The sequence below is a fragment of the Lactuca sativa genome, chromosome 7 (assembly GCF_002870075.4).
Source record: "Lactuca sativa cultivar Salinas chromosome 7, Lsat_Salinas_v11, whole genome shotgun sequence".
NCBI classification, from domain to species: Eukaryota; Viridiplantae; Streptophyta; class Magnoliopsida; order Asterales; family Asteraceae; genus Lactuca; species Lactuca sativa.
This window is the reverse complement of record NC_056629.2, coordinates 154194874-154266962: the sequence shown is the minus strand read 5'-3', so window position 1 is coordinate 154266962 and position 72089 is coordinate 154194874. Positions and strand designations below refer to the sequence as shown.

The window sequence follows — 72089 nt, the reverse complement described above, 5'->3', positions numbered from 1 at the left end:
CCAGCGTACTCGCCTACCATGAAAACCCTAATTCACAAACTTAACCAAGATGCAAGGCCAAAAGAAGAATACCTGGATTTCAGGCTGTTACAATTCTCCCCCACTAGAATCAGACTTCGCCCCTGAAGTCTCATACCGAAAACAACTCCGGATACTGATCCCGCATCTCAGACTCGGTCTCCCACGTCAGCTCAGACCCCTTCCGATGTTGCCACTGCACTTGTACCAGGGGTATTTCCTTGTTCCTCAAAATTTTAACTTTCCGATCCCTGATCGCTACTGGTCTCTCCACATAGTTCAGGCCTGCATCCACCTGAATATCATCCAATGGCACCACTGCCGACTCGTCGGCAATACATTTCCTCAACTGCGAGACATGAAAGGTATCATGAATCTGCCCCAACTCAACAGGTAGCTCCAACCGGTAGGCTACCCGGCCCACCCTAGCAATCATCCTGAAGGGTCCAATATATCGGGGTCCTAACTTGCCCCTTTTCCTGAATCGTATCACCCCTTTCTAAGGAGAGACCTTTAGGAGCACAAGGTCGCCAACCTGAAACTCAAGCTCGAACCGCCGCCTGTCCGCATAACTCTTCTGGCGACTCTACGCAGTCAACAACCTCTGCCTGACCTGCTGAATCTGCTCGGTCGTCTGGAGTACAATCTCCGTGCTACCCATCACCCTCTGCCCCACTTCTCCCCAACAGATGGGGGTACGACATCTCCGACCATACAACAGCTCAAAGGGTGGCATACTCTGCTAAAGGCAGATAGGTGTCCCAGCTCCCTCCAAAATCTAAAACACATGCACGGAGCATATCCTCAAGCGTCTGGATCGTCCGCTCGCTCTGTCCGTCTGTCTGCGGGTGGTATGCGGTACTGAAATGCAGTCTCGTACCCAACTCCTCATGAAACTTCTTCCAAAACCTGGAAGTAAAACGCACATCACGATCTGACACAATCGACATCGGAACCCCATGCCGCGATACCACCTCCCTCACGTATAATTCCGCCAACTTCTCCACAGAAGAGCTCTCGCTGATGGCTAGAAAATGAGCGTTCTTCGTCAATCTATCCACGATCACCCAAATCGCGTCGACTCCCCTCGCAGTCCGCGGCAATTTGGTGATAAAATCCATGGTAATCTGTTCCCACTTCCATTCGGGAATCTCTAGTGGCTGCAACTTACCGTGCGGACGCTGGTGCTCGGCCTTAACCTGCCGACAAGTCAGGCATCTCTCGACAAACCATGCAACATCCCTTTTCATACAGGGCCACCAATACTCCTTCCTTAGATCCAAATACATTTTCGTAGCCCCAGGATGAATCGAGAATTTCGATTGGTGCGCTTCCTCCATCAAAATAGTGCGCGTACCGCCCACAAACGGTACCCAAATCCGACCCTGGAAAGTCATAAGCCCTCGACCATCCGTAACGAATCCTGATACCTGACCCACAACCCGCTCCCTCTTCTGGTTTTCTGGCTTCACAGCCTCAACCTGAGCTCCTCGAATGGTATCTAAAATCGGGGTCATCACCGTCAACCTCATACAAATATCTCGGATCGGGGCGCTTTCCGCCCTACGGCTCAACACGTCGGCTACCACATTAGCCTTACCCGGGTGGTACAGGATGTCACAATCGTAATCCTTCACCACATCCAACCATCTCCTCTGTCGCATATTCAGGTTTGGCTGATCCATCAAGTACTTCAGACTCTTGTGGTCCGTGTAGATGGTACACCGAACCCCATAAAGATAATGCCGCCAGATCTTGAGGGCAAATACCACAGCCCCCAATTCCAGGTCGTGGGTGGGATATCTCGACTCATGAGGCTTCAACTGCCTCGAAGCATACGCTATCACATGCCCCCTCTGCATAAGCACCGCCCCTAAACCCGATATAGATGCATCACAGTACACCACAAAATCTTCCATCCCTTCCGGGAGTGCAAGCACCGGGGCCTTGCACAATTTCTAACGAAGGGTCTCGAATGAGGACTGCTGCTCCGGTCCCCATGAAAATGCAATGCCCTTTCAGGTCATCCTAGTGAGTGGCACGACGATCTTGGAGAAATCCTTGATAAACCTGCGATAATATCCAGCCAAACCCAGAAAGCTCCTGATCTCTGTGGGCGATCTCGGCACTTCCCATCTCATCACTGCCTCTATCTTGGCCGGATCGACCAAAATTCCGTTCTGGTTAACGAGGTGCCCTAGGAACTGGACCTCTCGTAACCAGAAATCACACTTGGAGAATTTGGCATACATCCTCTCCGACCTCAGAACTCCAAGAATCTCCCTCAAATGCTCCTCGTGCTGCTCCCTAGATCTCGAATATACCAGAATATCATCAATGAAAACGATCACCGACCGATCCAGCATCGGTCTGCACACCCTGTTCATGAGGTCCATGAACGCAGCTGGGGCATTGGTGAGCCCAAAAGGCATCACCACAAACTCATAATGTCCATAACGAGTTCTGAAAGCAGTCTTCTGAATATCTTCATTCCGAACCCTCATCTGATGATAACCCGACCTCAAGTCTATCTTGGAGAACCAAGATGCCCCCTGCAACTGATCAAATAGATCATCGATCCTAGGTAACGGATACCGGTTCTTAACCGTCAACTTGTTCAACTCCCGGTAATCGATACACATCCGGTGTGAACCATCCTTTTTCTTGACGAACAAAATCGGCGCTCCCCAAGGTGAGCTACTCGGCCGGATAAACCCCTTCCCCAACAGCTCCTGAAGCTACGAAGATAACTCCTGCATTTCCGGTGGAGCGAGACGATAAGGCGCCTTGGTAATGGGCGCCGCTCCCGGAACCAAATCGATACGGAACTCCACTTGCCTTTCTGGAGGCACACCTGGTAACTCCTCGGGGAACACATCCGAAAACTCGCATACAACAGGAACGTCATCCACCGAATTGGGCCTCCCCGCGGCCACTCGAGTATCCGTCACGTAGGCTACGAATCCATTGCAGCCCTGCTGCAAACTCTGCCTCGCCCTGGCAGCCGAACAAAACGCCGACCCGCACCGGGTCCCCTCGCCATACACCGAAAGCACTCCCCCACTAGGATCTCGAATCGTCACCAGCTGTCTCTCGCAGTCAATAACGGCCCCAAACTTACTCAACCAGTCCATACCCACGATAACGCAGACATCCCCCATAGCTATAGGGACCAAATCTATAGGGAATTTGACACCAAAAATCTCGAGCACACATCCTCGAATCACGTCCGCGGCATATATCACTTTCTCGTCAGCTATGGAAACCCTCAGAGGTCGACTCATCAATTCCCGATCAGTACCAAGGTGCTAACTAAAAGCCAGAGATACGAAAGACCGACTCGCACCCGAGTCAAATAATACTAAGGCAGGTACAGAATTCACAAGGAAAGTACCTACGCATATCATGAATTAAGCATAACATCTCATAAAAGAATAATAAATATATGAAAGAATACATACCAGCCACAACATCAGGCGCCGCGCGGACCTCCTCTGCAGTCAACTGGAAAGCTCTCCCATGAGCCCTCGGGGCCTCGGCCTTCACTGGTCGAGTCTCAGTAGTCCTAGCAGCTGGTGTAGATCCCTGGAGAAGCTGAGGGCAGTCGGCCTTCCGATGGTCGGTCTGGTTGCAATGAAAGCAGACCATAAACCCCTTGGGGCAATCCTTAGCAATGTGCCCCTCCTTGCCACACTTGTGGCAAGCACCTGATCGACATGTCCCCTCGTGACCCTTGCCGCACTTTCCGCAAGTGCGGCACTTCTGACCTCCTGACCTCGAATCGGCGGACTTAGTCCGCTTGGCTGCCAGCTGAGACTGAGCCGGCCGCCGATCCACCCGTTGAGACTCGACCTCCTCCCTGGCCTGGGTCTCCAACTCGATCTCGCGCTTCCTAGTATTCGCCTGAAGCTCAGCAAAAGTATGATATGTCGAGTTCGATACGAACTCCCGAATATCCCTCCTCAACACACCCAAATACCGGCTCATCCGAGCCTGCTCCGTGGACACCTGCTCAGGGCAGAACATCGCCCTCTCATGAAACTTCCGTGTGATCACCGTGACAGAATCATTACCCTGCTTGAGGGTCAAGAACTCTTGAAACAACCATTCCCTCTCCACCGGGGGAATGTACTCGTCTCTGAACATGGCGGTAAATCTCTCCCATGTCACAGCTGAAACCTCTGCCAAGGTGAAGTTCGCCGTCACGAACTTCCACCAATCGTTCGCTCCCAGGCGGAGCTGGTTCAAGGCGAACCGTACCCTCAGATGCTCCGGACATGAACAAGTGTAGAAGCATCCCTCGATATCAGCAATCCATCTCATCGCAGCGATCGGATCCTACGTCCTGTCAAACTCAGGTGGCTTCGTGTTGCTGAACTCCCGGAACAGCAACGAGTCACCTCCCTGTGGTCTGGCAGCGGCCACAGCTGCGGTAGCTGCAGCGGCTGCAGCCTCAGTCAACGCGGCGTACCGCTCATCAAATGTCTCCATCAGAGTGGTCTTAATAGACCCGAACATCTCTGGAATCTCAGCCCGGATCGCTGCAGCCACCTCCTCATGAATCATCTGACGAATCTCCTCGTCGCTCACACTGCTCGTACTAGGTCTGTGGCGTGGTCCAACCATGATGCCTCTGAAATACAACATAGAAATATCAGAGACTCTATCGAGCATAATCGCACTCGATAACGCAACCCTACTCAGTCCCCGATACCCAGGGATTCTTACTTGGGTTGCCCACTGACCCGGTGTCTTCGGTAGTACGGGCCCAATACTACCGACTACACCGCATCAGCATTCACCCCAAGTCCTCCTCCCCAAACCCCGGATTCTGAGTACTCTATTCTTGCCATGCACTAGTTACCCGCTCACTATCAAAGCATCTCATAGCAACAGATTTCCTAGACTAAGGCATCTCAAATCAGGCCACTCTAGTCCTAATATGAATACCTAGTCTTCTAGCATGCATTTCATATCGTATCATATCATATCATATCTCATAACACATGTTGTAAGAGTAATTTGGGGATTTTTACCGTTCGGGCGTTGGCTGATCGTACACACTACTTCCTTCTTGATTACCACAAAATCCCTTATAAAAATTTTATGCTTTTGTTTTTGAAAGATTTTCTCAAATCCTCGGTTTGAGTTCAGTTACGCCCGAAGGTGTACCCAAATCCCTCAAACCAAGGCTCTGATACCAACTTGTAACAACGTAAATTTTAAAACAATTTTTTTTTAAAATTCTAAAAATTGTATTTACATCCAAAATAAAGCATAAAAATCCAATGTAACATGTCATAAAACAAGTCATACAAATCCCAAGATCATAAATCCCCTATCAGTGTGTACAGATCATGCCGGCGCCTTCCCACGGTCCTCGCTGGTACCTGAAACACGTAACACAACAACTGTAAGCGTAAATGCTTAGGGAGTTCCCCAAAATACAACCTACACACATACGCCTTTCCAGGCCCTGACCTTCCGGTCCCTGTGTCTCAGGGGACTTCCGTCCCGACTGGGTAAACCTTCCGGTCCTACCCATGCCAACCTTACGGTCCACATTACAACGCCTTCCGGCCAATAACATATTCGCCTTCCGGCCCATACATAATGCCTTCCGGCCCATATCAAGCATATCATACATGGCACATATAACGATTAACTTATCACACATATATCTCATACCAAATCCGACCTTCCGGTCACACAGTCAAACCCTTCCGGGTGTAGTATAGTGAGAAGACTCACCTCGTGGAAAGTCTAAGATCTCGAGTCCTTGCTAACACCGACCCCGAACGACGGCTCAACCTCGCCTAAACATAAAAATATCATATATTACACAAGGACTTCCACCACTTAGAACTTTACTCCTTATCATCATTCCTCAGAGGGTAAAAGACCATTTTACCCTTCCTTGACCTAAGGTCCTCAAGTTGACCAAAACCCTAAAAGTCAACCAAAGTCAAACCCTGAGAGTACGCGGGGCGTACGTCGCCAACCCCTCCCTGATCGGGGTCTCCACCCTGTACGCTGCGCGTACTGGGAGTTACGCCCAGCGTAACCCCCAGAATCAGCCACTCTCCATTTCTGGTCTTAATCGGTTAAGCCATTACTTCCACTTCTAGATCCGACTCTTCTAATGTGTATTAACCCATAAAGTCGAGACCTTTAAGCCTTGGCACGACTGTAAAGGCTCCAACATCACAATACAACCTTTTATTCAAAATCAAGGACCTAGATCTCATGCATGGTGAAATCCCCACGTCCAAGATGCCATTTTTATGAGTCTACAACTCCAATAGATCAGGAATATGAAGTATCTAAGCTTATGGAGGCCATTTGCACAAAAGTCTCCACCTTTGGGACTTAAACCCTATAAAATGACCTTTTAAGCATACAACATGAACCAAGTGACAAGATCCGAACTTTATACCTGGAAATGAAGCTTTAGCCCTTGCAAAGTTCAGATCTACACTTGAGCACCACTTCTAGCCTCTCCAACAAGCTCTTCTTCTTCTATGCAACCTTGAAATGGCACCACCAAGCTTAGAATACACACACAATGGCCTAGGAACGAGGGTACACTCTTTCTAGGGTTTCACTCTGAGGGATGGTGGCTGAAAAGACCAGCCACATGCTCCTTATATAGCCCCATCAAAGGAATTTAGGGTTTGGGTCTGAATACATTACGTCGGGCGTAACCTTGGGTACGCCCCGTGTACCTGAGGGAAAACGCGTCCAAAATGAGGCGCGCGAGTACGCGCAGCGTACGCCTTGTACGCCCAGCGTACTCGCCTACCATGAAAACCCTAATTCACAAACTTAACCAAGATGCAAGGCCAAAAGAAGAATACCTGGATTTCAGGCTGTTACAATTCTCCCCCACTAGAATCAGACTTCGCCCCTGAAGTCTCATATCGAAAACAACTCCGGATACTGATCCCGCATCTCAGACTCGGTCTCCCACGTCAGCTCAGACCCCTTCCGATGTTGCCACTGCACTTGTACCAGGGGTATTTCCTTGTTCCTCAAAATTTTAACTTTCCGATCCCTGATCGCTACTGGTCTCTCCACATAGTTCAGGCCTGCATCCACCTGAATATCATCCAATGGCACCACTGCCGACTCGTCGGCAATACATTTCCTCAACTGCGAGACATGAAAGGTATCATGAATCTGCCCCAACTCAACAGGTAGCTCCAACCGGTAGGCTACCCGGCCCACCCTAGCAATCATCCTGAAGGGTCCAATATATCGGGGTCCTAACTTGCCCCTTTTCCTGAATCGTATCACCCCTTTCTAAGGAGAGACCTTTAGGAGCACAAGGTCGCCAACCTGAAACTCAAGCTCGAACCGCCGCCTGTCCGCATAACTCTTCTGGCGACTCTACGCAGTCAACAACCTCTGCCTGACCTGCTGAATCTGCTCGGTCGTCTGGAGTACAATCTCCGTGCTACCCATCACCCTCTGCCCCACTTCTCCCCAACAGATGGGGGTACGACATCTCCGACCATACAACAGCTCAAAGGGTGGCATACTCTGCTAAAGGCAGATAGGTGTCCCAGCTCCCTCCAAAATCTAAAACACATGCACGGAGCATATCCTCAAGCGTCTGGATCGTCCGCTCGCTCTGTCCGTCTGTCTGCGGGTGGTATGCGGTACTGAAATGCAGTCTCGTACCCAACTCCTCATGAAACTTCTTCCAAAACCTGGAAGTAAAACGCACATCACGATCTGACACAATCGACATCGGAACCCCATGCCGCGATACCACCTCCCTCACGTATAATTCCGCCAACTTCTCCACAGAAGAGCTCTCGCTGATGGCTAGAAAATGAGCGTTCTTCGTCAATCTATCCACGATCACCCAAATCGCGTCGACTCCCCTCGCAGTCCGCGGCAATTTGGTGATAAAATCCATGGTAATTTGTTCCCACTTCCATTCGGGAATCTCTAGTGGCTGCAACTTACCGTGCGGACGCTGGTGCTCGGCCTTAACCTGCCGACAAGTCAGGCATCTCTCGACAAACCATGCAACATCCCTTTTCATACAGGGCCACCAATACTCCTTCCTTAGATCCAAATACATTTTCGTAGCCCCAGGATGAATCGAGAATTTCGATTGGTGCGCTTCCTCCATCAAAATAGTGCGCGTACCGCCCACAAACGGTACCCAAATCCGACCCTGGAAAGTCATAAGCCCTCGACCATCCGTAACGAATCCTGATACCTGACCCACAACCCGCTCCCTCTTCTGGTTTTCTGGCTTCACAGCCTCAACCTGAGCTCCTCGAATGGTATCTAAAATCGGGGTCATCACCGTCAACCTCATACAAATATCTCGGATCGGGGCGCTTTCCGCCCTACGGCTCAACACGTCGGCTACCACATTAGCCTTACCCGGGTGGTACAGGATGTCACAATCGTAATCCTTCACCACATCCAACCATCTCCTCTGTCGTATATTCAGGTTTGGCTGATCCATCAAGTACTTCAGACTCTTGTGGTCCGTGTAGATGGTACACCGAACCCCATAAAGATAATGCCGCCAGATCTTGAGGGCAAGTACCACAGCCCCCAATTCCAGGTCGTGGGTGGGATATCTCGACTCATGAGGCTTCAACTGCCTCGAAGCATACGCTATCACATGCCCCCTCTGCATAAGCACCGCCCCTAAACCCGATATAGATGCATCACAGTACACCACAAAATCTTCCATCCCTTCCGGGAGTGCAAGCACCGGGGCCTTGCACAATTTCTAACGAAGGGTCTCGAATGAGGACTGCTGCTCCGGTCCCCATGAAAATGCAATGCCCTTTCAGGTCATCCTAGTGAGTGGCACGACGATCTTGGAGAAATCCTTGATAAACCTGCGATAATATCCAGCCAAACCCAGAAAGCTCCTGATCTCTGTGGGCGATCTCGGCACTTCCCATCTCATCACTGCCTCTATCTTGGCCGGATCGACCAAAATTCCGTTCTGGTTAACGAGGTGCCCTAGGAACTGGACCTCTCGTAACCAGAAATCACACTTGGAGAATTTGGCATACATCCTCTCCGACCTCAGAACTCCAAGAATCTCCCTCAAATGCTCCTCGTGCTGCTCCCTAGATCTCGAATATACCAGAATATCATCAATGAAAACGATCACCGACCGATCCAGCATCGGTCTGCACACCCTGTTCATGAGGTCCATGAACGCAGCTGGGGCATTGGTGAGCCCAAAAGGCATCACCACAAACTCATAATGTCCATAACGAGTTCTGAAAGCAGTCTTCTGAATATCTTCATTCCGAACCCTCATCTGATGATAACCCGACCTCAAGTCTATCTTGGAGAACCAAGATGCCCCCTGCAACTGATCAAATAGATCATCGATCCTAGGTAACGGATACCGGTTCTTAACCGTCAACTTGTTCAACTCCCGGTAATCGATACACATCCGGTGTGAACCATCCTTTTTCTTGACGAACAAAATCGGCGCTCCCCAAGGTGAGCTACTCGGCCGGATAAACCCCTTCCCCAACAGCTCCTGAAGCTACGAAGATAACTCCTGCATTTCCGGTGGAGCGAGACGATAAGGCGCCTTGGTAATGGGCGCCGCTCCCGGAACCAAATCGATACGGAACTCCACTTGCCTTTCTGGAGGCACACCTGGTAACTCCTCGGGGAACACATCCGAAAACTCGCATACAACAGGAACGTCATCCACCGAATTGGGCCTCCCCGCGGCCACTCGAGTATCCGTCACGTAGGCTACGAATCCATTGCAGCCCTGCTGCAAACTCTGCCTCGCCCTGGCAGCCGAACAAAACGCCGACCCGCACCGGGTCCCCTCGCCATACACCGAAAGCACTCCCCCACTAGGATCTCGAATCGTCACCAGCTGTCTCTCGCAGTCAATAACGGCCCCAAACTTACTCAACCAGTCCATACCCACGATAACGCAGACATCCCCCATAGCTATAGGGACCAAATCTATAGGGAATTTGACACCAAAAATCTCGAGCACACATCCTCGAATCACGTCCGCGGCATATATCACTTTCTCGTCAGCTATGGAAACCCTCAGAGGTCGACTCATCAATTCTCGATCAGTACCAAGGTGCTAACTAAAAGCCAGAGATACGAAAGACCGACTCGCACCCGAGTCAAATAATACTAAGGCAGGTACAGAATTCACAAGGAAAGTACCTACGCATATCATGAATTAAGCATAACATCTCATAAAAGAATAATAAATATATGAAAGAATACATACCAGCCACAACATCAGGCGCCGCGCGGACCTCCTCCGCAGTCAACTGGAAAGCTCTCCCATGAGCCCTCGGGGCCTTGGCCTTCACTGGTCGAGTCTCAGTAGTCCTAGCAGCTGGTGTAGATCCCTGGAGAAGCTGAGGGCACTCGGCCTTCCGATGGTCGGTCTGGTTGCAATGAAAGCAGACCATAAACCCCTTGGGGCAATCCTTAGCAATGTGCCCCTCCTTGCCACACTTGTAGCAAGCACCTGATCGACATGTCCCCTCGTGACCCTTGCCGCACTTTCCGCAAGTGCGGCACTTCTGACCTCCTGACCTCGAATCGGCGGACTTAGTCCGCTTGGCTGCCAGCTGAGACTGAGCCGGCCGCCGATCCACGCGTTGAGACTCGACCTCCTCCCTGGCCTGGGTCTCCAACTCGATCTCGCGCTTCCTGGTATTCGCCTGAAGCTCAGCAAAAGTATGATATGTCGAGTTCGATACGAACTCCCGAATATCCCTCCTCAACACACCCAAATACCGGCTCATCCGAGCCTGCTCCGTGGACACCTGCTCAGGGCAGAACATCGCCCTCTCATGAAACTTCCGTGTGATCACCGTGACAGAATCATTACCCTGCTTGAGGGTCAAGAACTCTTGAAACAACCATTCCCTCTCCACCGGGGGAATGTACTCGTCTCTGAACATGGCGGTAAATCTCTCCCATGTCACAGCTGAAACCTCTGCCAAGGTGAAGTTCGCCGTCACGAACTTCCACCAATCCTTCGCTCCCAGGCGGAGCTGGTTCAAGGCGAACCGTACCCTCAGATGCTCCGGACATGAACAAGTGTAGAAGCATCCCTCGATATCAGCAATCCATCTCATCGCAGCGATCGGATCCTACGTCCTGTCAAACTCAGGTGGCTTCGTGTTGCTGAACTCCCGGAACAGCAACGAGTCACCTCCCTGTGGTCTGGCAGCGGCCACAGCTGCGGTAGCTGCAGCGGCTGCAGCCTCAGTCAACGCGGCGTACCGCTCATCAAATGTCTCCATCAGAGTGGTCTTAATAGACCCGAACATCTCTGGAATCTCAGCCCGGATCGCTGCAGCCACCTCCTCATGAATCATCTGACGAATCTCCTCGTCGCTCACACTGCTCGTACTAGGTCTGTGGCGTGGTCCAACCATGATGCCTCTGAAATACAACATAGAAATATCAGAGACTCTATCGAGCATAATCGCACTCGATAACGCAACCCTACTCAGTCCCCGATACCCAGGGATTCTTACTTGGGTTTCCCACTGACCCGGTGTCTTCGGTAGTACAGGCCCAATACTACCGACTACACCGCATCAGCATTCACCCCAAGTCCTCCTCCCCAAACCCCAGATTCTGAGTACTCTATTCTTGCCATGCACTAGTTACCCGCTCACTATCAAAGCATCTCATAGCAACAGATTTCCTAGACTAAGGCATCTCAAATCAGGCCACTCTAGTCCTAATATGAATACCTAGTCTTCTAGCATGCATTTCATATCGTATCATATCATATCATATCTCATAACACATGTTGTAAGAGTAATTTGGGGATTTTTACCGTTCGGGCGTTGGCTGATCGTACACACTACTTCCTTCTTGATTACCACAAAATCCCTTATAAAAATTTTATGCTTTTGTTTTTGAAAGATTTTCTCAAATCCTCGGTTTGAGTTCAGTTACGCCCGAAGGTGTACCCAAATCCCTCAAACCAAGGCTCTGATACCAACTTGTAACAACGTAAATTTTAAAACAATTTTTTTTAAAATTCTAAAAATTGTATTTACATCCAAAATAAAGCATAAAAATCCAATGTAACATGTCATAAAACAAGTCATACAAATCCCAAGATCATAAATCCCCTATCAGTGTGTACAGATCATGCCGGCGCCTTCCCACGGTCCTCGCTGGTACCTGAAACACGTAACACAACAACTGTAAGCGTAAATGCTTAGGGAGTTCCCCAAAATACAACCTACACACATACGCCTTTCCAGGCCCTGACCTTCCGGTCCCTGTGTCTCAGGGGACTTCCGTCCCGACTGGGTAAACCTTCCGGTCCTACCCATGCCAACCTTACGGTCCACATTACAACGCCTTCCGGCCAATAACATATTCGCCTTCCGGCCCATACATAATGCCTTCCGGCCCATATCAAGCATATCATACATGGCACATATAACGATTAACTTATCACACATATATCTCATACCAAATCCGACCTTCCGGTCACACAGTCAAACCCTTCCGGGTGTAGTATAGTGAGAAGACTCACCTCGTGGAAAGTCTAAGATCTCGAGTCCTTGCTAACACCGACCCCGAACGACGGCTCAACCTCGCCTAAACATAAAAATATCATATATTACACAAGGACTTCCACCACTTAGAACTTTACTCCTTATCATCATTCCTCAGAGGGTAAAAGACCATTTTACCCTTCCTTGACCTAAGGTCCTCAAGTTGACCAAAACCCTAAAAGTCAACCAAAGTCAAACCCTGAGAGTACGCGGGGCGTACGTCGCCAACCCCTCCCTGATCGGGGTCTCCACCCTGTACGCTGCGCGTACTGGGAGTTACGCCCAGCGTAACCCCCAGAATCAGCCACTCTCCATTTCTGGTCTTAATCGGTTAAGCCATTACTTCCACTTCTAGATCCGACTCTTCTAATGTGTATTAACCCATAAAGTCGAGACCTTTAAGCCTTGGCACGACTGTAAAGGCTCCAACATCACAATACAACCTTTTATTCAAAATCAAGGACCTAGATCTCATGCATGGTGAAATCCCCACGTCCAAGATGCCATTTTTATGAGTCTACAACTCCAATAGATCAGGAATATGAAGTATCTAAGCTTATGGAGGCCATTTGCACAAAAGTCTCCACCTTTGGGACTTAAACCCTATAAAATGACCTTTTAAGCATACAACATGAACCAAGTGACAAGATCCGAACTTTATACCTGGAAATGAAGCTTTAGCCCTTGCAAAGTTCAGATCTACACTTGAGCACCACTTCTAGCCTCTCCAACAAGCTCTTCTTCTTCTATGCAACCTTGAAATGGCACCACCAAGCTTAGAATACACACACAATGGCCTAGGAACGAGGGTACACTCTTTTTAGGGTTTCAATCTGAGGGATGGTGGCTGAAAAGACCAGCCACATGTTCCTTATATAGCCCCATCAAAGGAATTTAGGGTTTGGGTCTTAATACATTACGCCAGGCGTAAACTTGCTGTAAACTTGCTATCAAGGTTCAGTTCATCCCTAACAAAACGACAGTGGAATGGGATTAAGCATATTTTGCCATATTTTCGTTAAAGTTTTTTCCCGCTGGGTTTTCTTTAGAAAAGTTTTTAATGAGGCATTACTTCGAGTTTGAACTCAGATTTGAAAAAATGTCATCCAAGGGGGAGTGTTATAAAAGCCACAAAATTATTTAGTTAGACTTAGCATGTGGATGAACATTTTGACCCTTCAAATAGTTTCCTTTAACTATTCAGTTACTATTTTGATGATGTAAGTATAGGATGATACGTAGTATAAATACCCATCAAATGTGAAAGAAATAAACACACTATCTTGAATACAATCTTCTAAGTGTTCAAGAATCCTCTCAGATCTCCTTCTTTTATTTTATAACGTTTTAGTATAATTTTGTTAGTTTTAGTTTTAATTACATCAAATATATATATATATATATATATATATATATATATATATATATATATATATGTATATGTATGTGTGTGTGTGTATATATATATATATATATATATATATATATAAAGAAGGGGGAGTTTGATCTACTTTTTATCGAGTCAAGTAAGATGTTACCATTAACTTGGCTCAAATCAGAGCGTTTGATACACCAATTTTAGCCTCTTACTCGGTCCTTATCCGTCTGATTAAGTCATCTCAAAAACATTCCTGAAAACGTAGACGCCTTTGCGCTTATTCCTAATCTCGTTAATTTTCATCTTCACTCAGCCAAATTGACTCCCCTCTTTCATGTCCACCAGTCGAAGCAACGTAATGATGCCTCCCCTCATACCCCTCCCCCTGTCGATATCACCCTCAAACGACTCCTTCTATTGATGATCACTCTCCAACGAATCCTATATTTGGGTTTTCCTCAATCCTTGTCTATGTAATTAAATTTTCAATCTATTTGTTCATCAGTTTCCTTAATCCATGTGTGGTAGATAATCTGTGATAGGTTATTTTCAATATGTTTGTTCAACTGAAGTTTCAATCTATTTGTTCTTCGTTGACATATCACATTAATTTATTGATATTAGATCGCTCCATTTTTCCTATATATTTTTTGGTTAATTGTATAAGGTGTGATGATCAACTTTGCTTCTTCTTTAGGTTATAGAAGTGGATGCTCATGCTAAGAGGGAAGTGCCAATTTTTGTATCTCGAAGGTGAAATTGCGAGAATGGTTACCAATGTGTTGAATAAAGTGGCATTTTGTTAGTGTAATCCAGAAATAAGTTCAGTGTGCATTTTGTCATTTTCTATTTCCGTTTTATGTTTGAATTAATCAAGGCCATGCTGTCCAAGTGTCCAGTTATTATTTAGCACCAGTAGAGTAGTGGTTAGTTCGTATCTTCCAGTATAGAAAGTAGATAAGTATGTTTTGCTTCCCTTTTGTTTGTGATGTGATGAATAAACACATAAAATTGCCTCATATACTCTCCCTTTAACTCTGTTTCTTTTGCTTTTGTAGCTCTGTTTTAAATGTGCGAAACAGGGCAGGGATGAGAATTTGGCCTGAAAACCCAAACCGAATTAGGTCCGAAAAAGCAATTCGATTTGGGTTTTGTGCTTATTCGGTTCTCGGTTTATTCGGTTCGGGTTACCCAAATAAGGACTTATTCGGTTCTAAATACCCGACCTGAATAAGCATTCCTCCTCCCCTTTCTCTGATCGATAGAAATCAAAATCACGATTCACACTTTTGTCCTCGTCGTTCGTAACAGAAAAAAAAAACCCTATCCTCGTTCTTGTCGTTTCAAAATCGACCAATATTCTCATCTATTTCAAAAATAGAAACCATTTATGTCGATCTTCCTCTTGTTTCAAACTTTCAAAATCAACCCATCCTATTGTCTCTAAGAATTCACAAATTCTTACTTTGTCTGGTCATGGAAAATTGGACTCCAACTCAAAAAAATTCAAGTATGTAATTAATTCTTTTTATGTTAATCCACTATGTAAATGTTATTCTTTCAATGTGTTAGTGTGTTATGTTAGTCTTTGAATGTTTCATGTTGATGTATAAAAGCACATTGTTATTCTATTATTCGGGGTATAGAATCCTAATACGGTTTATTTAGTTTCTTTCGGTTATAATAGGTTCTTAATCATCTTTTACATGTTATTCAGGTTATTCGGGTAATAACCGAACTGAACCAATTAATACTCAAACCGAACTAAACCCGTATTAGTTAATCGGTTCAGTTTTTGGTTTATGCAATTACCCTTATTTGGTTTTCGGGTTATTCAGGTTCATGCTAGTTCGGTCTGGTTCTGACCTAAATAACATCCCTAAAATAGGGGTTGAACCGTCATCTGGTATCAGAGCATAGAGCACACAACCTGGTGCATGCCAAAATACCAACCTCGAACAACAAAAATGAGTAAGAGAAACAATGAGAAAGAAAGTCAAGTAACCATATACGACCTCATGTTTACGAGAAGCAACTATGCGGCTTGGGCGATAAAGATGAAGGTGTTTATGCAAGCTCAAGGGGTCTAGGATGTTGTTGATCTTAGAATATCAAACACCATTTTTGAAGTAAAGAAAGAAAATATAGCTCTAGCAGCCATCTACCAAGGTATACCTGAAGAACTACTGTTGTCGATTATGGAGAAATAAACCACAAAGAGGCGTGTGAAATGCTCAAGGCCATGTATATGGGGGAAGATCTCGCTAACACTACAAAAGTCTAGCTATAAAGGTTGAGTTTGAAGCTCTCAAAATTAAAGAAGCGGAGCATGTTGATGATTTTCGCCATGAAGGTGAATAACATCGTAAGTAACATAAGTGAATTGGGTGATACAGTAGAATATACCTATATTCTAAAGAAAATATTACGAGTTGTTCATGGGAAGTTTGTGCAAATATATCATAGATTCGAACATAGAACAATTCCAAGACAAACAAGATGACCGTAAAAGAAGTAGTTGGTAGATTAAAAACGTATTGGAGAAAGAATTTGTGGGCATGTTGAAGCTGAAGACGGGAAGCTATTACTTACACACCATGAATGGGCTGAGAGAATTAAGAAGCTAAGTGAAGAAGAACAAAAGTCATAAAAAATCATAACGGGGAAGCCCAAACAGTTCACGAGGAAAAGGTGATGGGTTTTATGCATAAGAACAATCCTATGTGCTCATACAAACCCTAATGCTTGGATCTAGGTTTCTCTATTGCACATGCTTTGAATCCCAGACTAATAAACTTAGATCTAACATATTATAAACTGAATTAGGGTTTAGAGAATTACCTTTGATTGTTATATAGTAATAACAATCAATTCCTTGCTTGATTGGCCTTAGAAAGCTTAGTGCCTCAAGTGTTGCACCTCTAATGGAGTCACAAACACCATATACAACTTGGATGAAGAGGAGAAGAAGAGAGGCTGCCCAAAAACGGCTGGAAACCCTAATGGAAGACTTGTTTTCGTTTTTGGGGCATAGGGGCCCTTTATATACATGTAGGCTATTAGGGTTTACAACTAGGAAACCCTAATTTGACTGCTTAGGCCCTAAGCAGCCCGTGGACTCCTTAAACATATCCCTTGGACGATTTCTAATGGGCCTCCCATAGAATTCGTCCAACCTATATATTATTAGGTGATCCATAGCCCAATTATAATTATCTTATAATTACAACTTCAGTCCCCTAAGTTTAATTAATCTCTTTTAGCCACAAAATTAATTAACAATTAATTCTTGACTAATATTAATTAAACAATATGATTTCTCCTTTAATATATTATTCTCATAATATATTAATAAATCATATTTAAACCTTTCTCTCCTTAAATCATCCTACATATTGCTATGGTGAAGGCAACCCAAAAGGACCATGCTCATAATCGGGTCAAGTACATATCAAAATAGTTATGGACTTAGACACTAATCCAACAGTCTCCCACTTGGATAAGTCTAATAACTATTTTCCGTATGACTTCAGAACCTGATCAGCAATCGTAGCTTTCAAAAGCCGCTGTCAACTCTGATCTTATCAGATAGCGTGTCCTCTAGATAAGGGATTATACATTCCTCCATTCTCAAGATATCGTATAGACAAAAGACATGAATTTCAATCATTCTCTCTATACTGTTTCCCGACTTCCGATTTATGACGACTGATAACAGACTACAATTGAACACATCAACTTAGTCCCGGCTTGGCCAAGCGCTTAGGTGTCATCACTAAATCATCGAGAGGCCCAATGATATCGCTTTTATCCTACTTTGGGTAAAAGGAATGGATAAACTTCGACTCATATGCTCGCTTGCATTTACTGATCGAATCACACACAACAATAAGTTTTATAACACCAAGTTACTGGTGCGTTTACTTATTATCAATGTGCAACCGACCAACAAATAACAACTCACACGTCTCGGTTTCAAGAATATACAATATTATCGTCTCACTAATCACTCGTGATAAAATCATGAAGTGATCCAAGTGAGCGTGGGTTTAATCCAATACTCTAATCTTATCAAAGTACTCATGAACTCTGCAGCAAACTTGTGCCATGTCTAAACACTTCAGACAATCTACAGACAGATTCATGACAATCTTTATTCATACCTACTCCCAACGTATGACCGACTGTGGATGTTTGAACAACCTAGTTATTCTGGAAGTCAAAACATGCAAATTGAAACATAACAATAATACTTAATCCTATATGGCCTCAAACTTGTGAGAGTAAATAAAACACTTTTATTTAACCACCATATTGATTACTCATTATTATCGTTTACTGTTTCAGAAAATCAACTTATTACTTAAATTACAACAACAGTTGTCCCATGCATAAAGCATGCACACTATGTTTCCTATGGTCCTTACTTTGTGAAATAGAACAATTGAAAACTTTTCCAATGATTCTCATTTCACAATTCCTCAATCCCCATTGTTAGTGTAAGAACACAAGGTTCTTGCCACTACTAGAATATGCTAGATTCTAACATTTTACGCAACGATCCTTTCGTAAAGTCATAGCACAAAAGTCACCAAGACTTGGCTAATGAAATTACAAAGTACTTTCTTAGAAATTGTTACAATACAATTCTATAGATGTGAAGTCTCACATTCAAAGTACATTCCTTTGAACATCCTTCTTGCATAAAAGTTTCTAATCTAGACATAGATTCTTAATATCCAACTCCCAATATGGAAACATTTCCACATTTGCCATATGACAACTCATTCTTAATAGAATCTTATCTATTCACAATAATGTCGATATGGTCCATCCAATACCATACTTCCAACTACTCATAAGCGACCAATCCTCAGCGAACTTTGGATCGTCCTTTGATAGTTGTTTAGTAATTTTAGTCAAAATCCATTCTAGTCCTTTTCCCTCTTAATGCGCTAGATATTTGAAAAATTTTAGAATGGTAAATATTATAGCATTTGCAATCGATCCTATACCCGAAGCGTATGGGACACGATGCATAATGTCTTACATAAAGATATGATACTTTACCAATCTTTTGCCATAATATTCTATGTGTCATGTTCTCACAATTCGAACTATGAAGAGGGATGCCGTAATCATAATCGAATTTTAAGAACACACAATGTATCCTTTGACTGAAAATATTAAAATTTCTCAATCTAAGCTTTAGATTTTGAAACGAAATATAACATTCTCTCCCTTAATTATAGCAAAACAACTTTTCAACCCATGCAACTTTGCAAATTTGAATCTTTGTTTTTCTATAATTAATATTGCTAACTTGCAATACTCGCCATAATAATCATACAATCATAACACTTATGCTCCCACTATCATGATGATTATCATAAAAGCACAACACTTATGCTCCCACTATCATGATGATTATCATATAAGCACAACACTTATGCTCCCACTAGCCTTGACATGTATTCAGAAAACAAATGAACTTCCAGAAAACAATGCCTATTGAATTTCTGAAATTCATATTTCTAATACCAGATGCTTCGATAAGCCTTTATCTAAGCTTCTTAAACTTATACACCTTTGCCTTGGATAGCTCATATGTGTGTTTAAACAATCTAGAACTGATGTTACTAAGTTCCAAATGTTCAAACTAATTGCCAGATCTCACAATTCGAACTATGGAAAGGGATGCCGTAACCATAATCGAATGTGAGAATACAATTTTCACAATCGCTATTTTCTTAAAACCTCTCTTAGTGAAAGTATTTCCTCACAGTCATTTTCATGAAGGAGGGAATCTTATGACACTTAGATTTTATGGTGTATGAGTTCCTATCCATGTGAATTTGCCAAAACCAAGGTTTGCGACAAATCCAAACTCATATGGACTGAACTTTGTTAATCTTGATTTCTTGCCCTATGGTAACAAGAGTGCCTACCATGTCTTCCAAGTAGTTTAGTAACTTGTCCTTACACATCAATGTACATTCCATCGACTAAGGCTCTAGTATGCATTCAAATGAGAACTCACAGAACTCACATATGCAATTAACTTAATTGGAATGGCACAGAAAACAAGATAATGTCAGTGCGACAGGTTGTAAACCTCAAGTCGTGTGCTAGTGATGATCGATAAGGTTTATTCTTGATTTGTTCTTGAAACTTTTCAAGACCATTAAGACTCCCACTTACTCCTTGACATATAAGATTCTCTTGTCAAGAAACATTTCTTGACAAAGCAAATATTCAAGAGTTAGTGTAGTTCTTATCAAGACAAAACACTTCACACAATTGGTCCTAGTTGGTTTTTGTCTTATCCAAGACATCACAACTTACTAATTTTAAATGTGCAAGAATGAGAAAACCTTTTCTAAATTCCACATTTGATGAGTGTTATAAACCTACTTAAGACTTTTCACTCAATGTCACAATCTCGACTTTAAGACTTGATATTGGAACGAAGTATGATTGACTTATTGATTTAACCATTTCTACAATTCTTGATTCCTCTTCTTAGACATGCAATTGCACATGGTTCTTAATCATTAAGACTTATCATAAAACACAATAAAAGGTACTCTCCCTTCTTCTTAGAATGGAGAAACTTTTATCTTTCTGCCTTCTTGATTCTTCTTATTCGTTCTGCTATTGATTGAAACTATTTCAGTTAACTCAGAATTATACTCAATCTTATAAGTATAACCATATTTACTAAACTTTAGTAAATCATGACGAATATCTTTGTCACTCTTGTGGTAGACTTGATCAACGTACGACCTAGTGTACTCGATCCCCTTAGTTCTTCAATTGACACTTTGTCAAAGAATTAGTCTAAGTTTCCCAAATGTGAAAGTTTTTCATTCATCATACAATACACATTGCATGATTCCAAGTTTCTGTCCAATTGAAATTTGGGCGATGAGAAACTCTCCCTATTTGCTAAACTTTTGACATTTCCACAAATAACACAATTAAGAATCAAATCCATTATTGCTAATAATAGAAACATTCAAACATCAACTTTTCATACATGCCATCACAAGGATAAATAAATAAGATAAAATCAAAATTCATTTTATTGCGGAAAAAATTTGTCCTTGCAATGCAATTTAATTGAAAAACAATGTTATTACATATTTCTTAACAATCTATTCTAACTCCAAGTAGTAGCTCAAGAATCCATTCTTCAAGTAATGCGATCGAAATCCATTTCTTCATGATTAGATTCAGCTCACTTCTTCCCTCAGGCTTCCTCTCTTTTCTTCGATCCTACAAAACATCAAAATGTAATCTTATCACATCATGTATTAAGAATCTAGAATAGGAACTCAAAAGAGTTAGATAATGGATTTTACCTGAAGCAGAGCCATACGTCTTGACTCTCCCATCTCTTAGATCTCTCAGGTAGTTAGGGCAACTTCATCTCTAATGCCCTTTCTTTTGGCAATAAAAGCAAATGGACTCCTTTGGCACAGCACATCGGACAATCACAGACTTAGTTCTTTCTGGACTTCCAATGTTGCCAGTGTCCATTGAAGTTTGGGAGTTTGATTCACTAGACAAATTTGCTTGACCAGCCCGCCAAATCATTGCTGATTCAGCAGCTATAAGCAAATAGGTGAGATCAATTAGGGTCACGTCGTGGTCCATCATATAGTACTCTCTAACAAACTCACTATATGATTCAGAAAGTGACTGAAGAACCCAGTCAACAGCCAACTCACTTGAAATCTCGACACCCAACATGCTTAACCTATCAATGTGTGACTTCATCTCTAAGACGTGTGCACACACAGGTTTCCCATCTTCGTGTTTACTCGCCAAAAGGGCTTGAGTGAGCTTGAACTTTTCAAGCCTTTGAACTTGTGGGTTAGGGAGAACAATTGGAGGAGGTGGAGGAAGTGAAGCATGACTCTCATTTTCTTGATCATATCTCGGAACGTCATCTTCATTTGGAAAGCTTGTTCCAAAGGATTTGGGAAGACCATTGTAAGATCCAGACATCTACAGAACGGGAGAAAATTCAAGTTAAGTTGATTAGAATTCTTGATGTAACACCCAAATGAAACATCAAGCTAGGATCCAACACAATACTCTACAACCTAGAAAAGGGATGCCGTAATCTAGTTGCAGAATATTTGAAGGTAGGTAAATGACGATTTACCAATTTCCACCATGAAAAACGAAAAGGAAGTTTAAGTTTTAAATGAATTGAAACTCCTAGATCTTTTGAGATCCATTGAACTTTTCAATGGCATGTTTAATCTCGATTATGCCCTACTATTTGTGACTGGGATGCCGAGGATCACAAATAAGGTGTGAATAACCATACGAATCACGTGGTGCACCCAATGCTACAATCACCTAATCAATGTGCCGGTTAGCCACACACGCTCCATTGATCTATGATAAGCATCGAGCCACCCTCCGCCACCAATGTCATCCCCAAATTAGTGTGCCGGTTAACCACACACGCTCCACTAACGTTTGACAAGGGTACGAAGTGTAATTCCATGGGTTAGCATACAATTTCACATTTTGCCTAAAGTAACTATGATTTGGGAATTTGTATAAGCATTTAGTTACTTTGTACTTCATTATACTTATAATGGAAGGTTTCTGTCCTATCCTACCCGTTCGGCTTACGACCCTCCACTAGTCAAGAGTGCGGTGGGTAAGAGTGGATACCCATTTAATCGCCATTTTATAGGCAATTTCCTTAAACACCCCTTATAGACCAGCTTCGTGAATGAGGCCTACTAATGGTAAGACTGACTGTTTACTCATACATATATATATAATATTAGACTTTTAATGTTATATATAGTATAGGGTGTATTTTACACTTTTAAAATACTAGGTGGTTTAACTTAGTAAATTATACTTTTAATTTAATTAAATGTAAACCAAAACTTAATGGGTTTATTAAATCACTTTAATTATACACTTTAATTAATTAATAAATCATAAGGGTGTGATTTGAACTTTTCAAATTACTAGGGTCTTAGAATTTAACATTTCAAAATTAAACTTTTAATCAAATTTAAAATTCCAAAACTTGAGGACAAGTTTTTGAAACATTTCAAAACATTAGGGTTTAACTTATTTAAATTTCATAAACGAACTTTTAAGTTCAAATTTAAACTATAAAACCTAAAGGGTGCAATTGAAACTTTTTCACATCACAAAGGATCAAATAACAAATAATATAAGTTAAACAATCAATTTATTCATTATCTATATTTGACCTAATCTTATTTCAATCACTAGATAATTACCAAATAACTTTAAATAATCCATATTTATCACATAAATAACCAATATTCAAAAGATTTGAAATTATCTATTGTTTTGGCAAGGATAATCATTATTTTAAGATAAAATTCGGATTTTAACTTCATAAAATAATTTAAGCATCAAATCCAAGTCAAAACAGCAGCTAGAATCCGAAATACCCTCTGCCTGACGCACTGACTCGCCGAGTCAGCTCTGAACTCGCCGAGTCCAGATACTGACTCGCCTAGTTGAGTCGGACAGAGGCCAAAAACACGTTTTTCAGTAAATAATTCAACATAGCATCACATACAACAGAAACCAATCAAGGCTCTGATACCACTGATGGGTTTTATGCATAAGAACAATCCTATGTGCTCATACAAACCCTAATGCTTGGATCTAGGTTTCTCTATTGCACATGCTTTGAATCCAAGACTAATAAACTTAGATCTAACATATTATAAACTGAATTAGGGTTTAGAGAATTACCTTTGATTGTTATATAGTAATAACAATCAATTCCTTGCTTGATTGGCCTTAGAAAGCTTAGTGCCTCAAGTGCTGCACCTCTAATGGAGTCACAAACACCATATACAACTTGGATGAAGAGGAGAAGAAGAGAGGCTGCCCACAAATGGCTGGAAACCCTAATGGAAGACTTGTTTTCGTTTTTGGGGCATAGGGGCCCTTTATATACATGTAGGCTATTAGGGTTTACAACTAGGAAACCCTAATTTGACTGCTTAGGCCCTAAGCAGCCCGTGGACTCCTTAAACATATCCCTTGGACGATTTCTAATGGGCCTCCCATAGAATTCGTCCAACCTATATATTATTAGGTGATCCATAGCCCAATTATAATTATCTTATAATTACAACTTCAGTCCCCTAAGTTTAATTAATCTCTTTTAGCCACAAAATTAATTAACAATTAATTCTTGACTAATATTAATTAAACAATATGATTTCTCCTTTAATATATTATTCTCATAATATATTAATAAATCATATTTAAACCTTTCTCTCCTTAAATCATCCTACATATTGCTATGGTGAAGGCAACCCAAAAGGACCATGCTCATAATCGGGTCAAGTACATATCAAAATAGTTATGGACTTAGACACTAATCCAACAAAAGGAAGGGGTAGAGGTAGAGGTAGAAGCCAAAGCAATTGAGGACGAGGTAGGGGAGGAGGTTATCATCAAAAAGAAGGAAACCAAGGAGGTATTGGAAACACAAAACAACCGATACAAAAGTAATAGACATTGATATAACTGTCAAGAGATGGGGCATTATGCTTTTGAATGCAAAAATCATCGGTGAGAACATAACCAGGAGGCAAATTTGACTCTAGAAAACGAAGATAATTAACTAGAACTACTAATCGCTAGACACAACCCTATGAAGTCATCGAAGATGTGTTTCTCAATGAGAAGAACCTAGTCCCAAGACTAAAGACGCGAAGCAAGCCACCTACCAGTTCGAATATGTGGTACCTCGACAACGGAACGAGTAACCACATGACTAGACAGAAGGATAAGTTTCATATGTTGAATCAATCAATCCAAGGCTTTGTGAAATTTGGAGACAGATCAAAAGTTCGTATATAGGGTCGAGGATCTATTGTTTTCTAGTGAACAAATATGGATAAATGGGTGCTAAGGGAGACATACCAAGCTTATAAATTAATATCATAAGCTTGGGTCAACTAGCAGAAGATGGATATCGAACTGTGATTCTGGGCTCCTTCTTGTGGGTTCATAACTACACATGAAGTCTCTTAACGAAGGTGGAACGTTCCCCGAACAGACTCTACAAGATAGGTCTGAATGAAGTAAAAATTAAATGATTACTTAGGAAGGTTGATCGACCAACGTGGTTGTGGCATATGCGCCAAGGCCATGTGAATTTTAGAGCATTGAAACTGGTGTCAGGCAAATAACTTGCTTATGGTCTCCCAAAAATTGATACTTCTACATGACTGTGTGAATGATGCCTAGTGGCTAAGCATTCGAAGAAACCCTACGTGAATCAAGCACTTTACATGGATAAAGGGAAACCAGAGCTCGTGCATGGAGACCTCTGTGGACCTATCTTGCCCACAACACCCTCCGGGAACAGGTACTTTTTCTTGTTAGTAGATGATTCCACTCGTACAATGTGGCTATACATATTAAGAAAATAAGATAAGACTTTTGAGACTTTTAAAAGGTTTAGAACATTGGTTGAAATTGAAATAGGAAGGAAGATGAAGAATTTCAAAACGGACCGAGGAGGTGAGTTCATGCCAAGACAGTTCATTGGTTAAGCAAATAGGGTTGCAAAGGCACTTCACTGCATCGTACGCGCCACAACAAAACGATGTAGTGGAGAGGCGTAATAGAACTATATTAGAGATGGAAATGATCATTTTAAAATGGATGAAGATGCCAAATAGCTTGTGAGGTGAAGCAGTAAGACATGCTGTCTATATGTTGAATCGGATGACAACAAAAGTATTGAACATGAGCACTCCTTAAGAGGCATGGTCTGAAAAAAAACAAATATCCAACACATGAGAATATTTTGATGTGTTGCCCACATGAAGATAGAAAAAAGTTACTTTAAAAGTTAGAAGACCGGAGCAAGACGTTAGTGTACCTTGGAACTAAGTTAGGTAGCAAAGCATACAGGTTGTTAGATCCAGACACATGAAAAATTCATGTTATTCGTGATGTAGAGTTTGATGAATAAAGAATATGGAATTGGGAGAATAGTACCAAGTTTGAAGTGAACATAGTTGGAACATTTGTGCTTGAAGGTTATGATACAAAATATAAAGGTGATTGTGTAATCAGTGAGCCAAGTTTTACACCATCACAAGAGAATCAATCCATTTATAAAGATGAGGAAGAATCTGGTTACTCCTCACCACAACAAGAGCATCAAAATAGTCCATATAGCCACACACCTGAGCCACTATCACCAACTTGATCGGTCGGATCAAACACCACTACGTCTAGTTCAAATGGTGATGGTGCCCCTAACTAAAAGATACCGAATCCTAACAAATATATATGAAGAGTGTGAACAGCTACTCTTTATGCAGGATTCAGATGAACCCACATCGTATGGTGAAGAAAGCACGAATAGATACTGGATTAGAGCAATGAGGAGTGAACTGGATGTAACGCCCATAGATCAGGGCAAGTCAATTTAGAGACGATAAGCATCAAAAATGATCTTTCGATAGAAGATTATTTTGAATGAATAATCTTAACTAAGTTATAGTATATGTTACAAGGATTCCGTACATATAAAGAACGCCGAAATCCGAGTTATAACGAAGAAGTTATGACTTGTCGAAGTTTCGCGATAGAACCGACACGACGTTGATAACGTAATAAGTGAATTTACGTTAGAGCGATATTTAGCCTTAGTGATCTAAAATAAATTTGTAGAGTTTGTTAAACCGAGAGTGTGCATAAAAAGAATGCCTAAATCTGACTTCGTATGAGGAAGTTATGATTTTTCGAAGTTTCAGCTCAGCAGTATGCAGCCCGAAACTCGAATTTGAGATCGAGTGGTTTTGGTTCGAAGCAATCTAAACGAGAATTGAATATCTCGTTATTAGAAGTGCAACGGTAAAAAGACAGACGAAAACGGACGTCAAATGAAGAAGTCATGAATTTATAACGGAGTTTTCCTGTCCCGGCCTACTAAAATAATATAATAAAAATAAACCTAAATTAGCCGACGAAGTCTAAATGAAAGTTGTAGAGAGTAGTCTCACCTACGCGTGGACATAAAGAACATCGAAAACGGAGTTTGTATGAGGAAGATATGAATTTTTTGAAGTTTATTAAATAATTAAAATATAAATATCCGATATTATCCGAATGGGGGGAGTCACCGAACTTATCCGGGTTACCCCCAGCGTAACTTGAGAACTACGTTCAGCATAGTGCGTGGTTCAGCCCCTAAAAAAGGGATGCGAGGGCATCCGAGTTCCTTGCTCAATTCCTCTTCTCTTTCTCCCGTTTTATCTCGTTTTTCGTGCAAGAAATATCTCGAAGCCCCGGTATCAATCCTGAGACTCGAAGCAAGCCTCGAAGTCCCGAGAAGTAAAGTTTACGAGCCGAAGCTCTGCCCGCGAGAAGCCCGGTTGTTGTGAAGATCTCCCGATTTCACCGGCGAATACTACTTCTACAAGCCGTAGTGTTGTCCGATCATCTTCTGATCAAGTGAGTGTATAGTCACTTTCTTCTAACACATAAATATTAAGTATTTGCTATGAAATACATGCTATGTGTATAATATATTTTTGTTTATTTGAGATGATTGTGGAATGGATGAATTATATAAGTTTTAATGAGTTAAGCTGTATATGTATTTTGTATCTACAAATATGTTGGGTAGAACATAGGTAGATGAGGTTGTTGGTAGGTGATAAAAGATGGGTTGGACCATGAGATAAAAGGATAAAGAGATAAACTTGTTTTAGATCTAGGTGTATGGGTCAGATCAAAAGGTTAGTTTTAGATCTGAGAGTATGGATTAGATCAAGAGGTTAGTTTTAGATCCGAGAGTATGGATCAGATCAAGAGGTTAGTTTTAGATCCGGGAATATGGATTAGGTAATGACGCAAATTTAAGATCCGGGAGTACGGATTATGTATTTTTGAACTACGTGTTCATCCGATAAGGTATCATGCGCATAGTCCCTTTTATGAACGTGATTTTAATACGAGTATTGATTAAAGTATGAAATATATATATATATATATATATATATATATATATATATATATGTGTGTGTGTGTGTGTGTGTGTGTGCGTGTGTGTGTGTGAAATATTTGCTATTGCTCAAAACATGTGTTATATGTATAATTGATGATATACAACATGCAAACCATTTATGGTCCAATATGTGTTAAGATGTGTATATATGATATTATTACTTAAAACTTTGTGTTAAGTATACACTAGTTAGCGTTTCCTAAACGAAGATAGTATCGGAAACTGATTATAAGTATTGTAGGTTTGCCTAGTGATGGGTTAAGACTTAAATGGGATGTTTAGTTCAATTAAGGTTGGACTTTGGGTAGCCTCTTATTAAGAGTACGTGTGGGGTGAGCTTGATGATCGGTGGAGTACGTCCTACGTACAGAAGTACATTTTATGTACGAAGTCGTTTTCAAAGCTTTGTGTCTTGGGTGCTGCTTGTGCCAAGATACTATTATGTTCTCGAGTACGAGTGCTTCGCATACCAGAGTACTATAATGTGCCAGAAGTACTATCATGTACAAAGTCTTTTTGAAAATATTGTGTGTCGGTTATGGGAGCGTACGGAGGTACTCTATTAGTATTTCCCCATACTTTTTATTTTGAGAGAGCTTTGGAGTCAGCGTTTCTTTTATGAAGTGATCGAGCGAGCTTCATATGTCAACGTTTTCTTTCATGAAGTAAGTAAGGGAACTTCTTAGACTACCTAATAAAGTGTATCGGTAATAGACCACTGCTAGGTATGTCTGGTTATATATTGTCGGATAGGGTGCATCTGGGGGTGAAATACCTCATGATATTCAGGCCACTGCTAGGCAAAGTTTGATGCTGGATACGGAGAGTTTGGGGGTATAATATCTCATGATAGTCGGACCACGCCTAGGCATTGTTATCTAGATAACTACCCCTGACTTAACTGTCTTGTGGTTCTTTCTTTTACGAACGAAGCTTCGTGGTGAAATTTATTCCATTCCCCTCATTTGATGTCTTTATTAATCCTCGTTTGCTGCTTGGGAATTTCGGAAGCAGTCTCGGCAGTTTGTTATTCATATCGATTCCTTAGGCTAGATCTCGTAAGATCATTGTATAGGATCAGTATGTGGGGATCGACGGGATGGGATAGATTGTTTTAGAAATATGATATATATGCGTTAACAATATTAGTGGTTTTGCAGAATCAAGATATACATTATTATCATCATTGTTTGAACTAAGAGCTTTCGTACTCTGTGTTCCTTAGGTGATTGGGTTCACCAGGGATATTTGAACTTAGTGTTCACCAGGTATATTTGAACTAAGTGTTCACTAGATGTTTTGAACTAGGTGTTCACCAGGGTTTGAACTAAGTGTTCATTAGGTGTTTTTGAACTAGGTGTTCATTAATTATTGTGAACTACGTGTTCACCAGAGGTAATCTAAGAACCTTGGCAACACTAAACTTTGTGCCAATTCCTTAGGGAAATCCTTAGGAAGGAATGGGAGAAGGTTAATCGGTTCTTAGGGTAAATCTTTAAGAAATAAATGAAGATAATTGGGGTGGGCAATTAGATTGATTGTTTGATAATTGAATAGAATAATTATATTATTATGGGTTGAAAACCCTATATGCTCACCAGGCTCCCAAGCCTAACCCTCTCAGTTTTCTTTGTATTACAGGTTATGGCACGTGAGCATAAGTTGGCTGGCATAACGAGAGATTTTGGATTATAGGCCAGTACTTATGAATAACTGTTGTAAGGTCTATTTTATATTGTTCATGCTTTTGGTCTGTATCGGAACATGACATCCCGAGATTTTTTTATTTAATGAAAATACATTTCTTTAAAGAAATGCTTTGATAAATTCTTATCATATTTTGTTTTGGGAACAAATTCCGAAACACTTTTAATCAAAGGATTACTCTGATTTTATAAAACAAAGCATAAAAAAATCGGTCTCTTCTGGCCGTGAAATTGGGGATGTCACACTGGATGCCATAAAGAAGAACCAAAAATAAACACGGGCTGAACTACCCGAAGGACGGAAACCCATTGGAATTAAATGGGATTTCAAAGTTAAAAGAGATCCATATGGAAGAATATTAAAACACAAGGCCATGCTAGTTGTGAAAGGGTATGTACAAAAGCATGGAATAGATTTTGAAGAAGCCTTTGCTCCATGCAGGCAAAAATGGTTGGCCCACTCATCATTTAGATGTAAAGTCGGCGTTCTTGAATAGTAACCTAGAAGAGGAGGTGTATGTGTCACAACCGGACGGATTTGTGAACAAAGACAAATCGAGTTTGTTATACAAAATTTTGAAGGTACTCTATGAGCTCCGTCAATCCCCTTGTGTGTGAAATACACGGCTAGACAAGCACTTGAAACAACCTGGGTTCGCAAGATGTCTTCATGAGTATGTTGTGCATATGAGGAAGAAGAGTGGGAAAACCTTGATTGTAGAGGTCTATGTAGATGACCTCATTGTCACTGGTGGGTGTGTAACCAAAGTCAAGAGCTTCAAAGAACAATTGAATCATGAATTTGAGATACATAACCCAGGGGCATTATCGTATTATTTGGGTATTAAAGTAACTCAACAAAGTGATGGCATAATTTTGAAGCAAATTGCATACGCAAAGAACATCCTGGAAAAACCAGGTATGGTGGATTGCAACTCATCTCAATACCCCATGGAACACAATTTGGAGCTAGCCAAAGATGAAAAGGGTGTACCGGCAAATGCTATTGAATATAAAATCATTGTTGGTGGGTTAAGGTACTTATGTCACACGCGACCTAACATATCATATGCAGTAGTCAGTCGATTCTTAGAGAGACCTACAACTCAACACCATCAAGCAGTCAATAGAATTCAATTGTACATTAAAGGTACCTTGGACTTTGGTCTTGTATATACAAGAAGTTTTGGAGAAGACAAGGTCATAGGTTATTCTGATAGCAATCATGCAAGGATAAAGATGATAGACGCAATATAGGTGGAATAACATATTACTTGAGCGGGAACCTAGTGATGTGGGCCTCACAGAAGAAACAATATGTTAATCTTTCCTCGTATGAGGAGTAGTTCATGGCTACAACTATGGAAACTTGTAAAGAAGTGTGGATTCTTCATCTTGTAAGTGAAATAATAGGCAAGCAAGTGGCCCCTATTATGATCCTTATTGATAACAACTCAACCTTAGAGCTTGTGAAACAACCAGTCTTCCACAAATGGAGTAAGCATATAGACACCCATTTCACTTCATTAGAGTATACATAGAGAGGGGAGATATGGTAATTAAATTCGTGAACAATCATGAATAGAGAGCGGATATCATCACAAAACCACAAGGCAGGTAGAATTTTGAAGATATGAGAAGTCTCTTGGGAATGAAGAACACTCTGTTTTCTAGATTAAAGGGGAAATTGTTAGTGTAATCTAGAAATAAGTTCAGGGTGTATTTTGTCATTTTCTATTCCCGTTTTATGTTTGATTTAATCAAGGCCATGTTATACATGTGTCCGATTGTTTAGCACCAGTAGAGTAGTGGTTAGTTCCTATCTTCCAGGATAAAAAGTAGATAAGTATGTTTTGCTTCCCTTTTGTTTTTTATGTGATGAATAAACACATAAAATTGCCACATATACTCTCCCTTTAACTTTGTTTCTTCTGCTTGTGTACCTCTATTTTAACTGTGTGAAACAGATGCTGAACCATAAGATTTGAGCAAGGAAAAACAAGGGTAATTGATTTAATGATAAACATAAACTGATAAACATTATTACATTAAGTCATTAATATTACTGATTTAGTGATTTCCGATTCAAGGCTAAACTGGAATAAAGACCTAATTTACCGAATACTAATTTAAAACTTGAGGGCTAAACTGGAACAAAAAGAGAAGTAGAGAACTTTTACCAGAATATCGCTGATTTCAGACTTCCAGTCTTCAAAATTTTTGAACTAGTGTATGATTTTCGAACTTATTTTTTGTGTTTTTGGGTTAAGTTACGAACTTGTTTATGATTTATTAATTTATTCATGAATTTAGAACTAGTCATTTATGTTAGATCTACTTTAAAATTATATAATAAACACATAAAAAACCTCTAACATTTTTATAAAAATCAAGATTTTACAAAAAAAAAAAGATGGTAGAAAAGAAGATAAAAGTGATTAAAAAAATTGGGAAATTGACTTAATAACGTAATGAACTTATTGGAAGAGTTCACATTTGGGTAAAAAAAAATTATACATATAGGCAATGAACTTATTGGAAGTATTCACATATGACCATTATGACCAGTTGTAGCAAGTTATAACTTGTGTGGCATATAAGTGGAAAATATAATTACCCATGAGGGTAATGAACTATTGGTTTTGTTCACATCTAGGCAATTTTCTTTTTTTGCTCACATTCGACCATCCAACTTGTTAAAGTTGTTCACATAATACCATTGTTTCATAAATTTATGTTGGTAGCTAAATTCGGGAGCATTCGCTCCATTCTTGTTACCGCAAACCACTTATGGTCTTCTTTGGTAAACTATCAAAAATTATTACCCCTAATGTACTAATACCAATGCAGAAACTCTTAACATATATCAAGTAAGAAAATACAATAAACTAGCTAGCACATAGTAGCATATAAATCAATAATATAAAGTATGTTAGTGCACCTTTGAAGTTCTAACTAGATAAGCATATGACCTAGTTATTTTGTGGTTTTAAGGGAAATACCTTTGTGTACTTAAGTGTACTTAGACCCTTATGGTGTATTTAAGGGAAATTGTAACATCTGTTTCCATGTATTAATCTTTTGGCATTTAAATTATTCAGGTTTGCAGTTTTGAGAATTTTGAATGGCAGTGGTGGGGTGGTGCAGACCTACCGCGGTGTGGCCACATTATTTAAATTGCAGTGTGGTCAGGTGCTAATCGCGACCATGACCCGGTGGCGGTTAGGCTTAAAATCCTAGATCTCGGGACTTAAACTTTATTTAAAATGAGTGATAGCTAGGGTTTCCTCACATCCTCAAATCATACCCCTAGAAGAGAAACCCTAAGTTGTGTATGTTCTTGGTGCTTTAATGATTGTTTCTTGGTGATCCAAGACCTTATGAGCTTTTGGAAGAGGAAGAATAGGAGTGTTAGAGAAGCAAGGATCGTCAAGCAAGCCTAATCCAACCTCTTGAGCATTCTCTAGATCTTTGTGAGTATTCTAGGCTCAACTTTGTGGTTATTCTTTCTAGATCTTGAGTTCTAGGTTGCTTTTGGTCCATTTTGATAAGTTTAGATGAAAGTTTGGAATAAAGTTTGCAACTTTATTGTCTTCCAAGGGAAAAAGTGTTATTGGTTTTCAATCTGATTTTGTAACGCCCGCATTTCTCGCTAGACATTAATAAGATATGTAATTAACGTTGGTCAACAATCGCAACCTTTTTATGAAAAAAATGAAAGGGAGTTTTTTGAATATATGTGATTTATGTGTAAATATTATGTGTATATAATATTAGGTGAAAACTTAATAATTATGGCTAAAATAATCATTTAAAATAAAATATTAATTAGGATAAATAGCCATGAAAAAAGTTGAAGTAGGCATGATGATGATCGTGGGGATATAAGGAACGCTTCAATCTGACTTTGTATAAAGAAGTTATGTTTCATTGAAGTTTCACGTTCAAACCTCTACGACAGAGTGCGTCATACATACTGAATCAAAGATAGGTTGCTTATTAGTCAAAGTAATCTAAACAAAAGTCATAGTAATCGTAAAACCGAGAACGTGCATATAGAGAACGTTCAAATCTGGCTTAATATGAGGAAATTATTATTTTTTAAAGTTTAAGTGCAGCTGTGTTAGCACAAAAATCGAAATTCAAATCGGTTGATTGTTAGCCGAAACAATCTAAACGACATTTGAAGTTCTTGTTATTAGAGTCTGTCGATATAAAGACAGTCAAGAACGGATGTTGTATGAAAGAGTTATGTTTTTTACACTGACTTTAACAGTATAAGCCAGTTAAAAATATAACTTTAAAAATAAAGTAAGAACTAGCCGACGAAGTCTAAATGAAAGTTGTAGAGCTAGTCGATAGCTACATGTGGATATAAAGAACATAAAAAACGAAGTCGTATGAAGAAGATATGACTTTTTGAAATTCCCCATCAACATCAGGTGCGGAAGGCCATACAGAAGCATGCCATGTGTCACAAGGCAGGTGGATCAACGTGTCTAGAGGGTGCGGCACGCCTATGCAAAATTCGCCTATAAATTGCCATTCATCCCCATTCCAACCTACACACATTCCAAACTCTCTCTCAAATTTCCACACATTTGGTCCGAATATTTTCTTGTATTTAGGGTATTTTGGTTTGCTCGAAGATCTCTGAGACCCCACCAATTAGAAGCTATCGAGTTCGAGTTATGCCCGTTTAATCTGTACTTATATTGCTTTCAGTGTAACTTATATTTATATTCATAATCGTTATTATGAAGTAAGAAATAAGATTTATCAGTAATTTCATGTCATAATACTGACTGATCTACTTACGGGGGTGATGTTTAGGCTAGATTTAATGAGGTGCTTAAAATAGGATTTCTAAACAATATACTTTGTATACCAAACGAACCCTACCTCTGATATGATCTTACCTAGTTGCTCCTTACTTGATGGATCTTGATGTAGACATTTGGATTGTTGAGAAATCTAGATTATCATTAGTCACCATGAATATTAAACTAAGACTTAGTATTATGAACCTAGGTCACATCATAGGAAAAGCTCAGTGCTAAGGTGAAACATTGCCCAAACTTCTAATAATTCACTTGAAAAAGTGGGTGCATAGCTACTTTCATCTTAGACATAGATATAAAGTATATATACAATTGAATGCTATATGGGCTTATTATCTGTATTTCTTGATATATGTGTTAGATGAAGTATATGATTTTTAATTGATTTAATTGTATATGTATTTTTCAAATATAAAATATATTGGGTAGTGATTGATGACGAAATATGAAATGATGATGAAAGGACTTGACTATTATAGTACTAGTGTACCGGTGAACCAATCACCTAGTACTCTAGTAGAGTATAGATGATGGCCACAGACTATTCTAGATAGTCTAGTGGAATGTTGGCATGTTCACAACATGTAGGTGTTAATGAACTATCTGTTCATTTGATGTACTCTATCCCCCCATGGTTTCCTTATTAACACATATTGCTAAAGGAATCCCTGAAGCACTATTGTCTACTCATTGCTTACATTGATCCTTAGAATATGTCCCTTGAGGTCAGTATTTTAGGATCATAAAGTGACAATAACAGGAAAAGGTAATCGGATGAATTTTTTATGTGAACTATATAATTAAAGAACGTAATTATTGTAGGTTGAAAACCCCATGTGTTCACCAGGATCCCAAACCTGACCCACACAGTTTCTTTGTATCACAGGTAACGGTACGAAGGCACAAGGATGATGAGTGATTTGAGGAGTTATTAGGCCATAGTATAATAAATTGTTAAGGCATGTTAAAACAAGTTTATGCTTATGTTATATGTATCGAATGATGACATCCCAAGGTTTTATATATTAATAAAAATGTTTCTTTGGAGGTATTTCAATATTATGTTTTAGGAACAAATGCCGCAATTTAATGAATACTTTGAAATAAAATAAGCATTAAGAAAAAGTTTTAAATAGGCTGTGAAAATGGAGATGTCACAAGTTTCTACTCTCCATTTGATGCCATGATTGGAGTTAGGACCATATTTCACCATTTTCTACTTTGAATGGTGTGAGCTTTGCTTGGTTTATGAATGTGTAAAGTTTCGATTTTTATGGACTATAAAAGTGTATTAAAGCCTTCGAGAAAGTTTAAGGTTTGGACTTAGAGGATTAAGAGCTTAATAAGGAAGTTGTTCTGCCAGGCGAATCGCGAACAGCCAAGGGCTGATCATGATGCGGTGGACGAGAGGTCTCGTGACTATTTTGTCTTTTAGTCACCACGAAGGGCTGGTTGTGATGCGGTGGTCGACTGAGGTGTGACCAAGTTTGACTTTTGGTCAAACTTGGAGCTTTTAGGTTGTTGACTGAGGTGTGACCTCTAATTGTTATAAGTGGTTCGTATAACTGGTTCTGCGTGACTTAGAGTGTTGATGTGACAACTGGAAAATTTCTGCCAACAACCGTCACTAGAGATTAGCATAGACAAATGGTAGCAATAGAGTTCTTCATATTTCGGGAAAATATGATCATATATGATAATAGGGTCAAAAATGAGTGACCAAAAAGTTATACCGCTATTAATAATGGTTAGTGTATTTAGAAAGTACATAGTTGCGTGATCCCAAGGATATAAAGTTTGTAAAAATTTGACTCCAATAAGAGGAGTTATGATTTTATAAAAAGTAAAAATCAACCGCATAATTAACGTAATCAATGTCCAAATAGAATAAAGAAATCGGTAGAATTTTGACTAAAATCATTAAAAGCAAAATCTTATTACTCCGAGAGATAAGAGCTTTGAGACGAACAAGGTCAAAAACAGAATCTGTATAAAGAAGATAGGATTTTTGGAAAAATATAAAACACGGGTTAAAAATAAAAGTTGGAATTAGCCAACGTAACCTTAAGGAAAGTTGTATTGCTCAAGGTAACTACAAAAATATATAAAAAGGTTAAGAAACAGGGTTTCTATAAGGCATATATGAATTTTTATAGAAAACTTAGCGATCCATGTGAAGTGCGCGCCATGCACGACGCGCACTTCTGACATCCAGAATTGTCAAGATTGGAGAGATGAGGACTACCAAAAGTATGACACGTGGAAAGCTTTGAATGGAGCTATGAGTTGTGTGCACGACACACATAAAGGTGCACCACACACATATGCACTATTGATAGAAGTGATCACTTTCTGAATTCTCCAGACCCAAAAATCTCTCTCTTTTTCTTAGTCTATCTTGGAAATCCTCCAATGGAGCGAAGCTTTGGATATCCCTAATCAAGCTACTAACGTGATTTCACATCCCCATTTTACTATTTTAATGGTTTTAAGGGGGGGGGGATACATGCTTATAAACATGCTTTATCAAATTATATTTTTATATATTAAAAGTTTACACAATGCATGAAACTTAGGATAATATACTCATAGATACTCTGTAAGCTATTATATTATGCTAGAAGTTTACACAATGCATGAAACTTAGGATAATATACTCATAAATACTATGTAAGCTATGATATTATGCCTAAAAGTTATGATACTCCATCTTCTAGGAAAATATTTTACCTAGATGTTATAGGTATACACTATACTTAATTGTTACTCTGGCCGAATATCTTGTTTTAAAAACACTCATAATTAGGGTGTGTGTGTATATATATATATATATATATATATATATATATATATATATATATATACACACACACACACACATACAAGGATAATTATGAACACAAATAATAATTGTCATATACATAGTAAAAGGTATATAGTGATAATCATGGAAAAAAATTGTAAAAAATTGAAAGAAAGATTAAAACACTTAAGGTTAATGTGTTGGTGAGATTTTATTATTCATCCTATAGCCTTGATTGAATTTGGATACTCCGAACCTATAATCGTTAATCTTGCGAGAGCCAAAATGATATGTATAGATCTATACGGGGATTGACATCATCGCATGCGATTGCTAGCTAGAGTCCTGGCAGAATAACTTTCTTTATATAAAGGTATTATTATTCAACATCCGATGAAGCGTCGGGTTGGGAAATTATAGTCCATATCGTCGATTATAGGAGCTCATGGTAATGCAACCCGAAAACCTTAAGTAGTCTACTACCTAAAGGGACGCCTTCTAGTAGTGAATATTATAATAAATTAGGGTTAATAAAGTATCCTAAAATAAATTATAACGAATTAGGTTTGGTAAAATATCCTAAAACATATTTTAAGTTAGGATTGGTAAAATATCCTGAAAGTACATTAAGATAAGTTATGATTAGTAAAATATCCTAACAGTAAAATAAGATAAGTCTAAATTGGTAAAATATTTGAAGGAAGAAAACATAGAATATTTAAAGAACAAAAGAATTTTGGAAAGCTATGATATAAAAAACCTAGGGAATAAGAAATATGATTCTATTCATAAACAAATATCCTAAAAGTTTCAAAAAGAGTTTTATCGATATCTATTAAACCTATGAACTCACCAACATCAAGTTGACGTTTTCAAAATCACATGTTTTCCTAGGAAGGAGAAGAAATCAACACCAGGAAGGACAATCTGTTCGAAGATAGATAGATTTTATTTACTTAATATAATGGTCATCATTTCGTAATAAAGGAACTTGTAGTATGTGCTCTGTGATTTATACCACCATCACCCCCTCGGTGTTTCCGCCGTCAGTCGGTGGTGGTGTGACAAATTGGTATCAAAGCCGAAGGTTATAGCGAATTAGTACTTCCTTAGGAAATTACGACTATAGCCTAGGACATATACTCCGATATGGTTTTTCCTAAAACCTATAGATAAAAGTATTACTATTATTTTATAGTGTTGATAGATTACCTATGGGAGAGGTGACTATTCAGAACGACTATATGTTAAAATGATCATGCCCTCCAACAGTTCTAATGTAGTCGATCCTTATTTGATAGTCTAGAAGTAAAAAGAAATAACAATCGCCAACCCAGAACAATTAAGTATACAAATCAATAACACAAACTATGTAGGTCAATTATCTAGGTTGATTCAAGTCACAACTAAATATAGCCTGATCACCTATGTTTAGTCTTGGCTGGATACACCAACTAAATTTGGACTCGGTAATTGATAAAATAGAAACCATACATACATATACAATACAAACCAAAGTAAAAAGTATAAACATACATAAGTGTATCAAAATATATCCCACCAAATATGTAAAAACAAGTATCAAAATACAAACCAACACATCAACCCTTCCACCCACTCGTCACTACTCTTGTGCTCTCCCTCCTCATCCTCTATATCTTCCTTGTTATCGTCATCACCACCTTGGTGTGTGTGAGAGGTACCCGCATCATCATCACCAACACCAGGACCTAGTCGAGGAAAGGGTGGGAAATCTATCACCTGGAACCCCATGATGCTAGTGAGAGCTGCCACAATCCACTGCTGGGCTGATATGATAGATCGATGCTCTTCCTAAAGAATATCCATACGATGCATCACATCACATAAAGTCGAATCTTGATTAGTTTCAAATGCCTCTTGAAGGCGAGCTTAGGGATATGCTCTAGCACCACCTGTCTGACAGGCGCCACAATATCATCATCTGAACCCCTCCATCTCCACAAACTAAAACTTTCATCTTCTCTAAAGCAGTCACACCCAACTCCCTAATAGGAAAAGGAGCCATCCCACTAGTATCAACCTCATAAGACCAGGCCAATCAAGTGACCTAGTGACCACTACAAATCATACTTGAGGGAAAGGTACCTAGATCCATACCAGACAGATTGAAAGCAAGAGCGAATGGGATATTGAGGCGAATATCAGTTTGAGTAAGACACCACATGTAGAATAGGTCGCTAGAAGGAATGTTGTCACACTCATAGCGATGACACATAGTAGAAGAGACTAATCGATAGAGCGACTGATAAGTAGGAGATCTAAAGGAATTCTCCTTGGTCGTCCTAGAGACGTAGGTCCCCATAGCATAACCTAAAACCTGCATATAGCTATAATCCTGTGGTGGCTCAGTAATGCAACTGTCAAGATAAGAGGAGAATTGAGGACTAGCAGTCTCCTCCTCGGTATAAATCCCTAGTCGCCTCCCTAGCTCTATCAACCTACAGGAGCGGGATACGCCTCCCAGGTGAAAAGAGAAAACTGATCGATCAGCCTAGTTCGTCGACGCCTTGTCGAAGCAAACTGTAGAAAAAAACTCCCAAAAGAGCTCTTTGTAGATCACCTCACGAATCCTGACAACCAGATACCATCCCTGGCAAGTAAAAAGCATGAGATCGTCATCATCACGCATGACCCGGGTAAGAAATGGCTCCAGACGATTTGTCAATCGAAACTCATCCGCAACGCTCCAGGTAAGAGCCTGAGGAATGTTGATCTTCTTGGAAAGAAGAGAAATCAAACGGGAGACAAAAGAACTCTGATTAGCAAGATCATTTGGAACTATAAAAATGGATGTGATGGACAATTAGGAGGTAATTGACCCCCCGCCTGACGACCCCATCTCGAAATATCTATAGAAAAATAGGAGAAGGGCAAGTTATGTACAAATAGATAATATAAAAAATGCATTAGGTGTTGAAACGGTGTAACACTCGAGTTTTTGGTAAGTTTCCTTTTACCCCTTTAATGTAAATTCTTTTTATTTTGGTCCTTGGCTAGTACGCTTAGCATACTAGCCATAAGTTGGTCGTGAGCATCACCCACGTATGTTGGGCGTACGAATGATTTGAGAAAACCATAATTTAGGGTTTGCACCCTATTTAAGCATCATTATATCACCTCTTGGACATTTTAGACTAGCCTCCATCTCCCTTTACCCGCAAATCGAAACCCTAGAGCATTTGGTGAGTTTTGAGCTTGAAAGAGTGTTTGTTGGTGGTTTGTGAAGGAGAGGAAGAAGAGGAACACTTGGAGGAGTAGCTTGAGCTTGTAGATCTAGGATCACCTTCTCATTTGCAAGATTTTTAAGGTAAAAAGCTCACACCTTTATGATCATTTATGTTAGATCTACTTTATGGTGTTTCTTGGATACTTTTGAGTCTTTTGAAGTAAAGATAAGGTTTTGATATACTCCAGAAGTATTGGATGTTAGATCTAAGATCCATTCAGGTCCTATGTTCATAAAAATGCAAACCTTATGGATGTTTTTGGTTCATGCAAGTATTAAGACCTTTATTAAGCTCTTTTTGAGCCTTGAGTCCCAATAAGCCATGCATAAGGGTAAATTTGCCAACTTTACGTGATAAGTAGCCTTATAGAATCAGATCTGAGAGTTTGACACCTTGTCTTAGAAAATTAAGTGCTTAATGAGATGGTTTGGTAGTCTGGGGAGTACGTTGGGCATACCCAACTGGTATGTTGCGCGTACTGACCCCCGGGCGGAGTACGCTTAGCCTACGAGCTGAGTACGCTCTGTGTACTTCGCAGATGGGCGTTTGGGCCATAGTTTGGGTTTTCGTAGTTTGGGCCTTGTTGGGCCATTAGACTTCTGGTTTGGGGTTTTGACTAGTATTTTTGGACTTACTTGGATTTAGGCCCATGATGGATCTTGGGCCTATTTTGGAAGATTAGGCGATAATTTGGGTTTTGGGTTGCCATTTAGGATTTGGGCCTTTGAGTAGTTGAATTGGGCCTTGGATTTAGGCCAAGTAGATAAAGGGTGAAATGGTCTTTTATCCTGATTATGGGCCAAGTAGCTTAGACTCCTAGTTATGGGTCGGAAACCAATTAATAATTGGATGATATTTTGATGATGATAGTGCGGGAATTTCCGAACCAACAGTTAGAGATTCTTTTGAGTGATTCAACAACTAGAGATGAGTTTCCTCACTATGTTTAGTGGGTTGAAGGCACCAGTGTCGGCGCATGGATTGTATGTTTAGTTTGATAGTTGTCTGCGTGACTTTTGCATGTGATATGTATTTATATGTTACTAATCAAGGCCCGATGCCGGACGGGCCCCATGACCATTATGTATGCTATTTATCTTTGTGATTATTGCATGTGTTATGTGTTATTATGTTTATATGCTTATATGTATATCGGGGGGGCCCCATGATTGACAAATATGTATACTGAACGGGGCCCGATGACGGTTTGATATGTAAGGTATGTGGTATTTTGGGGAACTTACTAAGATTTGTGCTTACGGTTTTTAGTTTATGTTTTCAGATACTTCTGGTTCGAAGGGGAAGAGCTCGAGATGATTGCAGTGCACACACCATCTCGTTCCGCATTTTATGATCACTCTGATGTTTTATGATGTATTCAATATAATTTTGTTCCACTATGGTTTCATGATGATGTTTTAGATAATAGTTTTATTAAATTAAAAACGGAAGTTTTAGTCTTAATTTTTGGGATGTTACAAACGGACCACACACACAAGGTGTGCACTACATGCGTGTGCACACGACGCGCAAGTCTATGTGTGATGTGCTCCAAGAACACGAAAAACATCAGACTAGAAATTTGTTGTTTCGTCCAATATCCAACACAATAACTACAAAAGGATGTTCGATTAAGCTTCTAGAGTACCAATAAACAATCTGATTTCGTCTAAAACATTATAAACTGGAAGATTTAGTGAAAATTTGTAAATTTTTTCGAAATCTAAAAACTTGAAATTGGGAGCAATGGACGAAATAAACTCAAAATTAAGTATTAGGGGTAGTAAAATCAACAATATAGCAAGTCCGAATAGCATCCCATTACAAGAAATTCGACCAAAATCAGTTAAATTGTGAAGTCCTCAAAAAGCCCTAAAACCCAAATTTGAGCAATATAAGAAGTTAGGGTTAGTGTAGATGATACATGGAAGTAGAATTGGTAAAATATTCTAAGGAAGAAAACATAGAATATTTAAAGTACAAAAGAATTTTAGAAAGTTATGATATATAAAACCTAGGGAATAAGAAATATGATTCCATTCATAAACAAAGATCCTAACGATTTTTAAAAAGAGTTTTATCGATATCTATTAAACTTGTGAACTCACCAACATCAAGTTGATGTTTTCAAAATTGCATGTATTCCTAGGAAGGAGAAGAAATCAACAGGACAAACAGCTCGAAGATAAATAGGTTTTATTTACTTCATGTAATGATCATCATTTAGTTATAAAAGAATTCATAGTTTGTGCTCTGTGATTTGTACCACCGTTACCCCTCGGTGTTTCCGCTCGTGTGACAATTGATATCCATCTTTTGATTCAGATGATTCTTCTCACTATAATATAGGACATTGGGTGTCAGGTTATTCAAGTTGTTTTGTGACTCTTGTTTGTATGCTTATATGCTTGTTAGGTTAGGCATGCTGGGCTAGGCCCGTTTGTATGCTTGTTGGCTAGGCTCGTTAGGTTAGACCCTCTGGGCTAGGCTGTATGATTGAAACATAATCTTTAGGCTAGACCTGTTACTGTATGGTATGTGGTATTTTTGAGACTTATTAAGATTTTTGCTTACTGTTTAAGTTTAAATGTTTTCACGTACTTCTGGTAGCAAAATGAATGGTCCGACGTGATTGCATTGCATCTGTTTTTTTTGATTTTGAGATGTTCCGCATTATGACTTTATTACTTTGATTTTTATTATCAAAACTTTGGACAATTAACCCTTTATGGTCGAATGGAATGTTTTACTTGAATTTTAAAATTGAAAAAGTTGTGTTAAAATATGAAACGTTACAGAGATACCTTAGTGTGCTTAAATGATGTTAAAATTCCACATTTATGATGTCGACAAATTAGGTGTATTCGACAAGAAGATTAAAAATGAGCTTTAATCACTTTACTAACATAATTTAGTTGCACAAAAGAAAATAAATATACAAGCATTTGATTTGTGTGAGAAGCTCTCAACGTCACCAAAGGTTTAAGTTTTGGATTGCAATTGACTCCAACTATCGATTTAAATTTCTAAAACAACGGCATTATGTGAACAACTTTAACAAGTTAGATGGTCGAATGTGGAAGAAAATTATCTGAATGTAAACAAAATCAATAATTCATTACCCTCACGAGAAATTATTTTTGTCATGTATACGTCACGTAAGCTGTAACTTGATACAACTTATTCTAATGATTAGGGCCAGTCCCGATGATTTGAATGCCCAGGACGACTAGGAAAAAAGGCCCTTAGGTCTTAACCTGTAACGAATTGAATTACATAAACTATTTTTTTTAACAGCTAACCGACTAACGAGAAGCTATCCAAGCATTCTTAATAGCAAATTGCTAATCAACATTCAATTACAAACTACAAATTGATAAATGATAATAAACGATTAGACATTCAATTACAGTCACCCATTGTATATAAAATATATTTTTTTTATCATATTGTCTAGGGTAAATGACACAAAAAACACTCTTTTTACACAGAAATTCGATTTTGACACTGTGTTTTTTTTTGTCAATTTTGACACTGTGTTTTCCAATTTGTTACAATTCTGACCACTTGACCGGTTAACCATGTTGCATGCTGACATGGCATGATGACGTGTCAGTTTTGATGACGTGGCATGCTGACATGATATGCTGACGTGTCAAAATTGATTTTTTTTTCTCACAAAAAACACTAAGTTTTCATTTTCTTTTTTTGATTTTGACACTACGTTTAATTTTTTCTTTCAACTTTGACACTATGTTTTTTTGTTCCAAATCGAACATTATTTTTTCCAATTTTGTTCAATGTTGACGGTTTTCTATTTGAAACCGTATAAATATTTTTTTAGTACATTTAAACCGTATAAATATGTTTTTTTTCATTTAAAAACCATAGTTTTGTATAAATATATTTTTTTTACACTCAAACCATATTTTTATGTATAAATATGTATTAGCTATATAAAAATTGTATTTTATATTAATATGCAACTTTAAAATGTGTTTGCAGGTTTATAGGTGTGTAGTTGATCAAAATTTGGATATCAAGTTTGCAACCCATCAAATTTTTACATCTTATTAGAAGCTTATGGTTAGTTTGATTCTCATGATATAACTAATGCTTTGAATGTAAGAAAAAAAACACCTTGTATTTAAATAAAAATGTGGTTTTTAAACAAAAAATATATTTATACGGTTTAAAATGTAATAAAAAGAATATATTTATACGGTTTCAAATGGAAAATAGACAAAATTGAACAAAATTTGATAAATGATGTTCGATTGGAACAAAAAAAAACATAGTGTCAAAATTGAAATAAAAAATTAAACTTAGTGTCAAATTCGAAAAAAAGTGAAAACTTAGTGTTTTTTGTGGAAAAAAAATCAATTTTGACACGTCAGCATATCATGTCAGTATGCCACGTCATCAAAACTGACACATCAGCATGTAACCTGGTTAACCGGTCAAGTGGTCAGAATTGTAACGAATTGGAAAACACAGTGTCAAAATTGACACAAAAAATAACACGGTGTCAAAATCGAATTTTTGTGTAAAAATAGTGTTTTTTGTGTCATTTACCCTATTGTCTAAGTTTCAACATATTACAAACTGATCAATTAGTGACATTGATTAGTTAATCAATTAATGACATATACAATCATAACATATTACTAACTGATTAATTAATGACATTATCAATTAATCAATTAATGACATAGACATTTAATTACAAACTGATCAATTACAAATTGTTCCAACACAGTTACGTACGAGTTGAAGATTTCAATGACATTGATCAATTAATCAATTACTTACTTGATTATCACTTAGCAAAATAGCAGAATAATAGATTCAGGAGTGCCCTCGCTAATCGGTTCTGTCGCCGAAGGCAGAAGCGTCAATGATCAATATTTTCTGCTGCGTTTAATCAATGTTTTCTTCTTCGCGTGGACTACTTTACAGGTGGGAATTGACTATCTTTGTTTTGGACTGAAATTGTTTAATTGAATATAATAAACACAAAAAATTTGGGCCCCTGAAAAATTTGGGCTCTGTGCACAAGTCCTTCTTGCCCACCCTTATCACCGGCCATGCTAATGATCATATGTGAACACACAAGTCCTTTTTACCCACCCTTATCACCGGCCATACTAATAATCATATGTGAACATTTCAAATAAGTTTTGTTGTTTATATATGTAAAAAAAAATTACTCAAATATGAACAAAACGAACCTAAGAAATCAATTTTCCAAAATATATATATATATATATATATATATATATATATATATATATATATATATATATATATATATATATATATAAAGAATAAAAATTTGTTAGAAAATCATTTTGTAACATAGGCAAAAAGATTGAAAAAAATGTGCTTAGCTTTTTCACAAAAATGGTAATACAATCGATACCTCTAAATTGAATTAAGCAGCAAGACAAATACATTAAAATCGTAATTCAAGCATGTGAATCCCATGTATACTCCGAATCATCGATGGTGAAAGAAAGAAGATGACGACGTGGCACAATATGATCGCATAGTCAGAAAAACACGTGTAGGGCAGTGATTGCATACGCTAAGATCCATCACAACCCGGGTCGGATCATCTTCTAAAAAGAGTCCGAATTTAGCCCTTCCATAAATCCCCAATTCTCTCACACTCTCTTCTCAAACTTTCTTCTTATCTTATTACCAGCAGTCAGCACCATTAGCCTCCAACAATGGCCATGCCTTTAGGGTTTTTCTCCACCTTCTCTGCCGCCGGAACGGCGTTACTCTCCAAATCTCCGTCGTCGTCGTCATCTTCGACGTTTGTTCCCCCGGCGGCGTTAAAACCATACAACGTTAAACTGCGTACACTCGTCGTCACCTACGCCACCGCTTCGGAGCCGGCAACCGACACCAAGAAGAGAGCACCTCGAGGGTTCTCGAAGCCGCGCCCAGTGTCGCCGGAAATGAAGGATTTCCTCGGCGGTAGAAATGAAATCCCCCGCACCGAAGTTCTGAAGGTGATTTGGGCGTATATCAAGGAAAAAGACCTTCAGGTAATGTTTTTATAACTTTATATTCATGTTTTCTGCTTCAAACATCTTTGTTTCCTTTTTGAAACAAGTTGTATGCAAAACCCGAAACCCTAGCTTGTTTTCTGTGTAGATTTTTCTCATAAATGTTGAGTGATTGGTTGATATTTATGAAGTTTAGACTGAAAAGGTACTTTTGGTTGTTGTTTTTGAATTTAGGATCCTGCAAACAAGAGGGTGATTAAATGTGATGAGAAGCTAAAGAAGATATTTGGGGAGAAGGAACAAGTTGGGTTTCTTGAGATTGCTGGGCTAATCAGTCCTCATTTTCTGAAAGTTGAAAGTTAGCATTCAGAATTGAGAATTGAGATTTGAGACACGAAGCTGTTTTTGTTGGTTGCTATGTATATGGAGTATGAACATCTCTTTTGGTTGATGATATTTACTAGTAAGAAGAAGAAGAAAGAATAGTAGTACTAGTACCCCTGCACCCTGAAGGCTTCTTTTTGTAGTTTTGTTATGTGCTTTTGGCCTTTAAGAAGCCATGTTTTAGAAACTTTGTTAACACCCTTGAAGATTTTTAAATGTTTTGGTTTTAATGGCAATTGGTTGTTACTATGTTTTGGTTCCCTGCATATAGGGATTAAGAAGACGATATTATTGAGATGAATTGTTGTGTCTTTAAAGATTAGATGTTAAAGAATACATGCAAAAATGAGTTAAGATTAGCTCAACATTTAATCATTTATGCTCCATTTGCTAGAACAAGTTGGGTTTCTTTAAGAACCCTACATAAACCATGAGGGTTTTATGTATGAGCACCAGCCCATTTAAGCCAATGCATAAAATAATACATTGTGATGGGCTTACTTCATGTTGACCATACATACATAACTCAAATGAGAATCAATTGTTGTGTGATATAACAATTCTAGGCATTGGATTTGAATAATTAATCAGAATTATAACCTTCAAACAAGCATGCTTTTGTGTGTGTGTGTGAGAGTGAGAGAGAGTGTGTGTGCGAGGCCAGTCTCTTTTTGAAATCTAACCGAAAATGTCCAAACCACTCAAAGTCAAATCACACATGCCTATATACAAATGAGTGTGCATCATGTATGTTACATGCAAATATGGTACGAAAAACATTTTTCGTAATTTAAAGACATCTTTTCAAACTCCTTGTGGATGTCAAACGGTAACATGTAAGGTCATTTGCTCTTGATAGCAAATTTTGCTCAAAGAAAACCCTAAATCGTTTCAAACGTACCTTAAATATCTAATAACTCTTTCGAATTTATTAATTCATATTAGTTAAATAAATAACTAGATTTAATTAATTTTAATTTATCCATTTTAATGGGTACTAGAACAGTATAAGACAGAACGAAGGGGAGATGTTGGTTGCTAAGCTCGTTAAGACCATCTCCAACCCTATATTTTTTTATCTTATTTTTACCTCCAAAAAGTATATTCATAATATATTACATTATTTCAACTTACATACATTGTCAAACACACTCCTCTACTAATTTAGTTTTAACAAATATATAATTTATATTTTTTTTTCATAACATTAATATTAAATACTTTATAATAAACTTATAAATAAATATTATACATGCATTTATAAAAATATTACACATACACACTTTTAAATAAATATTAAATAAATAAATAATAGTATTGTCATTTGTTGGTTTTTATTAGATTATTATTGTAATATATAGGTTAACTACCTGTTTAATAGCATATGTTATCGTGTTTATAATATATATTTTAATTATACGTTTTTGTAAAATACGTTATCGTTTTTTAAAATGTCAATGTGTATTTAAATTAAACAAACTTTATATTTATAATTAATTAATATAATTTAATATATAATAAAATATTATAAGAATTAAATATTATATTTAAATTATAATTAGTAGGTAAAAATGAACTAAAAACATATAAATATATAACAGATGGACTAAAACCGACAATGCAAAGTTCATCCCCATTTTGAAAGAAATGAATCCTATAACACCATATTTGGTGTAATACTATTCATATCCCCCAAAATGGGGGAATAAATAGGGGAAGGTTGGAGAAGAATGGTGGAAGAAATAAAGAATGAGGGTGGGTTGGAGGTACTCTAAGGGTTGAGGAACACGCAAGTTTTGCTCAAAGAAAACCCTAAATCGGTTTCAACTTTCAAGTGTCCCTTAAATACCTAACAACTCTTTCGAATTTATTAATTCATATTAGTTGAATCAATAACTAAATTTAATTAATTTTAATTTATCCATTTTAATGGGTACTAAAACAGTATAAGACTGAACGGAGGGGAGATGTTGGTTGCTAAGCTCGCTAAGGGCTGAGGAACACTACCCCCTAGTGCTCGCTACCAAGTTATCACTACGCTTTTGGCGAGATGAGAGAGAAAGGGTTGGTGGAACCTATTTTGTGGAAACTGTTTTGATTGAATTGAAACCTTTTTTGACTAGAAAATCTCCATTTTGATTAAAAAAAAACTTTTTTATCTAAAATTTTAACAATTCAACCACTATAAATTAAACCACACTTTCAACATTTCATACACACAAACTATCACTTTTTTTTACGCATTGGGTCTTTCCAATATAAAACAATGGCGTCTTCGTCATTGTCGTCATTTTCATCAGATGATGTTTTTGGTAGTATGATATAGTCAGTCGTCTCCATACGTAATAGACTAGAACATCTTAACAACAATGAATCGAACAATACGCAAAATAAATGAAGAAGATATATCCAAAAATAGCATGAAGCAGCCTACCAACATCTCATGCATGATTATTCTGACAAGCATGTTCTCTGTCAAGGATATTATTTCTGTCGACGGTTCCGGATGCATAAAGATCTGTTTATGCGTATTGTAAAAGGTGTGAGTTCAGTGTCTGAGTATATGTGGCAACGACCGGATGCAAGAGGTAGGTTAGGCTTTGATCCAATTCAAAAATGTATTGTTGTATTTCATATGTTAGTATATGCCTCCCCCCACTGATGCACTAGACGAGAGTTTTAGGATGTTTGCACGTACCACCGGAGAAAGTCTTCATAGATTTTGCATATCTGCTATGTCTTTGTACGATCCACGATATTTGCGTCATCCTACTTCTAGTAGCATACAAAAGTTGTATGCTCATCATGTTAATGAGTCTTATTTACCTGTAACATCTCAAAAATCATTAGAAAATTTTCATTTTTAAAACCATCAAAAAATCCATAATTCACACAAAACATAGTTTCAAAACCACATGTATAAATTAGAGTATCCCAAAATCATAAGTCAAATAAATATTCAGGATGATGCGCACAATCACGCATTCGCCTTTCCCCTATCCTCTGATATACCTGAACCCATAAAATCAAACTGTAAGCTAAAGTTTAGTAAGTCCCCAAAATAGTCCACACAATAAGACATACACACGTGCATCCTGGGTCCATAGTCAACGGATTGGGTTACTTCCGGCCCACGTTCATCGAACTGGATTGCCCTGCACACTGGGTCCATAGTCATTGGACTTGATTACTCTTGGGTCCATATTCATTGGACTGGATTACCCCCAACCCACAGTCATCGGACCGGATTGCCCCGAGTTTGTTGGCTTACAACACAAAGCAGGAAAGCCTCAACCCAACTGCACTATGTCGACATATGCAACAAATATAATAACATATAACCAACAAGTACAAGTAATCATATAGATCTACCAATCTAACAATTCGCTACAGCATAGCAACATCCTATATACATGGATACATAACACAAACTAGTGGGCCGACATTGGTGCCTTCGACCCACGAGTACAATGACAAAAACTCACCTCACAGTCTAAAAGATAGCCAAACTGATCACTGCTCCAAACACTAACTCTACAGGTCACCTGTACATCACACAGGGACCAAGCCTCAATCTACTACTCAAAATACCTCAAATGACCTAAAATCAAACTTGGTTAAAGTCAACGTTCAACGGTCAAAATTTCAACCTCCAGCTGATCGCCACGTCGCGATCATTATTAGCCACGTCATGGCCGCTAAACGACAAAGCAGACGGGTTCCTTCTGAGTCGCCACACCATGTGTAACACCCCGTTTATTAAAATAAATAAATAAATGTATAATAACCCTAAAATCAATAATTATATAGCAGGGTGTTGGTTTTCGGGAGCCAAAGGTTATAATTTTAGAGGTTGGGGGTTAAAGTGTAAGTTTCGGATTAGTTTCGTAAATATTTGCAAAACCAAGGACTACTTGGTAAATTATAGGACTCAAATTGAAGAGATTTTGGAAGCTTAGGGGCTGCATGGTAATTTTAGGGACTTAAGTTGAAGGTATTTTGGTGGCTGGGGTTAAAAGGGTAAATTATTGACTTGATTTGAAAGGAATTAGGATGGAGGGGTTGTTAATGTAATTATGGGATATATTCTCATAATCGGGTATATAACCATCACCATGTCACAACCCTAACCCTAAGAGAGTGCAGCCGCCATCCCACCACCAGCCGTCACCCCTAACTTCCGACCGCCACCATTGTTGAAGACGCTCCCACTGTCGCCATCGAAGACAAAGAATCACCGTCGTTTGTTTGTTGTCGTTGTTGCACCGCCGACGAAGAAGACAGATTCTCATCTTCTTCCGACCGTCACGTCGCTTCTGTTGGAGACGGAGCCACAGTGGAGTATGTGGCTGTCGTTGCTGTTGTTCCGATCATTTCCCTTTCCCCTCCTTCTTCCTATCGACGTACCACAACCACTACTCTCGTCGCCGGCAAAGGCAAGAGTTGGATCTGATACTGTGGTTGTGGGAGGGATCGGTTGAACCGACAGCTGTTGGGTCTCGATGTTGTCGTCACTGCCTTATCTCGTCACCATTAACCACCATGGGAGGTGGCTGTGAGTTTGTGTGGGGTGTGATTTCTGCTTTAAGATTCGTGTGGTGTGTGGCTGCTTGATTGAGAACCAAAAGAGATCACCGAGGTGGTGGCTGCCATCCCAAGTCCGATGTTGTCGCCGATGTGAGCCACCGGGTGAGTGGCTGGAGGGTGTTCTACCTTTTGAAGTGTGTGTTTGGGTGTTTTGTTAGCCGGAAATCGCAAGGAAGCCACCGCCACCACCATGAGGTGGTGGCTTCCACCATGTTCCGCCATGTGAATGTGTTATGTTAGTGAGCGGGTGTGTATATATTTGAAACTCTATCATTGTAAATTATAAGAAAAAATAGAATAATGGAAAGAAACTCAAAACCACCACCGCGAGGTGGTGGTTGCCGCCACCAGTCGTCGTGTCGGGTGGCGGTGTGCCTCGTTTGCATTGTGACTCGTTTGGGATGTTTAGACAAAGGGACTACAACCCTAATGGGCCCGATAAAGCCCTAAATGACCTAAAAGCCCAAACATGTGACTAATGGGCTTAATGAAACCTAATTGATCAAAAGACCTAGTTATTGGGTCTATTGGGCTAAGATGGGTTTGGAAACCCTAATTAGGGTTTAGAAAACCCTAATATTGGATTTATGGACCTTGGACTTATCGGGACCCACATTTGGGCCATTGGAATAGAACTGTGTATAAAAAACCCAATCACACCATATGATTTATTTAGAAGAGTGATGGACTTAATGGATTAAGTCCTTAATGGGTTAAGTGAGAAACACTTAACCCTAATTATCATTTTATATGAAACCCTAATTTCACTTGGGTTTATTGTTGGGCCTTTCTATTGGGCCTTGATGATTGGGTTATTAATGGGCCATCCAAGATCAAGCAAATGGACTAGAATAATTAATGGGCTTTGAGGTAAGGCCTATATGAGGAGTTGGACCCAATTTGGAAAATTGGGCCATAGATGGGCCATAGTTTGAGCCTTTATGATTATGTGATATTGGGCCATTAGAATGTTGAATGTTGGACCAGACTAAATGGTTAGGCCTTATGGTCAGACCTTATAAAGGTTTGGGCCCAATTTGGAAAATTAGGCCATGTGTTGGGCTTTGACCTATAGTTGACTTTTGGGCCTTTGGATTGAGCCTTGGGCTTGAATCAAGCTAAGATAGGGGTAAAGTAGTCTTTTACCCCAAGCGTGAACTTATGGATATGTGTTGGAACCAATTATTAATTGAATTTTATTTTGATGTTGACAGATTCAGGAATCTGTCAGCCAACAGCCACAACTTTATCCGTGGGACTTCAACAGTGTGAGTTGAGTCTCCTCACTTTTTGTATGGGTCTAAGGCATCAATTCCGGCCCATTTAGTTTATGTATGATAGGAAGACCCGAGGGTTAGCCCTAGGCATTATGCATGAAAGACCAGGAGGCGGCTCCTAGCACACAGTATGTTATTATGTATGGTAGGAAGACCCGGGGGTTAGCCCTAGGTAATATGTATGAAAGACTAGGAGGTGGCTCCTAGCACACTGTATGCTATTATGTATGAAAGACCAGGAGGTGGCTCCTGGCACATTATATGCTGATTAGCTAAGTAGAGTAGTATGTATGCTAGTTGTCTTTGTGATGCTTACATGGAAGACCAGGAGGTGGCTCTTGGCACTTGTCTGTAAGACCGAGGGGGTGGCCCCCGGCTTGAAAAGAAAGACCATGTGGCGACCCGTGGCATAATGGCAAGACTATGTTGGGCACATAACACCTTTATTGATTATGATATATGTATGGCTCATGGTTATGTATGAAAGTATGTGAGTATGTGTTTATATGCTAGATAATATTCGGTTGAAAGAGACCGAAGGGGTAGGCCAGCACCCAGATATGCTAGGCAGTATGTGTTATGTTTGGTATGTGGTATGATGGTGGAACTCACTAAGCTTCGTGCTTACGGTTTTCAGTTTTGGTTTCAGGTGCTTCGGATTCCAAGGAAAGGAGCGGGCTCGATCGCAGCGTATCACACTATGATTTTCCACACATGAGATCTTTGGGATTACACTCTGATATTATTTTATGATAACATGTTTTTATTACTAACACATTTGGTTTTGATATGTGATGTTATTATGGATGTTTTTATACTTATGGTTTTATAACAACCTATTTAAAAATGAAAATTTTGGCCTTGAATTTTGGGATGTTGCACCATGGCAACCTAAGGTCATGTCGTAGGGACTGGTCTGGACAACTTAATCCATTAAGCCATTTTCCTACAACTTCAGGAGCTCCAAATCTCAGATCTAGTCCTTCCTATGGTCTTGATGGATAAAGTTTCCAACTTTATCCATTAATACACCTCAATAAGTCAAGAACCCAAACCCTAGTTCCTTAAAGGTAATTAAATGCATAAAGTCACCTATTAAGCACTCAATGCATGTCCATAATGGTTTCTTACACCTAATGATCCATAAAAATCGTAGCTTTGTGGGCATGCATGTCCCTTCCATTTTAGGTCAAAAAACATGGCAATAAGGAACTCAAGCTTGAGCATGGGACCAAAAACTCATTAAATCCTCAGACCTGGAACATATGACACTAAAATGACCACATTGATCCATAAAAGTTGTCAACTTTATGAGATCCAACCTTCTAATTCCTCACACCATGTAGATTAAGGGAAAAAGAGCTAGATCTAGAGATAAATAACATAAAGATTGGATATTGAGGACTTATAAGAGTCCAGAAAATGTGCATAAGAGGGATAAGGATAGTGGCTTGCTGAAACAAAGCCCATGGGTGCCTTTTTCTTCTTCAAAACACCACCAAACACACAAAAACCCAAAGGTTAGTAAAAGAGGCTATGGTTTTATCTTGGAGGTTGAGAGAGAGTGATTGAGGATGAGGGTGTGCAACCTTAGTCATCACATTTCCTTAAATAAGGGCTTAAACCACAAATTAGGGTTTACCATTAAATAGCGGTCACGCCGTGGCGAATAAATATCACGTCGTTGGACTCCATCACCACGTCATGGCCCACTAAAAATCCAACATCCAAAATATTAAATAACTTACAAGAAACATACCCGAGACTTGGCGTTACATTACCTGGGATGTTAGGAAGTTTAGATTGTATGCATTAGAGATGGAATTTGTGCCCAAATGCATATCATGGACAATACACAAAGGGTAATTATCATTATCATACGTTCGTACTTGAAGATGCAACCTCACAGGATTTGTGGTTCTGGCATGCCTATTTCGATAGTCCCAGTTCAATTAATAACGTTAATATTTGTAATAACTCACCAATATTCAACAAGGTGTATGATGGTACTGCCCAATATTCGTCATTTGTACTCCGAGGAACTACATACAAATTTGTTTACTATCTTATGGATGGGATCTATTCTTTTTTTGTTAAAAGTTTGTCATGTATGGATGACCCTTAAAGGTCCATATTTAAGAGAGTCCAAGAAAAAGCGAGAAAATATATCAAATGAGCGTTTGGAGCACTTAAAAAACATTGCCAGATAGTTGCCAAAACATCCACGTTTCGTGATTTTCTACTATGACAGAGATGATGTATATGTGTATCATATTGCATAATATGATACTAAAACATGAAGGAAACATGATGTGTGTACGACGAGAATGAAGTCACCCCCGACACACAACCACTTGAATATGGTGGTCAAGAATGGATACAAAGAATGATGATAGTCAACAATGCAGTAATCCATGTCGATCTTCGTCACCATTTGACCGATCATCTTTAGACGTTGGATAATATTGATCTAGATGTCACCAGAAGACGAATTGGAAGGCTAGTTTTCTGAGGAACACCCGTTGCTTTAGTATGTTTTTTTATGAAGTGTATTTTAGTTATGAAGTGTCTTTGTTATGTATTAAGAGGGTGTTTGGATATGGAAAAAAGATGGTGCTTATTGCTTATTGCTTATTCCCACCACAATAAGCTAAGAGGGTGTTTGGATAGGGAAAAAAATGACAGCTTATTGCTTATTGCTTATTTTCACCACAATAAGCTAATTTAAGTGTTTGGATAGGATGCTTAAAAAATTAGCTTATTGCGGTGGGAATAAGCTAAATAAGCTGATTTTAATAAGCAAGGGGGGTAATGCTTATTGCTTATTGCTTATTGCTTATTAGTCATTTTACTCATATAATCTGTCTTATTTGCCAAACACTTCAAATGCTTATTGCTTATTGTTTATTCCCACCGCAATAAACTAATCCAAACACATTTTAAAAAAATGCTTATTCCCACCACAATAAGCAATAAGCAATAAGCTAATTAAGCTAAAAATGCATTTATCCAAACACCCTCTAAGTTTAAGTGTTTGGATAGGAATTATTAAAAATCAGCTTATTGTGGTGGGAATAAGCTAAATAAGCTGATTTTAATAAGAATTCCCCTTTGCTTAAAGTTTATTGTTTATTCCCACTACAAACACTTTTACAAAAACTGTTTATTCTCACCGCAATAAGATAATAAGCAATAAGCTAATAAGCTAAAAACTAATTTATCCGAACACCCTTTAAGTCATGTTTTCAAGTATTAAGTTGTGTTTGTTGGTATTAAGTCATGTTTGTCGTGGTTAGAAAACAAAAGGTAAAAGGGTTTTAAAAAATTGTTGAAAAATAAAGTTAAAAAATGAAAATAAGTAAAATATATATATAAAAAAAGAAAATAAAAAATGTACATATATTTATATAAAAACCGAAAATAAATAAAGTACACAAAAAACAAAAAATAAAGTTAAAAAACCATGTGGTGTAATTTTTTTCAAACCTCAGGAACTAAATTTGAACTTTTTAGGACTAATTTTGCTAAAAAATTAACCAACTTAACCATGAAACTCGTTAAGTGGGCTAGAGTGATAATTCTGCGAAAAAGTTGTGGCCACAACAATAATAAAAAAAATATCAGGGCTTTTTCTAGTTACGCGTTAAAAATTTAGGGTTTTTATAATATTAACCCTTTAATTTATTGTAACTTTTTTAATTTAATTTGAAATGTTTGTGTTTTAAAAAAATATAATTTATTTGATATTAATTGTTTGCGGTTTAAAAAAATAAAACTTATTTAATATTAATTGTTTGTGTTTAAAAAAAATATAATCTAATTAAATTTAAAAAAATAAAAAAAAAATGAAGTGTAAGAAATTTTATAACTCTTTTCCAAATGCTAACAATTAAATGTTAAGAGAGAAAAATTTAGCAATTAAATGTTAAGAGAGAAAAATGACATGTTAAGTGACAATAAAAAAGATAATGCAACAAGATACTAAAAATGTTAACATGTTCAAAAATAACTAATCTGGATTTACCAGAGTCACCTAAAGTGACAAATGTACTTATATGCCATGCATCTATTTACTTGTAATTTTACTTGTCAGAAAAAGGTTTTCTAACTTGTTCTTCTTGGTTCGTGTTCTTACTTACTCTAAATACATGTAATTTTGAATTATCAAATTTTAACTAATCTCAGTTTCAAGTTTCTTATCTCAATTGATGAAGTGCAATTAGAAAACTTTATTTAAATTTTCAAATTTATCGTCTCATTCGATCACCAATCTACAATGTCACTTTGATGAACTGGTATATTTGAATAAACCATCAATACATAATCAACCTCACCCCTCTGTAATATCTTTTAAAAAAATAATTGACTAATCTCATTTCAAATTATATACATTCCAATCTACCAAGGAAATTCCTATGATTTTTCATTTTTAAGTTGTCTAAAAATAACGGTTGTTTCTTGTTGATGTTGCAAAAATATTCATATGTTTCTTATGAAATTATTTTTTCAATTTATTTATAATTTTAGCGAAAAAAAAAACATTCTGTAAACCAAACAACACAAATCAATGACACGTTCCATTCTAGGTGAGTAGCCAAACATGACAACCGAATGATAATGATCAATTCCATTCCATTTCCTTGTCATTCCATTCCATACTTGTTCCTACATTTCTTATGTTATATGATTAATAGATTTTGATAACTGTTATATCTTCAAAAACTATCAAGTTGTGTATCATGTTAGAGTTTTGCAAGAAGATATGCGAGTTGTTCATCAGACACCTTCACATCAACACATGTACCCAATGACACAGCAAGTCTAGCAGCCAATTGATGTTTGCACTGAGAAAGAAGAAACGATAATCAAAATCAAGGAAACAAAAACGAAAATGGAAATGGAAGAAAGCCTTACACAAAGCTGTTCTCTTTTGTTGACAATGTCATAGAAAAACGAATAACAAGCACAATAGTGTTCTGGGAAACAAAGGTATTCTTCCTTCTTTTTAGACTCTCCCGTAATCTGCAAATGCCATTTCAAAGTTCAAACCTCAAGCACTGGTTATAATTTTCAACAAATAATCAGTGGAATTCAGAAGATCGCAACAGAGAAACCTGAAAGATGGAGCGCCCACTGGGTTCTCCGGATATCTTCTTGACACCTCGTTGATCAACTATCCTGCTTGCCCTTTCCAGATTTTTACCAAATAAAGTATGCAAACTGTGTTTTCATGTTGAAGGATCAGTCAATTTATGTGTAAATTGTGTAATAGAAGAATCAAGGATAGATCAAGTAGATTACTCACATCGAAAGCTGATCATCCGTCACTGTTTCGATCAGAGTTTCAAATGCGATTTAAAAGAACGAAAATCAGACTCATTTTTGGGAAGAAGAAGAAGAAGATGAAGAAGAAGAATTAGGGGATATAAGATCGAATTGAGATAGAATTCATGGCTGTATGCGTACCTGAACGAGTGGATTGGATTTCTGTCCAGATGGTTTCTGCGACTAACAAGCTGCTGGAGGTCATTGTATGTTTGAAGTTTAAACCCTAATTTTGTTTATCTGATGTAGTAGCTTCAGTAGCAATAAAATGATTGAGATATTAGAATTCTTTGAAACACTAATGTTCATTGTTAAAGTCAGAAAGTTATAGAAACCGCTAGCTTTAAATTGTGCTAATTAAGCCCTTAAACTCTTAAAATTATTGTGCTAATTAAAACTTTAAACTCTTAAAATTGTAGTCATAGACTCATAGTGAAGACATGTCATGTAGAAGATTTATGATCATCTATATCTATATCTGTATCCGATAGAGTAAATTACACGAATGGTCCTTATGGTTTGGGATAATTTGTACGTTTGGTCCCTAACTTATTTCTTTAACTCGGAAGATCCCTATTAATTGTTTTTGTTACGCACTTGGTCGCTATTGTTTGTTTTTGTCACACGCTTGGTCCCTATCTTACCTAAAAATAGTATTATTTAAATAGGGAAAAATGATGAGGTAAGTAAGATAAAATGAGAGGGGTGGAGTTGGGGGTGTGTTTATTTAAATAAATAAATAAAAAATCAAAGGAAAATAGTATTTTTAGGTAAGACAGGGACCAAACGTGTAACAAAAACAAATAATAGAGACCTTACGAGTTAAAAGAAATAAGTTAGGAACCAAACATGCAAATTACCCTAAACCATAGGGACCATTGGTGTAATTTACTCTATCGATAACAGTTCATGTGTCATCCACATAAAAAATAAAAATTAAAAAAAAAAAAAAAAAAAAAAAAAAACTTTTTTAAATTAACTTTTTGTTTTTTATTAGAATAAAATGACTTTTTTACGCTAAACCCAAAAATGATAAAACCTAAATAAAACCTGACACTGATTGATAGTAGCATATTCATCATAATAAGAAAAATCACCAAATATATAATTCAGTCAATTTCTTATTTATTCATATAAAATACTAAGCAATCTTATATTCTTATATAAGCCAATAAAATAATTTATGTCCACATTTCTGCCTATAATAAATAATAAATATCGATCCAAATCTATATTGTTAACTAAATTTCCTATTAGAAAAAAATGAAAAGATAAGCACACGTTTATGTGCCTTGTATATTTGTTCTTACTAAAATTACTTTTTTTGTTTAAATTAAACCTAATAATAGAAACTAAAAACCAAAATAAATTATAATAATAATATTTATTATCAATATGGTTACTCTAAAAATCAAAAACCAAAACTTACCGTTCATTTTTTTTAACCAAAACCAACGGGAACCAAAACATGATAACCCATGTCAAGAATATATTGTGATCTAAATGTAGTATTTAGGCTTTTTTGTTGGAAATAATGTCCAATTTCAATAACTAGTATCATTCAACCTTAATAAGGTTCAAAAAAATAGTAACTATTAAAACTTTTATCATGTAATATTAAAATCTTGCGACTTTGTGTCATCCATTGAATAATTGTTGCCCTTTCGAAATTCACGTAGTTTTTTTTTTTAAGAATACATCTCAACTCGAGAGATTCAATTGTATTTATAGAAGTGCATTCACACGAAATAATGTTTAACTGAAAGTGTGTTTAAGAATTACATTGTTTTATAAATGAGCTAATAAAAAACTGTTTTGAAATCTTTTTAAATATTAATTCCAAATGAGCATAGATGCATACATAACAAATTACATGGTATCAAACCCTCTATACAAAATCATTCACTCAATCTACACCAAATAGTTTTTTTTTAAAAAGTCAGCTTATAAGCAATTTTACTTTAGTTATGTCATATGTGCATCAAACAGAGTCTAATCTTTTCATAACACATTTACATTTACGGTTATACCCTTTCTACAATTTGGGCAAGCCCCACATAACCTAATCCATGGAATCAAGCAGCCGGAATGGAATACATGAAAACAATGCAATCGTATCACTTCATCACCATTTTCAAAACTCTCCAAACAAATCGTACACTCCCTTGAAGTCTCATTTCCTTTTCCATCATCACCAAAAACCTCTAATTTTAAACAATTTAAGGCATCTTGATGAAGTCCAGGATGATGATGATGATGATTTCTTGCTAATGGTTGCCATGATTCAGATGCCATTTCTTCATACAGATTACTGTCATCTTGATGACTGTTTGATGAAGAACTGCTGCTTTGTCTATAATAAGATTATTGTTAATTTTGATTAACATGAGTTTGAATTTTGAAAGATTGATGAAATTTTATAATACCTGTTTTGAGAAACAGAGACACCTCTCAATCTTTCAAGAAGTCTTTCTCTTGCAAGTAATACAGATCCAGGAAGCCTGTCATTCCCAGTGGCTCTGTGTCTGTGTATGCTTCTGAAATCTTCTGAATTTATAATGCTACCGGTTGGAGATTGATTATGAACTTGTTCAGGGTGAAATGATTCATGTTCCTGATTTTTAACAACGAATAACATATCAGTAATTGTATGCTTAAGATCATCTAAGGCACGTAAAGTGATCGACTGTTGATTTTAGGTTTTGATAAATTTAATTTAACCGAGAAATTAAAAGTGGTTGATTCATGGTGTGTTTTGGGGATTTTGTAAGGCGGAGGACATCGGAGATACAGAAATACATAATAAAAGTCAGAAACATCGGGACAATACCGAATGATCGAGGCGACGGCGGTGGATCCGCCGGGAAGCAAGGTCACAGCCATCGTCGTGGCGATTTTCACGGCGATTATAGCGACGGTTTGTGGTGCGGTGTTGGAGAGAAGATGAAGAAGAACTGGCGTCGGGTAACGAGGTATCAAATCCTGAAATCTCGACGCCGTTGTAGCGAACACCAAAGCGATACCTCCGGCTATGAAATAGCTCTGAAGCACTTGTCATCCACAACATTCAGAGCAGAAATCCTCTGATAGAAACTAGATTTGCGTCAATTTTCAGTTAAATGTACAAAAACTTACACTGAGGAGGATACATGGAAGGATTCAAACTTGTACCTTGATGTGATGAATTCGAGAGTGTAAAGAACAAAAGCAGTAGGAACCTGGAAAAAGGGTGAGGGATTCTATGAAATTGGTAAAAGCCGATTTGGGGATATTTCGAAGGAAACACGTAAGAATTGGAAAGGGATCAGATTTAAGTCAATATAACGTCAAATTCACTAGTACAAGATAGGTCTGTTTCGTTGGGTTTGTCTTAAATGCACAACTAAATAAAATAACTTGGTTTCAAGAAAAATTAAATATTCACTTATAATTTTTTTCTATATATCTTCTTAAACTTGGATTAAAATATTATTTTATTAAATTAGACCGATATCACCAATTGACAATTTGACATGGATAGATGGATATTTAATTTCCTTTAAAAAATTATCCGAGTTTAATTTATGTTTCACAACATACTACGAATGAAAGAAAAAAATTAACAAGCTAAAGATAACTATGATTTAACGACACATTGTTAATCATATTGTAACACCTTGATTTTTAACCCTTGGAGTGAGATTTGTTTGCAAAAGGGTCCCATGCAGCATTAAGGATAAGGAGGTGTGCCTACAAGCACGATGGGCGTACTCCGACCAAGCCAAACCCTAATTATTTAGGGTTTGAGCACTATATATTCATCTTTATGGCTCAAGACCCCTTCCCCTCCACAGTATCCATCTGGAAAATCGTTCCTTAGCTAACCTTAATCCTCTCAAATGCATTTTTGAGCTTTGGTGTATATTTTGGTGTCCTTGAAGGAGCAAGTTGGAAGAAGAAGATCATCCTTGAAGAGTGGAACACTTTGGATCCAAGATTCTACCATCTTTTGATACCCTATGGAGGTATAAAGTTCTGAACTTGATGTTGATTTCATTAGATATTGTTAGCCTTAGATTTGTGGTTATTTTGGTCTCATGAGCTTGGTATTACGAGTATGTAGTACTCTAATCCTTTTTAGCTATCCTTTCAGACGTTTAAGAGTGTCTTGAAGCATAAAAATGTGATCTTGAATGTGATATTTAGCCTATCCATGTGTAAGAGGGTCTTATGGGGTTAAGGACATAGGGTTTTGGACATTAAGCATCTTATAACCATGCAAAGTCATAAAGTTGGAAACTTTATGACTTAGGACATCATTTTGGGCTTGCATCTGAGTTTTGGGAGGAAGGGCTTAATGGAATAAGCTCTTAATGGCATTTTAGGACTAGGCTGCGTACGTTGGGCATACCTGGAGGTATGCTGCGCATACGCGGTTAGCGCCCCGTTTCTTAGTCAACATGGGAGTACGCGAGGCGTACTCTTATGATTCGCTGGGAGAAATGTTGACTTTTGTTGACTCCATTGACTTTTTGACCAAGTTTGACTTTAGGTAAAACTTGAGGGTTTGATTGGTAATTAAGATTTTATTGGTTCTGATGCTAGTGGAGCCGCAGGAACAAGCAGTGTAGCAGGGAGCGTATCACGGTGTTTTGGGGATTCTTCATTTCAGGTGAGTTTCGCCTCATTGTATCGTGGGTCGAAGGCACTAATGCCGACCCACTAGTTTTGGTTATCTGTTAGTAGAAGGATATCTTAGGGATTGTATATAGTCACGTAGGATAGCCTGAGAACTCTTGGTCTAGGCTCTCTCACCTATTCCGTGTTTGGTTGTGGTTCTAGAGTAGGACCACCTATCCGGGTGGCTATCTCACTTCTGGATATATACGGTCATGCATTCCTTGGATTGTGGATACTTAGGATTTGCTATATTGTAGTAATCTGTTAGATCGGTATCCTGGTATATAGGATGTTGTTATGCTATAGTGATTTGTTAGATCAGTATCCTGGTATATAAGATGTTGATATGTTATGGTGCATTGTTGGATCTATATGTTATCTGTGTTTGTTGGTTATCATCTAGTAGAGTGCCCTATCTATGGTCACGTAGGATAGCCTGAGAAGTCTTGGTCTATGCTCTCTTTCCTGTTCATTGTTTGGTTGTGGCTCTAGAGTAGGATCATATGTTGGGATGGCTATCTCACCTCTGGTTACTTATGGTTACGCATTCCATGGAGGATAGCTGGTAGCAGGACTGTATGATGTGAGAGGACTAGTAGGAGGTAGTGAGCTGTATGATTGAAGTTTGCATGTATTATGTGTCTACTTCATCATTGATTGTTTATATGTCGATATATGGTAGTTGTGGGTTGAGGTGGTCCTGCTTTGTGTTGTAATCCAAGATACCTAGTGCAAGTCAACTGCAAACCGTAGGCACGGAGGCTCTGGATGTAAGTTGTAGTCCAACAAACCCAGGGTATTCCAGCCCGATGGTCGAGTGGACTCGGTGCATGCTTGTATGTTAATCGCATGGGGTATTTTGGGGGAAACTCACTAAGCTCTATGCTTACTCAATTGTTTATGGTTTCAGGTATCATCGGTGATCATGGGAAGACGAAGGTGGGACTGTACAAGCTCATCAACAACATTGAGGATTTCGCGTTCATTATAACACTCTGATTTTCATTAATGGTAATTGAGAATTAAGGTTTTTCTTAGAATGGGTTTATAATTTAGGAGTTTACTAAAATAAAATTGAAATTTTTTGGCCGTAAAAATGGGACGTTACAAGTTGGTATCAGAGCTCTGGTTTGAGTGAATTGTATGAACACTTGTGTGAATCCAGTCTCAAACTATGTTTCGAGAGTTTTTGCAAAATGTTTTTGGAAAAAAGTTTATAATAAAAGGGTTGGGTTAGGTACATGAGCTCGGTTTCTTGTCATGTTCTTTTTTGATTGTTGGCTTAGGATCGGGAACGTAGGCCTTGACTTAAATTGGAGTTTTCAGGAAGATGTGATGTGTATAGTCAGCCAGAGCCAAAACAGGAGAGTGGTTCACAAAATACCCATACTTGTTATGTAAGCTGATTTTTTATTTTGTGGATATATGAATTGTTAGAAAAAGCATGCTAGTGGATAAGGTTCATTAGAAACTGTTGGATAGAAATGACTGATTCTGTGATGCCTTATGATATAGGAAGTTGCTTGCGTGATTTATGTTACTTGATTGTGAGATTGTTGCATGTATGTTGATTAGTTGTATATGATCGGATTGAATAGCCTTAGAATGATCAACTTGGACTTACTTCCTATTCCTAGTTTTGGTTGTGGACTTAGGGCATGGTCGATTATTCGACTGTCTATCTAATCTCATATTGTGTACAAAAAGCATGCATAAAAGCAAACGTTGGTGAGAGGGCGAGGATAATCATAGGAAAAGTGCATCGGAAGTTAGTTGTATCTCGTTGTAGAAGTGGTGTTGGCACACTTACGAATGGTCTAGTGCAATGACTTAGGACATTGGGATGAATTTTGAATCGACTACGGATAGGTGTGGAAGGTAGTATGGGCCCATATTACTGAAAGCGCAGGATCCGTATGAGATTCAGGAGGAATTTCGAGGTACTAAGTAACTAATAGGAGTAGGGCCTGGTGTGTTGAGTACTGCATTGTGATGTCTAATCTTTTCTTGGTATATTTCGGTATGGCGACTATTGGAGGTTCATGATTAGGAACCAGAACAGGTGGCCAGGATGGAGGAGATCATTTGTGAGGAGATTCTTTCTATTGTCTGGGAGTAGATACCAGAGTTGTTTGGGTCTGTCAAGACTGCTATGATGGACTTCTTCGATGACTGATATGTTTCATTTTTTGAGACTGTCAATGTTGTAGCTACCACAGTCGTCGATGTGGCAAGGATTAGCACTGGGAGAGCTTTCCAATACCGGGATTTCAACAATACGAAGCTCCCGGTGTTTGACGGGGTTCAGAATCCGATCTTTTCCATGAGGTGGTTGTCATATGTGGAGGGATGTTTCTATAAGTGCTCTTACCCAGCTGACGAGAAGGTCAAGTGCGCTTTGAACCTTCTTCGGTATGGAGCGAAGGATTGGTGGAGGCTAGTTACTAGTTCATACACCCCAGAGTAACGAGTTGCAATATCATAGGAGCAGTTCTCTTAGATGTTCCACTCAAGATATGTCTCATTGGTGGCTAACCCAAGAGTATTTGGATCTGAGGTAGGGGACCGAGTCGGTGACAAAGATCACCAAGATGTTCACACAATGGGATATGTTTTTCCCTGATTTTGCTGCTTTTGAGTAGGCTTAGATGACTCGGTATTTAGGCATGCTCAAGAAGGATATTCGACAATTTGTATCCACCCAATGTTATGGTTCTCTTGCTGAGCTTCATGATGCCGCTAGGAGGGTAGATATTATGATAGAAACACATGCAAAGGAGTAGTGTCAAGCTTTATATCAGTCCCAACTTGCAATGAAGCGGTTCAAGCCCGTCGATCAGAGTTAGGGATTAGTTGGAGGGAGGCATAGATCTCTTGTATGTCGCAGGTGTGGCGGGGAGGGCCATTATGGCAGAGATTGCAGGCAGAGTGCATGAGTTTATTTTCATTACGACCAGGAAGGCCACATCAGGGCTTGTTGCCCTTTTCTCGTTTTCGGTGAGGTGTTGGATCCTACACCCTTAGCTTGGCATTTGCCCTACGGTCGTCATGGGACGGCCGAAGTCCCGGAGACCGAGAGTTGAGTTGACAATGATGGGTTTTATACAAACAATCCTATGTGTGCATGCAACCCTAGATTTGGATCTATGTTTTCACTATTAGACACACAACTTTACGAACACAAGAAGAACCTTAGCATGGAACTATGTATTTCAAAATCTTTATAGTAGAAGGGATTACATACCTCTTGTTGTTATATTGTAATAACAAAACAAGTTTTCAATCTCTTTGTCTTAGAAAGCAAGTACCACAAGTGTAGTACCTCTAATGGCTCACAAACACTACAAGCAAATGGAGAGGCAAGAGAGAGAGAGAAGGGAGAGTCAAAAATCGGCTCTAGGTATTCTAGGTATCAAGTGGCCGATTTTCCTAGGCCTAAGGGGTCTTTATATAGGGTAGACATTAGAGTTTCAGCTCTTATCCTTATCTAGTTACTTGCCCACCAAGCAGCCCATAAGATAAGCCTAGAATCCTTATCGTGGACGAACTCTAAGGCCTTATCACCTTGAATTCGTCCACCCTATCCATGGGGCATCCATTGCCCTAATTTGCAATTATCACATAATTACAATTCATCCCCTCTAGTATAATTAATTACATTTGATCACATAATTAATTCTTAATTAATTATTGACCAATATTAATTAAAGAAATATGATTTCTCCTTTAATATATTATTCTTATAATATATTAATATATCATAATAACCTCTTTCTCTATTATTTCTCCAGTCAAGTTGCTTTGGTGAAGGCAACCCAAAAGGACCATGCACAATCGGGTCAAGTACTTACCAAATATGGTTACGGGCTTAGACACTAATCCAACAGTCTCCCACTTGGATAAGCCTAGTAACCATAAATGCAAGTATAAATTGATTAGCAATCGTAGCTCTCAAAGACACTGTCAAACTCTGATCTTATCAACAACCTGTCCTTTAGATAAGGGATCATACAGTCCTCTGTTTTAGATATCGTGTGAACAATCATATGGAACATAGCCATAATTATGGTTCAACAGTTTGTTTCTCGATCTCAGATTCATTTGACATAGAACTTAATTGAACAAATCAATTCAGTCCTAACTGGGCCCGGCATATAAGTCAAATCAAATCATCGAGGGGCCCTAATATCGCTTTTACCCTCTTAGGATAAAAGGAACAGATAAACTTCGACTTATATGTATTTACTATTCACTAATCAAATTATACACAACAATGCGTTTTTATGACATCAAGTTACTGATGCATTTTCGCATTATCAATGCACAACCAATTAGCAAACAATAAACCATATATCTTGGTTTTAAGACCATATGATATTATCGTCTTGCGATCACTCGTGATAAATTCCATGAAGTGATTCCAGCAAGCGCGGGTTTATTCCAATGCTCAAAACTTATTCATAAGCACTCATGAACGTTGTAACAAACCTTTGTTATATCTAATACCTTTCAGACAATCTACACACCAATTCATGACAGTTTTCATTCATACCTACTCCCAACATATGAACGAATGTGGACCGTTTGAATAATTCAATTATTCTTAATTATCTCAATTATTCAGGAAGTCAAAACATGCAAAGCAAAATAATAGTTTAACAATCAACAGAAGACAGTGACTATACTTATAAATAATACTCCTTTATTTAATCATCAAATGTCAATTACATTTATCTATTACACTTTTCTAAACTATCTAATGCAAACTAATATCCTCATTCAGCCCAATGCTCATAGTGTGCTGCAAGTGCTTAACCCTACTTATTCCCTTCGTAAGCGGATTTGCTAGGTTATCCTCTGACGATACCCTCTTAACCACGAGGAGTCCTTCTTCTACCCGATGTCTAATAAAGTGATATTTTTTGTCGATATATCGAGATCTACCATGATCCCTCGGTTCCTTGGTCAAGGCAACCGCTCCTTCATTATCACAGAAAATTTCCATAGGCTCCTTTATGGCAGGTACAACTCCAAGGTCTCCAATGAAGTTCTTCAACCATATCACCTCCTTTGACGCTTCGCTCGCTGCAATGCACTCTGATTCGCACGTTGATTCAGCTACGGTTTCTTGCTTGGAACTTTTCCAAGTTACTGCTCCTCCATTAAGGGTAAAGACCCAGCCCGACTGTGAACGGTAGTTGTCCTTGTCGGTCTGGAAACTGGCGTCACTATACCCTCGCAACTTTAATTCATCACTCCCTCCGAGGACTAAAAACCATTCCTTTGTCCTCCGAAGGTACTTAAGCATATTCTTGACTGCGGTCCAATGTGCTTTGCTAGGGTTCCCTTGATATCTACTGACCATGCTCAGAGAGAAGGCAAAATCAGGGAGAGTACAATTCATAACATACATGATTGAGCCAACTGCGGAAGCGTAAGGTACTCGGCTCATCTCTGCTATCTCGGCTTTGGTACTCGGACTTCGAGTCTTACTCAACTTGGAATTACTTTGGAATGGTAATTCTCCCTTCTTCGAGTTTTCCATACTAAAACGTTTTAGCACCTTGTCCAACTAAGTATTCTGACTAAGTCCTATTAGTCTCTTAATTCGGTCTCTCACTATCCTTATTCCCAAAATATAGGAAGCCTCTCCGAGGTCCTTCACAACGAAGCACTTCCCGAGCCAGTACTTAACTTCCTGCAGTGTCGAGATGTCATTACCTATGAGTAATATGTCATCGACATACAATACGAGAAAGATAACTATACTCCCACTGGCTTTGACATATACACATGATTCATCTTCGCTTCATACAAACCCAAACTCTTTGACTTTCTCATCGAAGCAAAGATTCCATCTGCGAGATGCTTGCTTAAGTCCATAAATGGACTTCTCAAGCTTGCACATTCTATTAGGATGCTTCGCATTGACAAAACCCTCTAGCTGAGCCATGTAAACATCCTCAGCCAACTTCCATTTAAGGAAAGCGATTTTGACATTCATTTGCCATATTTCATAATCATGAAAAGCAGCAATGGCTAGCATCACCCTAATAGACTTTATTTTGGCAACTGGTGAGAAGGTCTCATCATAGTCAACTCCGGGAGTTTGAGTAAAGCCCTTCGCAACCAATCGCGCCTTATACGTGTGTACATTCCCATCCATGTCGGTATTCTTCTTGAAGATCCACTTGCACCCAACCATCTTACATCCAGGAACATGGTCAACCAAATACCAAACTTGGTTGTCGTACATGGACTGAATCTCGTTGTCCATCGCCTCTTTCCATTTTGCAGACTCCGAGCCTACCATGGCTTCCTTATAGCTCTTAGGTTCATCTAGATTTATTAGTGTACTATCACTAATATATGTGTCCCCTTCTATAGTAATATGAAAACCATATAACTGGGGTTGAACTCTAACTCTTTCGTAACATCTAAGAGGTAAAGATTCGTCAATCGGTTCAACCGGAGTTTCCTCCTCAAGTTGAGCGCCAGCATTAGAGGTTCCTTCATCGCTCGGATCTTGAATCTCTTCAAGATCGATTTGCCTCCCACTGTCCCCTTGGCTTATGAGTTCTCGCACTCGCAAAACCCCTCTCCTCGTAACGAAGACAACATTGTCACCCGGTCTATAGAAGAGATATCCAAAGGATTTCTGCGGGTAGCCGATGAAAATACACTGCTCAGTATGAGGTTTGAGCTTGTCGTGAGTCTCTCGTCTTACGAAAGCCTCGCAACCCCAAACCTTGATATGTGCCAACAAGGGAGCTTTCCATGTCCACATCTCGTGAGGTGTTTTAGCAACCTTCTTTATAGGGACTAAGTTATGGATATGGGCGACAGTCTCTAAAGCATACCCTATAATGAGATAGGTAGTGAAGCACGACTCATCATGGAACGAACCGTGTCCAACAGGGTTCGATTGCGCCTCTCAGCCACACCATTCAACTGCGGTGTCCTAGGCGGCGTCAATTGCGAAACTATTCTGCATTCCTTGATATAGTCATGGAATTCAAGACTTAGGTACTCTCCTCCTCGATCGGATCGAAACATCTTGATTTTCCTGCCCAATTGATTCTCCACTTTTTGTTTAAACTCCTTGAACTTTTCAAAGGTTTCTGACTTGTGCTTGATTAAATAAATATACCTATATCTACTTTAATCATCGGTGAAAGTCACATAGAAGCGGTTCGTATCCCTTGTGGTGGATCTAAAGGGCCGACACACATCGGTGTGTATGAGATCCAATACACCCTCACCCCTTTCACAAGTGCCAGTGAAGGGTGACTTGGTCTTCTTTCCAAGTAAACAAGATTCGCACAAGTCATCGTCCCTAAGGTCGAATGACTCCAACACTCCATCCTTTTGGAGTTGGGCTATGCCTTTTTTATTAACATGTCCAAGACAACAATGCCACAAGCAAGCTTTATCCATACTATTGGAAGAATCCACACATAATACATCATTTCCTAGGTTATCTACAACCATAACAGTTTCATAAATTCCATTACAAAGCAATGCTTCAAAATATAAAACACCATTTAGATATGCATAAATCGAACCTTTCTCATTATCAAACGAATATCTAAATCCTTGTCTAAACAAACCATAAAATGAAATGATGTTTCTTGCCATATCTGGCGAATAGCAACATCTATTTAAATCTAAACCTAATCCATTACTAAGCGCTAAAGAATACACTCCAATCTTGGTGACAGGCGACGATCTTCTGTTCCCCATGATTAGATTTATTCTTCCATGCTTCACATCCCAATATCTTCTTAGTCCCTACAAATCAGAACATATGTGAAAACTACATCCTATATCAAGAACCCAAGAAATAGCATGTGATGAATCATTAGATTTAATTGTGTAAATACCTGCGAAAGACGGCTTGATCTTCCCATCCTTGATGGCTTACAGATATTCCGGGTAGCTTCTCTTCCAATGCCCTATTTTATGGCAGTGGTGGCACTCTGCCTCCTTTGGGTTTGATTTGGGCTTAGCAGAACCAACTTTGGTTCCACTAGAAGAGGTACCATCTTGGGGCTTTCCCTTGTGGTGGCTCTTTGAATGAGCCTTCCTCTTCTTGCCCTTCCCTTGCCCAATGGCCAAAATAGGAGCAGCGGGTGGAGTGGGAGTTGATGCAACAAACTTGTCCTTGAGGTTGCTCTCAGCAGTCCTTAGGAGCCCTTGGAGTTTGCTTAAGGTGACCTCTTCTTTGTTCATATGGTAGGTCATCCTAAATTCGTTGTAGCACGAGGGCAAGGAGTGGAGAATGAGGTCGATAGCAAAATCTTCCCCAAAGTTAACATTTAACTTGGGAAGACGATCAACATACCTCTGCATCTTTTGCAAATGCGAGGTTAGGGACTCTCCACTCCCCATCTTAGCGGTGATCATGTTGGTGATGATCTCATAGCGCTCTTGCCTTGCAATTTGGTGGTACCTCTCCAGCAAATCTTGGTGCATTTCATAGGGATACATGTCCTCATAGGACTTTTGGAGTTCAAGATTCATAGTGGCCAGCATAATGCAATGAGCTTTCATTGCATCACGCTCATGGGCCTCAAAGACGGCCATTCCTTCGAGAGTAGCGATTTCCGGATTGATCTTTTCAAGCTTCTCGTCGAGGACATATTCTTTGTCCTCGTAACAAGCAATTATGCGAATGTATCTTATCCATTCGTTGAAATTCGATCCACCAAATGTCACTTTTTGACATAGTATCATTAGCGAGAATGAACCAGGAGCAGCGTTGTTGGCGTTTGTGTTAGACATCTGCAAATAGAAAGGAACAAAGTTTGATTAGAATTGAATCCTTAATTAAACACCCAAAATGAGAAACTAGGGCTAGGATCCAACAACATTATTTACACATTAGAAAAGGGATGCCGTAATCCAACATGCAAATAATTTTGAGGTAAGTGAATGACGATTCACTAATTCTTCACCATGAAAGCATAAAAGGCTTAAGTTTTAAATGTATTGAGAATTCCTAGATTCTTTTGAGATTAATTGAACTTTTCAATGACATGTTTAAATCTCGATATGTCCCTCTCGTTTGTGACTGGGATGCCGAGGATCGCAAAGCGGGTGTGAATAACCATGCAAATGTACATGGTGCCCTCATTGTTACAGTCACCTATTCGATGTGCCGATTAACCATACACGCTCCATCG

General features: G+C 38.7%; 3 protein-coding genes across 5 annotated transcripts; 1 reads left to right on the top strand and 2 right to left on the bottom strand.

Annotated features, from left to right (window-relative positions):
• The first annotated feature begins 46335 nt into the window (after positions 1 to 46335).
• On the top strand, positions 46336 to 47305 carry LOC111904212 (uncharacterized). Its single transcript, XM_023899989.3, has 2 exons — positions 46336 to 46711; positions 46907 to 47305. Exons 1-2 carry the CDS (start codon positions 46388 to 46390, stop codon positions 47033 to 47035), a joined length of 453 nt encoding a protein of 150 aa, XP_023755757.1. The 5' UTR covers positions 46336 to 46387; the 3' UTR covers positions 47036 to 47305.
• Positions 47306 to 57521: 10216 nt separating this feature from the next.
• On the bottom strand, positions 57522 to 58673 carry LOC111904249 (uncharacterized). The gene is made up of 5 exons (XM_023900029.2): positions 58387 to 58673; positions 58226 to 58247; positions 58035 to 58140; positions 57835 to 57942; positions 57522 to 57764 (listed from the first exon to the last, which is right to left on the bottom strand). Exons 1-5 carry the CDS (start codon positions 58448 to 58450, stop codon positions 57663 to 57665), a joined length of 402 nt encoding a protein of 133 aa, XP_023755797.1. The 5' UTR covers positions 58451 to 58673; the 3' UTR covers positions 57522 to 57662.
• A 1484-nt stretch (positions 58674 to 60157) lies between these two features.
• On the bottom strand, positions 60158 to 61575 carry LOC111904213 (probable E3 ubiquitin-protein ligase RHY1A). 3 transcript variants are annotated; one of them, XM_023899994.3, is made up of 4 exons: positions 61417 to 61575; positions 61076 to 61338; positions 60672 to 60859; positions 60158 to 60598 (listed from the first exon to the last, which is right to left on the bottom strand). In XM_023899994.3, the coding sequence occupies exons 2-4, from the start codon at positions 61310 to 61312 to the stop codon at positions 60247 to 60249; spliced, it is 777 nt and encodes a 258-aa protein (XP_023755762.1). In that variant the 5' UTR covers positions 61313 to 61338; positions 61417 to 61575; the 3' UTR covers positions 60158 to 60246. The 3 variants fall into 3 exon arrangements, with proteins under 3 accessions (XP_023755762.1, XP_023755758.1, XP_023755761.1); XM_023899990.3 differs by having other exon boundaries at positions 61076 to 61328; positions 61417 to 61574; XM_023899993.3 differs by having other exon boundaries at positions 61076 to 61573.
• Positions 61576 to 72089: the final 10514 nt, after the last annotated feature.

Coding starts and splice junctions, on each gene's coding strand:
- LOC111904213 (XM_023899994.3), bottom strand. CDS start 61,312: ATGTTGTGGATGACAAGTGCTTCAGAGCTATTTCATAGCCGGAGGTAT. Junction 60,860..61,075: donor GCCGTCGCCTCGATCATTCG/GTATTGTCCCGA, acceptor GTTAAAAATCAG/GAACATGAATCATTTCACCC. Junction 60,599..60,671: donor GTCTCTGTTTCTCAAAACAG/GTATTATAAAAT, acceptor ATCTTATTATAG/ACAAAGCAGCAGTTCTTCAT.
- LOC111904249 (XM_023900029.2), bottom strand. CDS start 58,450: ATGACCTCCAGCAGCTTGTTAGTCGCAGAAACCATCTGGACAGAAATC. Junction 57,943..58,034: donor GTGGGCGCTCCATCTTTCAG/GTTTCTCTGTTG, acceptor TGGCATTTGCAG/ATTACGGGAGAGTCTAAAAA. Junction 57,765..57,834: donor ACAAAAGAGAACAGCTTTGT/GTAAGGCTTTCT, acceptor CTTCTTTCTCAG/TGCAAACATCAATTGGCTGC.
- LOC111904212 (XM_023899989.3), top strand. CDS start 46,388: ATGGCCATGCCTTTAGGGTTTTTCTCCACCTTCTCTGCCGCCGGAACG. Junction 46,712..46,906: donor TCAAGGAAAAAGACCTTCAG/GTAATGTTTTTA, acceptor TTTTGAATTTAG/GATCCTGCAAACAAGAGGGT.